General features: G+C 51.8%; 4 protein-coding genes and 1 pseudogene across 8 annotated transcripts in view; 3 read left to right on the forward strand and 2 right to left on the reverse strand.

Annotated features, from left to right (window-relative positions):
• CACTIN (cactin, spliceosome C complex subunit) overlaps positions 1-3356 on the forward strand; it is a 10556-nt gene extending 7200 nt beyond the window's left edge. Inside the window, exon 6 of the mRNA XM_029053356.1 lies at positions 3195-3356. Within this exon, the coding sequence (XP_028909189.1) occupies positions 3195-3356 (162 nt within the window). The remainder of the gene's footprint in view (positions 1-3194) is intronic.
• A 12962-nt stretch (positions 3357-16318) lies between these two features.
• Positions 16319-45281, forward strand: TBXA2R (thromboxane A2 receptor). The gene is made up of 3 exons (XM_029053240.2): positions 16319-16572; positions 41376-42280; positions 44436-45281. The coding sequence occupies exons 2-3, from the start codon at positions 41456-41458 to the stop codon at positions 44703-44705; spliced, it is 1095 nt and encodes a 364-aa protein (XP_028909073.1). The 5' UTR covers positions 16319-16572; positions 41376-41455; the 3' UTR covers positions 44706-45281.
• Positions 25740-25839, forward strand: LOC114807545 (annotated as a pseudogene).
• Positions 45282-45357: 76 nt separating the features above from the next.
• Positions 45358-49446, reverse strand: GIPC3 (GIPC PDZ domain containing family member 3). Of its 3 annotated transcripts, none has more exons than XM_029053243.2 (6): positions 49133-49445; positions 48288-48473; positions 47765-47885; positions 46928-47040; positions 46661-46742; positions 45358-46473 (listed from the first exon to the last, which is right to left on the reverse strand). In XM_029053243.2, the coding sequence occupies exons 1-6, from the start codon at positions 49376-49378 to the stop codon at positions 46322-46324; spliced, it is 900 nt and encodes a 299-aa protein (XP_028909076.1). In that variant the 5' UTR covers positions 49379-49445; the 3' UTR covers positions 45358-46321. The 3 variants fall into 3 exon arrangements, with proteins under 3 accessions (XP_028909076.1, XP_028909075.2, XP_003428905.1); XM_029053242.2 differs by having other exon boundaries at positions 47705-47885; positions 49133-49444; XM_003428857.5 differs by lacking the exon at positions 48288-48473 and having other exon boundaries at positions 47705-47885; positions 49133-49446.
• Positions 49447-50937: 1491 nt separating this feature from the next.
• On the reverse strand, positions 50938-57393 carry HMG20B (high mobility group 20B). 3 transcript variants are annotated; one of them, XM_029053530.2, is made up of 10 exons: positions 57316-57393; positions 56228-56324; positions 55610-55721; positions 55097-55300; positions 53067-53187; positions 52922-52968; positions 52660-52732; positions 52196-52411; positions 51826-51958; positions 50938-51634 (listed from the first exon to the last, which is right to left on the reverse strand). In XM_029053530.2, exons 2-10 carry the CDS (start codon positions 56263-56265, stop codon positions 51622-51624), a joined length of 957 nt encoding a protein of 318 aa, XP_028909363.1. In that variant the 5' UTR covers positions 56266-56324; positions 57316-57393; the 3' UTR covers positions 50938-51621. The 3 variants fall into 3 exon arrangements, with proteins under 3 accessions (XP_028909363.1, XP_028909360.1, XP_028909362.1); XM_029053527.2 differs by having other exon boundaries at positions 55097-55318; XM_029053529.2 differs by lacking the exon at positions 57316-57393 and adding an exon at positions 57014-57074 and having other exon boundaries at positions 55097-55318.
• Between the last annotated feature and the right edge of the window lie 6441 nt (positions 57394-63834).

A 63834-nucleotide genomic window follows, 5' to 3' on the forward strand; every position in this document is an offset into this window, starting at 1 on the left:
AAATGGGGATTAAGACTGTGAGCCCCACATGGGACAACCTGATTCCCCTGTGTCTACCCCAGTGCTTAGAACAGTGCTCTGCACATAGTAAGCGCTTAACAAATACCAACATTATTATTATTATTATTAGTCTGGGAAGGCCTCTTGGAGGAGATGTGATTTTTAGGAGGGTTTTGAAGGTAGGGAGAGTGGTAATCTGTCAAATATGAAGGGGGAGGGAGTTCCAGGCCCAAGGGAGAATGTGGACAAGAGGTCATTCATTCATTCATTCTATTGTATTTATTGAGCGCTTACTGTGTGCAGACCATTGTGCTAAGTGCTTGGGACAGTACAGTATAATAATAAACAGACACATTCCCTGTCCACAACAGGTTTATAGTCTACAGGGGGAGACAGAGATTAATATAAATAAATTACAGATATGTGCATAAGTGCTGTGAGGCTGGGAAGGGGGATGAATAAAGGGAGCAGGTAAGAGCAATGCAGAAGGGAGTGGGAGAAGAGGAAAGGAGGGCTTAGTCAGGGAAGGTATCTTGGAGGAGATGGGCCTTCAATAAGGCTTTGAAGCAGGGGAAGAGTAATTGTCTGTCGGATATGAGGAGGGAGGGCATTCCAGGCCAGAGGGAGGATGTGGACGAAGGGTCAGTGGCGAGATAGATGAGATCGAGGTACAGTGAGGTGGTTCGCATTAGAGGAGTGAAGTGTGTGGGCTGGGTTGTAGTAGGAGAGTAGCTATGTGAGATAGGAGGGGGCAAGGTGACTGAGTGCCTTAAAGCCAATGGTGAGGAGTTTTTGTTTGATACAGAGGTGGCTGGGCAACCCCTGGAGTGTTTTGAGGAGTAGGCCTGAACATTTTTGTAGAAAAATGATCCGGGCAGCAGAGTGAAGTATGGACTGGAGTGGGGAGAGGCAGGAGCTGGGAGGTCAGCAAGGAGGCTGATACAGTAATCCAGGTGGGAGAGGGTGAGTGATTGTATTAACACAGTAGCTGTTTGGATAGAGAGGAAAGGGCAGACTTTAGCAATTTTGTGAAAGTGGAACCGACAGGATTTAGTAATGGATTGAATATGTGGGTTGAAAGAGAGGAGTCAAGGTTAACACCAAGGTTACAGGCTTGTGAGACAGGAAGGATGGTGGTGTCGTCTACAGTGATGGGAAAGTCAGGGGGAGGACAGGTTTTGGGTGGGAAGATAAGGAGTTTTGTTTTGCACATGTTAAGTTTGAAGCTATGGGGAGACATCCAAGTAGAAATGTCTTGAAGGCAGGCGGAAATGCGAGACTGGACAGAGGGTGAGAGATCAGGGCTGGAGATACAGATTTGGGTATCATCAGCATAGAGGTGGTAGTTGAAGCCATGGGAGCGAATGAGTTCTCTAAGGGAGTGAGTGTAGATGGAGAATAGAAGGGGACCCAGGGGCAAGATAGATGAGATCGAGTGTGCAGGTTGGTATTAGAGGGGTGGAGTGTGTGTTGATGGATTATAGTAGGAGATAAGCAAGATTAGGTACGAGGGAGAAAGTTGACAGAGCTTTAAAGCCAGTAGTAAGGAGTTTCTGTTGGATGCGGAGGTGGATGGGCAACCACTGGAGGTTTTTGAGTAGCGGGGAAGTGTGGATTGAACAGCGTTTAAGAAAAATGGTCTGAGCTGCAGAGTGAAGTCTGGTCTGGAGTGGGGAGAGGCTGCATGCGGGAAAGTTAGCGAGGAGGTGGATATATCAAGTACTCGGATCAGGGTGGTAGCAGTTTGGATGATGAGGGAAGGGCAGATTCCAGAGATGTTGTAAAGGTAGAACCAACAGGATTTGGTGACAGGCTGAACGTCCAGTTTGAATGAGAGATGAGTCAAGGATAATGCCAGAGTTATGGGCTTGAGAGACAGGAAGATGGTAGTATCGTCTACAGAGGTGGGGAGGACAGCTTTTGGGTGGGAAGATGAGGATTTCTGTTTCAGACATGTTACATTTGTGGTGCCAGTGGGACACCCAAGTAGAGATGTTCTGAAGGCAGGAGGAAAGGTGAGACTGCAGAAAAGGAGAGAGATCAGGGCCGGAGAATTAAATTTAGGGATCATCCACATAGAGATGGTAAGTAGGAGCCATGCGTCCAAATAAGCTCCCCAAGGGAATGTGTGTAAACAGAGAATAGAAGAGAAAGGGACCCAGAACAGAGCGTGAGGGACTCCCGCAGTTAGGGGGTGGGAGGCAGAAGAGAAGCCTGTGAAAGAGAGAGAGAAAGTGCAGCCAGAGACCTGAGAGAAGAGTGTCAGTAAAGCCAAGTTTAGATAGTGTTTCCAGGAGAAGAGAGCGTTCCAAAACGTAGCTGCAAGGTTGAAGAGGATTAGGATGGAGTAGAGTGAATTGGATTTGGCTGCGAGGTTGAAGAGGATTAGGATGGAGTAGAGTGCATTGGATTTGGCAAGAAGGAGGTCATTGGTGACCTTAGGGCAGTTTCTGTGGAGCGAAGGGGGTGGAAGCCAGACTGCCAGGGGTCAAGGAGAGATTTGGAGGAGAGAAATGGGAGGCAAAGGGTATAAACAACTTGCTTGAGGAGTTTGGAGAGGTATAATTGGAGGGAGATAGGGTGATAACTGGAGAAAGTCACGGGTCAAGGCAGAGTTTTTGGTTTTTTTAAATTTAGGGCAACAAAAGTCTCCTCCCTCGGCTCAAACATGCCCAGGCTCAGGAAAAAGGGAGGAGAGGGAAGTGCAAATTAGTGGAAAGAGCACGAGCCTGGGAGTCTAATCCTAGGGACTGGGTCTAATTCCAGCTCCTCCATTTGTTTGCTCTGTGACCTTGGGCAAATCACTTAACTTCTCTGAGCCTGTTTCCTTGTGTAAAATGAGGGTGAAAGACCTGTTCTCCCTCCCCATTAGAGTATGAGCCCCATGTGGGACAGGAACAGTAACTGATCTGTGCTTGGCATATAGTAAGCGTTCAGCAAATACCACAATTATTATCATTAATAATTATAAGGAACCTCGTGGGAGCTCTGCCTGTGAATTTGCACCCTTCGTTGTGCCTTTCACCCCCTGGAACAGGAAGAAATCCCTTCTGAAGCAGAGTCAACTTTTTCAGTGTTGAGAGTTTTCCCAGAGTTGGAGGCATGGGGCCTCTGTTTCTTTGTTCATCCCTCAGAAATGTCTTGAGGATTTTGCTTTTCATAAATCTCCCTTTTCTGTCCTGGCCCCCCTCCAGTTTGCCATTATTGACAAGGTTTTCCAGGGCCTGGCTGTGGATGTGGGGTTCCAGCTGCAGCCCCAGGGGCTCTTTCCTGACTCAGGATCCATTGATTCAACCCCTCTCTCTTATCCACACCCCTTCCCTTTGGCTGCTTTATTTCCTGGCCAGATGTTCTGATGGCTTTCCAGATTTCCCCTCCTACTGCCTGCTTGACTATTGAATCCTTGTCCCCGTGATCAGTGCGTGACTTGACGGTCTCATTATCATCACAGGCTATTTGTGGTCTCATCTGACTGGAGTCTGTGCTGATGCTGCTCCTCTGCTACAACATCCGTCAGTCCGTCGTATTTATTGAGCGCTTACTGTGTGTGGAGCACTGTACTAAGCGCTTGGGGGAGTACACTATAACAATAAACAGACACATTCCCTGCCCACAGTGAGCTTACAATCTTGAGGGGGAGACAGACATTAATACAAATACATGAATTACAGATATGTACATAAGTGCTGTGTGGGTGGGATAGGGAGATGAATGAAGGGAGTAAGTCCAGCCGATGCAGAAGGGAGTGGGAGAAGGGGAAAGGAGGGCTTAGTCAGGGAAGGCCTCTTGGAGGAGATGTGCCTTCAATAAGGCTTTGAAGTGGGGAGAGTTATCGTCTGTAGGATATGAGGAGGGAGGGCGTCCCAGGCCAGAGGCAGGTTGTAGGCAAGAGGTTGGTGGCGAGATAGATGAGATCGAGGTACAATGAGGTGGTTAGCATTAGAGGAGTGAAGTGTGCAAGCTGGGTTGTAGTAGGAGAGTAGCGAGGTGTGGTTGGAGGGGGCAAGGTGATTGAGTGCTTTAAAGCCAATTGTGAGGAGCTTCCATTTGATGAGGAGGATGGGGCAACCCCTGGAGTATTTTGAGGAATAGGCCTGAACATTTTTGTAGAAAAATGATCCGGGCAGCAGAGTGAAGTATGGACTGGAGTGGGGAGAGACAGGAGGCCGGGAGGTCAGCGAGGAGGCTGATGCAGCAGTCAATAATAATGTTGGTATTTGTTAAGCGCTTACTATGTGCAGAGCACTGTTCTAAGCGCTGGGGTAGACACAGGGGAATCAGGTTGTCCCACGTGGGGCTCACAGTCTTAATCCCCATTTTACAGATGAGGTAACTGAGACACCGAGAAGTTAAGTGACTTGCCCAAAGTCACACAGCTGACAAGTGGCCGAGCTGGGATTCGAACCCATGACCTCTGACTCCAAAGCCCGTGCTCTTTCCACTGAGCCACGCTGCTTCTCTAAGATGGGATAGGATAGGTTACACAAGGAACAGTAAGCAAGGAAGTTCCATTCCCTCCCTTTCCCCTAAGGGGACTAATAGTCTTCAGTTCTGGCTTATACTGCTCCCCAAAGCCCTGGCGCAGCTCATCTTGGCCTACGGCTATCCTCCCCCCCCCCGATGTTGAGTGTCCCCTGTGTAAGGCACTGTATGAGATACTGTCCATAGCTTCGAGAGAACTCCGGCCTGATTGAGCTACTGGGGGCAGTAAACCAAAGGGAAATTTGTGAAATTTCTCTGGGACTATAAAGAACAGGGTTCCTCGAGGGCAGGGACTGTCACAGCACGCCCTCGACGTCCCCCACACTGGACCGCCACGGTGGTTCCTCGGGACGCTGCACCGGCTCTCCTCCATGCCACCCAGGATCCTCCGCCCCAGCCAGCCTTCCAGCACCCCGGCGGGACGGGGAGAACCAGCCGCAGCCTAGCACTGCCTCCACAGAACCCGGGAAGACTGGGCGGCTGCTGCCGAGACTATGGACCCTGAGCCATGCCCTGCCCTAAATTCTGCTCCTCCAGCCATGGTGCCCTACTGACCTTTAGTTTTATTTTCTTTATTTGTCCTTGTCTTTCATGCTGCTTTAGTGTTTTATCATTTTATCACTTCTTTCTTCACCAATCCCTTCTACCCCCTTATATTCTTAGAGGGGGAAAACCCCTCAAGGCCAGTGACTGTGACTAATTCCCATTTATATCTTCCAGCATTTAGTACAGTGCTCTCTCGGCACATAGTACGCATTTAATAAATACTATTATTGCTATTACCACCTCTTTCATTGCAGTTCAGTGTTCTGCCTACAGTAAACAGTGGTAAAGATGACTGGGGGAATCAACAGCAAATGGTGAGTTCTTTTTCCAGCCCTATACCTTTGGGGAAGGCTCCTTGCTCTGGTGCTCTGGGCCAGCCGCTACCCTGAGCTGCAGCACTCCTCTTGCCAGGGACTTCAGCCAAGTCTTGGAGCTGCCCAGACCATGAATAATATCCCTGAAATTGCTGGGGATGGGAAGAATGAGACAAGGAGAGGGCCAGAACTAAAGCCCTGTGGGAACACATCTGGTGGGGAAGATTTGGGGTAGATGGGAACCCATATGATGGGGAAGTCTATTCCCATTCTTCTGTCCTAATGCCAAAGTCAAGTGTCCTGAATGTCAACAGGGTTTCCCAAGTCATGGGAAGAAGGCAGGGATTTAGTGGAAGCAGATGAACACATTGGTTGGCCATACCACTCTCCCAGGAGATGCCTGGGCCTGTTTGTTGAGCCACTGGCCCGGTATGGCCGTGTGTGTCTCCCCATTAGAATGTAACCTCCTTGAGAGCAGGGATCACATCTACTAACTCTAATGCAATAATAAAAATAAGAATGATAATGGGGAAGCAGCGTAGCCTAGTGGAAAGAGCCTGGGCCTGGGAGTCAGAGATTCAGTGTTCTAATCCTAGCTCCATCGTGTGCCTGATGTGTGGCCTTGAGCAAGGCACTTAACTTCCATGTGCCTCAGTTCCCTCATCTGCAGAATGGAGATTCAGTGCCTGTGCTCCCTCCTACTTAGAATCTGAACCCCAGGGCTTAGTAGAGTGCTTGGGATGTAGCATGCACTTAGCAAATACCACAATCATTAGTATTATTATAACTTCTTAAGGGTTTACTATGTACCAAGCACTGGGATAGATACAAGATAATCAGGCTGGACACAGTCCATGTACCACCTGGGCTCACAGTCTAAGTAGGAGGGATTGGGATTTAATTCCCCTTTTACAGATGAGGTAACTGAAGCACAGAGAAGTTAAGTGACTTGCCTAGGGTCACCCAGCAGAGAAGTGGCAGAGATAGGATTAGAACCCAGGTCCTCTGCCTTCCAGGCCCATTCAATAAATTAAACCATAAATTCACCACCCACCAATCCTACTTCTGTGTTTTCATCTTCTATTCCTCCTCTCCCTCTCCTCCCGGGGAGCAATCTTAATGAATTAACTCCTCCCTCCTGCTTCGTCTCTGCTCCTACTTCCCTGGCCCGTAGCAGTCTTAATGAATTAACTACAACCACCTGATTTGTCAAGTTCTTACCCCTCTGCTCCCCCTCCCTCACATCCACTCCCCCCTCATCTGCCTCCTCATCTTGTGCAGGCTATCATCACTTACAATTACGTGGTATAAAAGTTAATCTTATTTCCTCCTCAAAAATTGGGAGGAGTGGAGGTGATTATGTGAGTAAATAGTGTATTATTAAGAACTGGAGAAAGATACAAGGATAATAAATTGGAGCTGGCCCATAAAGAGTTTATGGACTATATGGGGAACAACTGACAACAGAGAAGCATAAGAAGTTATGAGAAGTGGCATGGCCTAGTGGATAGAGCTCGAGTCTGGGGGTCAGAGGACTTGGGTTCTAATCCTGACTCCACTACTTGTCTGCTGTGTGACTTTGGGTGAGTTGTTTAACTTCTCTTTTACTCAGTTACCTCATGTGTAAAATGAGGGTTAAGACTGTGAGCCCCATGTGGGAGAGGGACTGTGTCCAACCTGATTAGTTTGTATCTGCCCCCAGAGTTTAGTACAGTGCTTGGACCGTGGTAAGCATTTAACAAATGCCATAAAAGAAAAATCAGCAAAAACAAGAACTCAGTAACAACAGCAACAAGAGCCAGAAGGAAAACAACAGGTTCTCCCTGCTAGAGGGAATAGTCCTGGGGTTTCTCATGCCAAACTGTCACAACCTTCCTCCGTGTTCTAAAGTGTCATTCCAGGTGCTTCTGCCTGAGCAGGGGGAGTTGTCTGATCCGGGTCAATCCAAGGAGCCCCAGTGGAGAGAGAATATGGTTTTGCAGGAATGTGTTGTTGGGACTGACTGGAGCCAGGAGCTGCCCTGGGGTGGCCTGTGCACGGGCTTGGAGACAGAGGGTCTGATCCAAGCCAGATATACTTTCCTAACACTAGGCTGAGGCCTCCACATAGCAGAGGTGGCGGCTGAAAGTGGGTGTCTCCCGGGCTCCACCAGCGGCTCCCTAGAGCAATAATTTCACGGGGTCAAGCCCTCCAGGAAGATCTTACTCAAGGTGAGTCCTGTGGAGAGGTCCCAGGGATTAGAGGAAGGCAAACTGGAATCCCAGCATCCTGGCTCCAAAATATTCCCACTACAGGCCTGGAGGCCAGGTTGATGCACATGATATATTACCCCATTCTTTCTTCGCCCTCTGGCCAGGGGCCACAGAAGAGGGGCTCGGTCAAATTGAACCATATATTGGCTCCCTATCAATAATTTCATCAGGATCTTTCTCCAGCTGTGTCAGGGGAAATTCCCCCTGCTGAATCCTGCCAGGGAAGCTTAGAGAGGTCAGTGGTCCCCTGTAGGCAGGGAGAAAGGCTAGTCTTAGGAATTGGGCCAGAGAAGAGAATCAGTATCAGAGAGGCCCAAAGTATAGCCTTTTCTGGTCAGAATGTGAGCTCACCTCTGGCTCGGGCTTGGGAATCAGAGGTCATGAGTTCGAATGCTGCCTCTGCCACTTGTCAGCTGTGTGACTGTGGGCAAGTCACTTCACTTCTCTGTGCCTCAGTTCCCTCATCTGTAAAATGGGGATTAAAACTGTGAGCCTCATGTGGGACAACCTGATTACCTTGTATCTACCCCAGCGCTTAGAACAGTGCTCGGCACATAGTAAGCGCTTAACAAATACCAAGATTATTATTATTATTACCCTTGGCAACTGGGTACAGCTGCTCAGTTCAGTCCCCCTTGCTCCCAGCAAGTCAGGGGGGAGCTGAGAGTAGAAAGCAAGTGTCCTGGCTCTGCTTTCTACTCACAAGACCTTCGCTCCTCTAATGCCAACCATCTCACTGTCCCTCGATCTTGTCTATCTTGCCGCCAACCCCTCACCCATGTCCTCCCTCTGGCCCTCCCTCCTCAAATCCGCTGCTTCAAAGCCTTATTGAAGGCACATCTCCTCCAAGAGGCCTTCCCTAAGCCCCCCATTTCTTCTTCTCCCACCCTCTTCTGCACGGCCCTGACTTGCTCCCTTTATTCAACTCCCCCCCGCCCAAGCCCCGCAGCACTTATGTTCATATCTGCTCAACTGTATATATTTTCATTACCCTATTTATTTTGTTAATGAACTGTACATCGCCTTGATTCTATTTAGTTGCCATTGTTTTTACGAGATGTTCTTCCCCTTGACTCTATTTATTGCCATTGTTCTTGTCTGCCTGACTCCCCCGATTAGACTGTAAGCCCGTCAAAGGGCAGGGACTGTCTCTATCTGTTGCCGACTTGTTCATTCCAAGTGCTTAGTACAGTGCTCTGCACATAGTAAGCGCTCAATAAATACTATTGAATGAATGAATATCTGTAATTTATTTATATTCATGTCCGTCTCCCCCTATAGACTGTAAGCTCATTGTGGGCAAGGAATGTGTCTGTTTATTAAGTGGTACTTCTCCCAAGCACTTAGTACAGTGCTCTGCATGCAGAAAGTGCTCAATAAATATGACTGAATGAATGAATCAAGACTTTTTTTCTGGAAAGGCCCTTCCTCCACAGCCATCAACTGATGAGTGAAAGTGGCACTGGAAAGCTGCTGATCCCCAGTCGCCGTGCTAGGCCCGTACTCCCTGAGGTTGCCTGAGCCCTTCTCTTTTCCCCCACCAAGCTGGCTGCCTGCCAGGATGTGTCTCAGGCCCTGATGGGAACAGCCCCTGCTCAAATATCCAGGGGAAAGGATGCACACTCTGGAACTGGTCTTTGAATATGCCTCCCCCAACCAATTCCAGGCAGAACATTCCAGTTAGATCTGATCCAGTACTGAGGTGTGGGGGGCAAGGGGGATAGGCTAGGCCTGGGCTCGGGGTGCAGGGAAGGGGGGAAGTAGCTCTGGGAGGGCCACTGGGGACCGGATCATCTTCCATCCTGGGGGCTCCCAGGTCTAAGAGCACCCACCAGCCAATCAATGATATTTATTGAGTGCTTACTGAGTGCAGAACACTGTACTAAGTACTTTGGGGAGTACAATACAACAGAATTGGTAGATACATTTTCTGCCCACAACAAGCATACTTAAAGAGGGACTGCTCCAGGTTAACAGGGTCCCCTTGGGCTCATCCCCAGCCCAGATCCCTAGCCCAGGGCTTGCTCAGACCTTTCTCAGCTTCACTGGCCCTGGTCTCTCCCCTCCTACAAACCCCTTCCAGGTCCAGGGTAGAACTTTGTAATGGATAATTACTGCCAGGCCTGGAAATAATAATTATTATGGTACTCCTTATGCACTTACTATGTGCCAAGCCCTGTATTAAGTGCTGGATAGGATACAAGATAATCAGGTCAGACACAGTCCCTGTCCCATGTGGGTCTCACAGTCTAAGTAGCGGGGAGAACAGGGATTGAATCCCCATTTTACAGAGGAGGAAACTGAGGCCCTGAGAAGTGAAGTGACTTGCCCGAGGTCACACAGAGACAAGTGGCTGAGCTGGAGTTAGAACCCAGGTCCCCTGACTCCCAGACCAGTGCTCTTTCCAACTAGGCCAAGCTGCTTCTCTTTTGCACTTCATTTCCATTTCTAATTATCAGCCTGGGAAAGAGACCCTTGGGACATTTACAAAGCTCTTAGTGGTGGAAGCTGCCTGCTTTCAAGACCACCCCCTTCTCTTTTTTCCCCCTCTCCTTCCCGCTCCTGCCCACCTCTGTGAAATAGCTAACTTGGAAGAAGGCACGTATCTAGAGAGAGGATGGGTTGAGTGGTTAGTACAGTGCTGTCAGTGAACATATGTCTGCCTTCCCGGGGCCCAAAATAAATTAGACCAGGCTAGAAATAAATCAGTCGGGGAGTGGGGCAGAATTTTAATAAGCTCCGCAACCTCCAACTCCATTAGCTTCCCCATATCCTTTCCCTTTTCTCGGTCTCTGTCACTCTTCCACCCAATCCTTCTTTTTCCCTTCCTTCCCTCTCACTGGAGTTTTGAAACAAGCTTATTTCTCCACAGATTTTTCACCTCTTCTTGCCCAGGTGCCTTCCAGGATGTTGGGGGAGATTTTTGCAGGACCTCGGTTCTCCAAAAGAATTCAGGAACTCTGGACTTGCAGGTCTTAGCTGTCAGATCAAATGGGTGGAGGGGAGGATGGAGTTGGGGGTAGGTAGGGGAGGGGGGAGGAGAAGAGGAAAGTGGGGGGAAGGGAAGAGAGAACAGTGAACTCTTGAAAAATGCTAGTCGAATAAGCATTTTATTATTTCGAGAAGCAGCGTGGCTCAGTGGAAAAAGCAGGGGCTTGGGAGTCAGAGGTCACTGGTTCTAATCCCGCCTCCACCACTAATCAGCTATGTGACCTTGGGCAAGTTACTTAACTTTTCTGTGCCTCAGTTACCTCATCTGGAAAATGGGGATTGAGACTGTGAGCCCCACGTGGGACAACCTGACTACCTTGTACCCTCCCAGCGCTTAGAACAGGGCTTGGCACATAGTAAGCGCTTAACAAATGCCATCATCATTATTATTACATAGAATACGAGCATACTAAACGGAGTGATCTCAGTAACTCACGCAAACAGTTAAGCTAACGTTCAAGCTGCACGTTCTGATCGGATTAGGTCATTCGTCTGGGGCAGTCAAGCTATAAAGAGGGCTCAGGGCCCGAATCTTTTGGATACGGAGTGCTGCTGCTGATCCCTTCTCCTGCCAGTGATATTTTACTGCATTTTTTTAAATTGCTGAGAGGGGGAGCCATAGGGCAATGGGAAGTGTTATCAATAATATTAATAATTGCAGAATTTGTGAAGTGCTGTGTACCAAGGACTCTACTAAGTCCTGGGGAAGATACAAGATCATCGGGCTGGACACAGTCCCTGTTCCACACAAACCTCACAGTCTAAGAGGGAGGGAGAACTGGTAGTGAATCCCCAATTTACAGATGAGGAAAATGAAGCACAGAGAAGTTAAGTGACTGGTCCAAGGTCACACTGGAGGCAAAAAGAGGAGCTGGGATTAGTATCTAAATCCTCTGATTCCCAAACCTTTTTCAGTGCCATTGCCTGTATCAGAGACTGAGGTACTAGTGATTAAAAATTCTAAATCTTGCCTCTTTCTCTCCTTCCCTCCATGTGCTGGTCTAGGTTCTGGATCATGTCAGTTACTGGACAGCCCAGTCACAATCCCCAGAGAAACAGTGTGGCCTAGTGGCTAGAGCATGGTCCTGGGAATCAGGAGGACTTGAGTTCTAAGCTTGGGTCTGCCCCTTGTCTGCTGGGTGACCTTAGGTAAGTCACTTCCCTTCTCTGTGCCTCAGTTACCTCATCTGTGAAGTGGCAATTAAGACTCTGAGCCCCATATGGGACATGAACTATGTCCAACCTGATTAGCTTGTATCTACCCCAGTGATTAGTACAGTGTCTGGCACACAGTAAGTGCTTAACAAATACCATATATAAAGTCTGCCACATAGAGAGGAGAGATAGTTTAAGTAGGGTAGTCACAGGTGACATTAAAAAATTCTGGAAATTCCCCTCCCCAATATTATTATTTAACTAGAGTAGAACTATTAAAAAGATCAAAAAATAAACAAAAAATAAAAATGAAACCAACCACTCTTGTGCTAATCACAATACAAACAACACACCTAACATCATTTACAAGGAATTGGTAGTCCTATATAATAATAATAATTATGGTATTTGTAAAGTGCTTACTATGTGCCAAGCACTGTTCTAAGCGCTGGGGTAGATACAGGGTAATCAGGTTGTCCCATGTGGGGCTCACACTTTAAGTCCCCATTTTACAGATGACATAACTGAGGCCCAGAGAAGTGAAGTGACTTGCCCAAGGTCACACAGCAGACAAGTGACGGAATCGGGATGAGAACCCACGACCTCTGACTCCCAAGCCCGTGCTCTTTCCACTAAGCCTCGCTGCTTCTCTAATTGCTGGGTGTTTAAAAATGAACGTTGCAGACATCAAAATGTCCGGTGGCATACCAGTACCAGATGGGGGTGGAACAGCTGAAAACCAAACAACTGACCCAGTCTATCTGTGGGAGGGGGAAGAGAGACGTATATAGGCTCTTGCTGTGATCAGCCATTCACATCTCTGTAGTGACTGGTTTCTCTTCTGTGGAGCTATGGGACAGAGGGCGATTAGACTGTAAACTTATCATGGGCAGGGAACATATCTGCTAATTCTGTTGTATTGTACTCTCCTAAGCGCTTAGTACACATAGAAAGCACTCAGTAAATACCACTGATTGATTAAGAGATGGCGAGTGTCGGGCTGAAAATGGGGGTAAGAGTCAGGGAGGAAGGATTCTAGGGAACAGAAGGGCAGAGCTGTTGTCCATTAATAATAATAATGTTGGTATTTGTTAAGCGCTTACTATGTACAGAGCACTGTTCTAAGCGCTGGGGTAGATATAGGGTAATCAGGTTGTTCCACGTGAGGCTCACAGTCGTCATCCCCATTTTAAAGATGAGGTCACTGAGACACAGAGAAGTGAAATGATTTGCCCACAGTCACACAGCTGACAAGTGGCAGAGCCAGGATTCGAACCCATGACCTCTGACTCCCAAGCCCGGGCTCTTGCCACTGAGCCACGCTGCTTCATTAAGCATGGCTGCGCATCACCCAACCTTAGCACTTGGGTCTGGATGAATGTTAAATATTTTTATATCTGTCTTCCCCCTTAAAGTTTCAGCTTCTCGTGGGCAGGGAGCACATCTCGTGCTTTCCCAAGCACTTAAGTACAGTGCATTGCACCCACTGGACATTCGATAAATACATTATAATCGCTACTATCGCTATTATCACCGAATCATACATTCCAAGAGCTTAGTACAGTGCTCTGCGCACAGTAAGCGCTCAATAAATACGATTGAATGAATGAATGATTGATTGAATGAATGAATGAACACTACTACTGCCATCGCCACCTCCACTGACCTAGCCAAGAAAGGAATGAAGAATTAGATGCCAGGGAGCCATTTGAATTTGGGGCAGGAGCAGGCCGCTGCACATGCCCTACAACAAGGAGAGGAGCCGTTTGCTTTTTGTTTTGTTTGGGTTATTTTTCTTCACCTAACCGCAGTAGCTAAAGCTAATGATTTCTGGAAGGCTGGAGTAAAAGGAGAATCCAAGCACTAACTTCAAAGTTGGGACCTGCCCTTTTGAGGCTAGTTCCCGCCTCACTGTTCTCTCCGCATCTCATCTTAGTTCCCCCTAAATCCAGATGGGGGCCTTCCTCGCTTCTCTTTCTTCCAGATGAGCTTCGTCAGGGACTGGGGCAACCCCCCGCCCAGCTGGAAAACAGGATGGTGCTATTTATAATCCCTTCCTCTCAGTGTGATCTTCCCTTATAGGGTTGGCAGGAAATGCTCTCGGAATACAACCCCTGCCCTAAATGTCTCTCCTTTAGCTGTCTCTGAAGGGAGGAGGCCAGAGTATAGGGAGGGCAAAACTGACTGCAGTAGTCATGTCCAACTCCAAAGATTCTGATTCTTCTCGGGGAGGCAAAGGAAAACTTGAGGTAGGGAGCTTGGCACACTGCTCTGTAGTGAACAAGCTTGTTCTCTCTCTTTCCTGAACTCTGGGTACCAGTCTGAGACCTCCTCTGTTGTACTGAGGAGACTCCATCTCAGAAGAGGAGTGAACAGTGCTCCCTGTAGGCTGGGAGACGGATCTGTGTCCAACCTGATTAGCTTATAGCTACTCCAATGCTTAGTACAGTGCCTGGCACATAGTAAACACTTAATAAATGCCTGAATTATTATTATTAATAATAATCATCCTCATCATCAGTCAGGAGATTTCTGGTGGTGTACTTTTCCAGTAAAGAGTTGAAGCATTACCAATCTGGAATCCTATTTATCCTTACATAAAACCAGCCCATTCCTGGGTAAGAATAATAATAATAATAATGTGCCAACCACTCTTTTAAGCACTGGGGTAGATACAAGGTAATCAGGTGGAAACAGTTTCTGTCCCACATGGAACAGATCTTAATCCCCATTTTACAGCTGAAGTAACTGAGGCCCAGAGAAGTGAAGTGACATGCCCAAGGTAACACAGCAGACATGGCAGAACTGGGATTAGAACCCATGTCCTCCTATTCCCAGGCCTGTGCTCTATCTCCTAGACCTACCACCCCCCGGCTCAGATCCACGGTCCCGCATTCAGTCTCCAGACACCCATTCTCATGGTTGTACGGCTCACCACTACCCTAGGAGGCAGAAGGGACAGAAATCTTTTTGCCATTTTACAGAGAGGGAAACTGAGGACCAGTCACTTCCCCAAGGCTGCTCAGCCCATTGGTAGCTGGGCTAGATTTCCCCACCTAGGAAACACAAATGCTTCTGATCCCCAAGGACAGGCCCACCAGACTCAGTGTCACCACCTTGAGCACGAGGACATGGGTTTGGGGGCAATGGCATTAAAGGTGGTAGAACCCCCCCCAAGATGTAGGGCTATACCTGAAAGTTCCCCAGTTCACACCTGAACTTGCTTGCTTAACCCTTAACTCACCCATGTGTCCTCTGCCAGTCCAAGGATTCTCCACCATATGCCTGGACCATCATGTCAGTGTCTGTCTACCTTGGCTTATCTGGGGGGAAACAGCCTTGAAGAGGAGGCAAAGCCTCTGTTTAAAAAAAAAAAAAACCCTTCCCCACTCCACCTCGTTGAGATGCCCAGACTCTGGTTTTGGCATGACACTCAGATCCAGGGGGAAGTTCCTCCCCACCAAGACCAACCTCCCCACTGACTTTCTGTCCACACATATTCCCGGCTTGACGTCCTTCATCTTTTTATAGGAACGTGATGCTGTCTCGCAAAGAACTGGGTGTCCTGGACTCCTGGGTTCTATTCTCAGCCAATGACTCAAGCCGTGACTGGGAGCTCGGCCCGCACCCTTGTGAAGTCTTAGTCTCCCCAAGTTTGTTCTCAGGGAGTGATAACCTCAGTTCAAGTGCTTTGAGATCTGCACCGAATATGTTCCTCTGGATCTGCACCCTTCATTCCCTCCCCCTCAGCCCCACAGCACTTAGGTACATATCCGTAATTTATTTATAATAATAGTGGTATTTAAGTGCTTACTATGTGCCAGGCACTGTACTAAGTGCTGGGGTAGGTACAAGATAATCGGGTTGGACACAGTTCCCGTCCCACATAGGATTCACAGTCTTAACCTCCATCATTCAGATGAGGGGACTGGGGCGCAGAGAAGTGAAGTGACATGCCAAGATCCCACAGCAGACAAATGGCGGAGCAGGGATTAGAACCCAGGTCCTCTGACTCCCAGGCCCTGGCCCTTTCCTCTAGGCCACGCTGCTTTAGTAGACTGTTTATAAGGGGACACTTGGGCAAATCATTTCACTTTACCTCAGCTGTAAAGTGGGGATTGAGACTGTGAGCCCCATGTGGGACAGGGACCGTGTCCGACCCAATTACCTTGCATGTACCCCAGCGTTTAGTACAGTGCCTTGCACATAGTAAGCACTTAACAAATACCATAATTATTATTATTATCATCAACGTCTGTCTCCCCCTCTAGGCTGCGAGCACCTCGTGGGCAGGGACCGTGTCTTCCAACTCTGTTATATTGTACTTTTCCAAGGGCTTAGTACAGCACTCTGCACACAGTAAGCACTCAGTACACCCCACTGATTGATCGATGACAGTTCCAGCCCGGTGAGTCAGAGCCTGTGAAGGGTATCACACTCCCAGCCCGAGCTGGGGGGGGGGGGGGGGGTGCGAGACAGCCCCGGTGCTCCCTTCCCTCCCCTTCCCTCCTTGGGCCTCACCTCTCTCTATCTGTTCTGAGCAGAAACCTGAAAACCCACTTTTTTTCCTTCTGATCTCTGCTACCTAGGTGGTCTCTGATCCATCCAGCCCACTGACCTCCTGGTCGAGGCCAGTGAGACAGCAGAAATGAAGTAGCTGCTGCTTCCCCTGTGTTCCCTCCTCTCTCCTCCCCTTCTTCTCTCCCTCCCGTCCCTCCCCTCTCCTCTTCGGTGCTCTCTCTCGCTCCAGCTCCACTCTTCCCACCAGCTGCCGGCCAGGCGGGAACTTTGCTGTCATCAGCCAGCCTCCCTCATCACTCCCCGCAGCTCAGGTGAGTGAAAGGCTCCAGCTCCGGCTCCCTTTGGCTTCTTGGCCTTTCCCTCGCCCCTGACGCTGTGGCCGTTTCACCTCTGCTCCTTCCCCTGGCCGCCCCTCTCTGGCAGAGGCAGGGGGATCGGATGGGGGGCAGGGGGGCGGAAGAGCAGGGAGCGGGCCTTGGGGGAGTGGGATCCGAACCAGCTTGCCTCACACCCCGACCCCCATTCTAAGTGGCACCCTCCACCTCCCCGACCTGTCCCCTGGTTTGTCTTTTATGGAAGAGGGTGGGGAGAGGGCGTGTGTGCGGGTGGCTGTTTGGGGGCTCCCCTCTGGCAAGAGGGCAAAGGGTGTCCCCCCGCACCCCTCTTCTCCCTCTCCTGCCTCCCCTCTCTCCACACACACCCTATTCCTCCCCCCGCCTGCTCCCCACCTCCCAGTCCTTGTCTCGAAATTCCTGGCACTTGGGGGAGCTGAGGGACACGACTGCTCGGCTGACATGCACCAGGATGATTGTAGGCCGAGGGAGCTTCCTGGCTCGTGTGCCCCCCAAACTCAAATCATGAATATGAACGAGGGCACGTCGAACACATATGCCGCAGAGCGGGTGATGCACATGTGTGAATGTAGATTTAAGAGGATGGAATTGCTGGGTGGGAGCCCAGGAGAGGCAGTCGGTAGAGATGCAGAGACCGTGGATATGTGGGAGGGCATACATGTGTGAGGAGGGGAGTGCCGCATGGGAACACTGAAGTATGTGCATGTCCTGATGAATTTGGGGAATCTAAAAGTTTCCTCCTGCTGGGAAATCCTGGAGTCTAGGCTTTGATCGTTTCTGTGTAAGATCGGGAGGAGAAGGGGGTGTGTGTGCTTGGGAATTTCTGGGTGTGCCTGAGTGTGAGGAAAATGTAATATACTCGTGTTCGACCCTGTCCATGTACACGGAATTGTGGTAGGATGAGTGCTAACTTAATTTATGTGGGTAGAAAGAGCAGGTCCTTTAGAGGAAATGGGGACTGGGGAGGGAACCGGCTTCGAAGAGCTAAAACAAGGTCATCTGGGTCATTTAGGGGAGCAGTGGAAAGAGCATGGGAGTTGGGAGAGTTTAATCCCAGCTCTTCCACTGCTTGGCTGGGTGACCTGGAGTAAATCACTTAGTCTCTCTGTGCCAGTTTCCTCATCTGTAAATCAGTCAATCCATAGTATTTATTGAGCACTTCCTCTCTTGCTCACACCCTTCCCCCTGTCTGGAACTCCCTCCCTCTTCACATCCAGCAGATCACTGCTCTCCCTATCTTCAAAACCCTTCTATAATCACATCTCCAGGAGGCCTTCTCATCTCCTCACTTTGTATTCTTCATATTAGCACTTCGGCACTTCTGCCTCAGTTAAACGCTTGAGTATTCCCCCTTCCCCCCTTGTACTTAGGGACCTATTGTTATATTCCATTGCTTCTTCTTACCCCTAATTTATTTTTAGGGTTTCCCCCCTCCCCACTAGATTGTAAACTCCTTGAGGACAGGGATTACGTCTACTTTCTCTGTTGCATTTTCCCCAGTACTTAGTACAGTGCTCTGCACAGAGTAAGGGACCCAATAAATACCATTGATTGATTGAGTGATTACGCAGAGCACTAAGACCCCTGCTCTTCCTCCCTTTTTGACTGTGAGCCTAGTTTTGGACGGGGATTGTGCCTGATTTGTTGATCCTATATTCATGCGATCATATTTATTGAGCATTTACTGTGTGCAGAGCACTGTACTAAGCGCTTGGGAGAGTACAATACAATAGACACATCTTCCCTAGCTCTTGACACATAGTAAGGTGCTTAATAAATATAATGATCATTTCAACCCTGATTAGAAACTGTCAGGTCTTGTCAGAAACCCGGGAAAAGCAAGGCTGGACCAAACAGCTCTTGGGGGCATTGTTCCACTCACCCCGATGGAGTTGGCAGCTGTATTGTGTGTGCAGTGTGGGGGGGGGGGGGGGTGGTACATGTACGTGTTTGTGTGTAAAGCTATCCCGAGGGTAATGGAGCCTCCCATAGACAACGACCGATGAGGCTCGGCTGTGAGATGTCAGGCCGGAGAATCCACAGGGAGGAATCGATTCTGGTGCTGGTGGCTGGCGTGGCGCTGCTCGCACGCTCTTCGACATCAGCAGTAGAAGTGACCGCAGCAGGCCGGTGCGGACCCTGGCCCGGATCGCCACACCCTGACAGGCAGTTGCCTCCGTCGCTGCGGCTGTCTAGGCCTCCCACGTCGGCCGGCTATTTGTCAGGATTGCTGCTGGGCCTGTTCACCTTGTGGAATGCCATAGATGGTTCTTTGATCGGCAGCTTTCACCAGTGATGGCACAGCTTCAGCAGACATTCCCTTTCTTGTAGGGCCGGGACAAGAATCTAGGTCTCCTGATTCCCAGAGCCTGGCTCTTTCCACTGGCTCCACCAGCAGCAGGGTTTGTCCTCAGGGTACGTTAACTTCACATTCCCAGTGCTGGAAGAAAGGACAGAGGGTGCCTTCTTACTGCAGAGCGATGACTAGGTGCTTGGGAACATACAATTGAATGAAAGAATCTACTTGGGGAGAGAAACAAACACAGATCCTCAAATATATGGGAAAAATGACAACGTACGTATTTACGAATGATGACAACAAACAAAACATTGAAATAGACTGTGAAATCTTCAAGAATGGGGATCCTGTCTACTAACTCTATTGTATTGTACTCTCCCAAGCTCCAAGTGCTCTGCACAGTGCAAGCACTCAATAAATTGACTGATTAAAAAATAAACAGATATGCTAATGTGTGTTGAAGAAGCTGGTGGACTAGCATGATTAGGAAAGTAGGAGATAAATCATGAAATGCCTGCTGAAGGAGAAGGATGAGGTTTGGTAAATTTGAGAGGGATGGAAGGGCATTTCACGGGGGAAGGTGTGTGCAGTTAATTGGAGTTGGGTGAGTCATGAGCGAAACATGGTGAGAAGGTTCTTTTGGGAGGAGGGAAGAGTGTGAGCTGGGCTGTACTGGGAGAAGAGAGCCAGTAAGAGGGAGAGAGATATTGTGTGGGTGTGGGTATTTATACAGTGCTCTACACACAGTAAGCACTCAAAAAATACCACTTGATTGACTGATTGGTAGATCATCAACATCCACAGTCCAATGATGTGTTTATCCCAGTGTTGGGTGCTGGGCAGGGAGAGTTGGACCCAGTACCTACTTAACAAACCTCTTTCCCTCTGAGCTCAACCAGCCCTAAAAATCACTCAGGAATCAGCCATCCTTCAATCTTCGCAACTCCTCATAAACTCTGAAAGGGGAAGACAGGAAGCATCCCCCCCTCGCCACCCATGTGCTGGAGACCCTTGTTCAAATCCTACCTCAACATTCCTGCCCTGCAACTGGGGCTGTGTGGAGGGGGAAAACAGGATCTTTCTATCTCCTAGCTTCATCTGCTTATCCCCATCTCTCCTCTTCCTGCCACCTAAACTACAAAACTTTCTGACTGAGAGGGGAGATAAGGGAAAGGCAGTCAGGGGTCTGGAGAATTAAACCTGCATTACAGGGAGATAAATTAAAACCCTGGGACAGGGTGATAAATTCAAACCCTGGGGCTCTGAACTGCCAATTCCAGAGGGGCCCGGGTCAGGCAGAGGCTTTGGAAACTCTAATCTTGGTTTTCAGATGTCTGTTCCCTTCGGTTTCAACTGCCTTTCTGACCTCTTTTTTTTTTATCTGGTTCCTCTTCTTCCTGCCCACTTGGAACTGGGGCCCCTAGAAGGCTGAGGCTAGTTGTCCTTGATCTCCAGGAAGTTGTTCCAGGAAGCTGCAAGGGAGTTGGCTGGAGAGAGGGAGGCAGGGATACAAGTCTGGAGTGGGAGCAAGTTTGGATTAGTAGTATAGTAGTGATGGTAAGAAATGGTAGCGATAGTATGTTTTGAGCACTTACTGTGTGCAGAGCACTTGTACACAGTGGGAAAGAATACACAGATGAGAATTAGACAAGGTCTCTGGCCCTCAAGGCTTTTCCAATCTGAAAATAAAGGTGGGGGAGGGAACTGGTGCAGACACATGAGAGAGAAAACAATTTAAAAAAACAAAAACCCACTAAAACAAATGCCTTCTGAGGGGCGGGAGGAGGGTCTCCCAGTTGAAGCAGCTACTATCAAAGTTGCTGCTTCCATAAGCTTTGGGTTTCCAGGGTGAGTTTGATGGAGCCAGAGTAGGTGGGAGAGGGGTCAGGACTGAGACTGAATCAGGAGGGTGGCTAGGGAAATTAGGAAAGGGGAGGAGTTGAAGAAAGGCTATAATCGTTGTAAACTTTTTCCAAACCAGAACCAGGACTGGAATTCAGGTCTCCTGATTCCTATCCTGGTGCTGTCACTACTCCCAAGCTACTTGGTTCTCAAAGCCCAAAGAACAAAATAGACAAGGCATTCAAAGCACAGTCGTAATTAATTCCGGCATTTACTAAACGTTTACCAGGTGCTAAGCTCTGGAACAGATACAAAGTGATGAGATTGGACACAGTACCTGTCCATCCTGGGGCTCATTATCTTATCCCCATTATACAGGTGAAGACACTGAGGCCCAGAGAGGTGAGGTGATTTGCCTGAGGTCACACAGTGGCAGAGCTGGGACTTGAAGCCGGGTCTTCTAACTCCCGGTCCCATGATCCTTCCGCTAGGCAGTGCCTCTTAACATCCAAACTCTACCTCTTCTGTCTGCCTCCTCTTTTTTATGGTATTTGTTAAGCTCTGACTAGGCGTGAAACACTGTTCTAAGGGCTGGGGTAGATACAAGTTAATTAGGTTGGACACAGGGACCGGGCTCACAGTCTAAGTAGGAGGGAGAACAGAAGCACAAAGAAGTTAAGTGACATGCCCAAGGTCACACAGCAAGCAAATGGCAGAGCCAGGATTAGAATCCAGGTCCTCTAACTCCCAGACCCATGCTCTTTCCACTAGGCCACGCTGTTCTAAACCTCCTCCTCAGGCCATGTTTCTCTTATCCATAATCTTATTCCCCTCCATCCCCCAAGATTGTCATTTTCCTGGAAGTTCTTGAGCCTGAATCCACCTCAGAGTCCAGTGCTCTTTTTCTGCAGCTACCTAGACCCAGAAGCTCCTTGCTAAAGTCTTCCAGAAGCCATGGCATTCATCTCCCTGTTGCCCCTCTTCCCCTCCCCCAATCTCACCAGCTCAGGCTTCTTGCCTACAAGGCCACCTCCTCCATGAAGTCTTCCAAGGTTAACCTAAAAATATTTCTGTTCTCCCCCAGGGTTCGCACAAGCCACTGCAAATGATATAGCATCCTCCCCCATTCTGGCTGCCCAAGTGTGGACCCCTGGAGACCCCCAGGGTGGAGGTCCCCATGAGGTGCTTGGTCCAGCCACTTTAGTATTGGCCATGGGCAGGACCTGTAGGGATTGGAGAGTGATGATGTGGGGGGCGGGAAGGAAGAGAGTCTTTCTAAGCTGGCAGCACCACACAACAGGCAGAGTCCCAACCCTTGGCTCCAACAACCCAAACAACACATTCCAGACAGAGAGCAGAGAGGAGCCGGGTGCTGGCTGAGGGAGAAGGGGGTGGGGGCTGGGGCTAGGGGGTGGGGACTTCAGGAGGAAGAAGACATCTCCAGGGAGGTGCAGATTCTTTTGGTGGGAATGAGGTGGGAATTCTGGGGAAGGAGACAGGCCTCTGGGACTCTGGGAGAATGATGACAAATACCAGCCGCCTCGGTTTTTGCTCCTCGGGAAGATGGGACCCGGGTACCACTCCCAGGCTCAGCCCGTTTCACCCAGGTCACCTGGCTTAGGGGGCCTGGCCAGCCAGATCTGGATCCTCTTCAGTAAGCCAGAGGCCTAGCAGGAAGGCCTGGGGGGTGGGGGGAGAGAAAAGACCACTTGAGTATCCTGCCCCTAATGCCACTACATCTGTGGCTAATCTCCAGCTAGACAGTTTAGGGAGAAGGGATGAGAGAGGCCACGGCTACTGTGGCTGGGTAATAAAAAGTTGGCCAGCAGCAGGGGAAAGCTAGGAGGAGGCTGGATGCCAGCAAGACGGCAGTTGGAGCAGGAGGGGCTCCAGACTCCCTCCCTGAGGTCCCTCTCCCCTCTCATTTGCTTCTCCTGCAGAGATTCCCCAGCCAGGGCTGCTGAGAGGCAGGCTGGGGACCCACAGGGCATTTAAACTGGTGCCCTGAGCCAGCCTAAATACCACAGGAGGCAGCGTAGTCTAGTGGCAAGAGCCCGGGCCCGGGAGTCAAAGAGACCTGGATCCTAAACCCAGCTCTGCCACTGGCCTGTTGGGTGACCTTGGGCAAGTCGCTTGCCTTCTCAGGGCCTTAGTTTCCTCCTCTGTAAAATAGGGATTCAATACCTGTTCTCCCTCCCCCTTAGATCGAGAATCCCGTGATCTGATTATCCTTGATCTATGACAGTGCTTGCCACATAGTAAGCGCTTTATAAATCCTGCAATTATTAATACTATTATTGTTATTATTACTATTATTACTGGCAGGAAAAAACAGCAGCTGTGGTGTGTCTGCTCCAGGGAGAAACGGGTAGGGTGCTTCCTGTCCTGGGGCTGAAGAGTGAGTGATGGAACATCGAGTTTAACTCCAAGGTCATGGGAAGGGGACAGGAAAGGGGACATTTGGCACTTGGCAAGGGAAGAAAAGGCAACAGGATGGGGAAGGGTTTCTGGCCTACCAGCTGTCAAGACCTTTCATTTGGAAGATTTCCAAGCACTCTAGTTGATTCTGAAGGAAGAAGGAAATCAAGTTATCATTATTATTGTTGTTGTTATGGTATTTGTTAAGTACCTACTATGTGCCAAGCACTTTTCTAAGCATTGGGATAGATGCAAGTTAATCAGAAATCATAATAATAATTGTGATATCTGTTAAGCGCTTACTATGTGCCGAGCACTGTATTCATTCATTCAATCATATTTATTGAGTGCTTACTTTGTGCAGAGCACTGTACTAAGCACTTGGAATGTACAATTCGGCAACAGGTAGAGACAATCCCTGCTCAACAACGGGCTCACAGTCTAAAAGGGGGAGACAGCAAAACAAAACTAAGCTCTGGGGTAGATACAAGACAAGCTGAGCCTGGGAGTGGTAGCCGGGTCCCATCTTCCAGAGGAGCAAAAACCGAGGCGGCTGGTATTTGTCATCATTCTCCCAAAGTCCCACATGGAGCTCACGTTCCAAGTAAGAGGGAGAACAGGTATTGAATCCCCATTCTATAGATGAGGGAACTGGGGCCCAGGGAAAGTGACTTGCCCAAGCTCACACAGCAGACGAGTGGAAAAACCGGGTTTAGAACCCAGTTCCTCTGACATCCAGGCTCATGCTCTTTCCCCTAGAATGACTAGGGAAGCCATCTACCCCAAGGTTGTAGCTTTGGGGGTCCCCAAAGGAGCCAAGAGCAACCATGGAATGGCAGGGCTTGGAATTGCGATGCCCAGGCACTAGTTTTGGGAAGGATCAGCTGGGAGGAAGGGTCTTCTTGGTTCTGCCTTTCCTAAATCTTGAGCCAGTGGCTCAGATGGCAGTGGGGAAGCATGCAAGGGGCTCGGGTGGAAAGGCCTTAGGGGAGGGGGTGGTGGGGGGAGATGGAAAGGAAAAATGAACAAAAGAAGGAAAAATCTCTGGGCTGTTTGGGTTTCCATTTGGAGCTCTTTCCCTTCCAATGGGATCCAGCAGGGCCAGGAGCGGGAGGGGAAAGTTGTTGATTGACTAAGGGCACAATAATGGAGGATGATAAGTCATAAGGCCTGGTGCTGAAAGGGCAGGATGGCGAGAACAGCGATACCACGGCAAGGAGGAAGAGTGGAGAGGATGCCCAGCCTCCTCTTCTTCCTCCCCCTTCTTCTCAGTAGTAGCAGGTTGAACTGGCTTTCCTGGGTCATCCCTAGCATTTCCGATGGCAGTGGCAGTGGCCGATGCTGTGTTCCCAGGCCAGGTGACAGTGGCTGGTTGTTGGGTGAGTCCGTGCCCCTGCTTTCCCTCTTTCTCCCCTCTCCCCAGTCCCCCATTTCTCCCTCCTCTCTTTCTGTCTTCTGCTCCGCCTTTTTAGCCCCACCTCCTTCAAGCCTTGGGCCCTCAAGAATCTGGTCACTTTATCTGTGCTTCCACTCTAAGGAGAGCTCGAGAGGAAATGATCTTCCATTGCTGCAGGAGGATAGAACTTCCTGCCTGGGGAGGGGCGGGTGCCAGGGAGAGCCTGGTGTGGGGGAGGGTGCTGCCGGGAGACTCCCAGTCGAAGTTTAGTTCCAGAGGTCAATAATAATAATAATAATTATGTTATTTGTTAAGCGCTTACTGTGTGCCAGGCACTGTACTAAGAGCTGGGGTGGATACAAGCAAATCGGGTTGGTAACAATCCCTGTCCCACATAGGGCTCACGGTCTTGATCCCCATTTTACAGATGAGCTGACTGTGGCACAGAGAAGTAAAATGATGTGCTTTCAATAAGGCTTTGACGGACAGGAGAGTAATTGCCTGTCCTGAGCAGGGATTGTCACTGTTTATTGTTGTATCGTACTTTTCCAAGAGCTTAGTACAGTGATCTGCACACAGTAAGTGCTTAATAAATATAACTGACTGACTGAATGAATGAATTTGAGGAGGGCGGGCGTTTCAGGCCAGAGGCAGGATGTGGGTGAGGCGTCAGTGGTGAGATAGATGAGATTGATCAAGGTCATGCAGCAGACAAGTGGCGGAGCTGGGATTAGAACCTTGTGACTCCCAGGCTCGGGCTCTAGCCACTACACCATGCTGCTTCTCGCTACAAAGTGCTGCTTCTCCTCTTACTTCCAAGTAGAACGACCACCACATCTGCCTTGTCTGATCTCCAAACCTTGGATCTACCCCAGTACGTAGAGTATAGTAAGACCTTGAGAAAGTCACTTCACTTCTCGGGGCCTCAGTTACCTCATCTGTAAAATGGGGATTAAGACTGTGAGCCCCAAGTGGGACACGGACTGTGCCCAACCTGATTAGCTTGCATCTACACTGAATTTCGTGCAGTGCCTGGTGCATGATAAGCACTTAACAAATACCATTAAAAACGAATTAATGGCGTCTATGTGTACATAAGTGCTCCAGTGGGTTGTGTACTTGAGTCCCTGCCCTCAGAGCCTGTCTGTGACTTTGGCATGACCCTGACTATTACTACGGCAGCATATCTACTAAAATTGGAATGATACAGAGATCAGCATGGCCCCTGTGCCAGGACGACATGCAAATTTATGAAACATTCCGTGGTTTTTCACTTTCCCTTCACAGTAGACAGCACCCTCAACCTCCCTATCTCTCAAGCCCCATAACCCTGGCATTATAAATCAATTGATCTATCTCATCTACCTCGCCCGTGACGCCTGGCCCACATCCTGCTTCTGGCCTGGAACGCCCTCCCTCCTCAAATTCATTCATTCACTCATTCATTTAATCATAGTTATTAAGCACTTACTCTGTGCAGAGCACTGTATTAATTCATTCATTCAATAGTATTTATTGAGCGCTTACTATGTGCAGAGCACTGTACTAAGCGCTTGGAATGAACAAGTAGGCAACAGATAGAGACAGTCCCTGCTGTTTGACGGGCTTACAGTCTAATCGGGGGAGACGGACAGATAGATAGATATAGTCAAGGGGAAGAACATCTCGTAAAAACAATGGCAACTAAATAGAATCAAGGCGATGTACATTTCATTAACAAAATAAATAGGGTAGTAAATATATACAGTTGAGCAGACGAGTACAGTGCTGAGGGGATGGGGAAGTAGAGGGGGAGGAGCAGAGGGAAATGGGGGGAAAAGAGGGTTAAGCTGCGGAGAGGTGAAGGGGGGCGGTAGAGGGAGTAGAGGGAGAAGGGGAGCTCAGTCTGGGAAGGCCTCTTGGAGGAGGTGAGTTTTAAGTAGGGTTTTGAAGAGGGGAAGAAAATCAGTTTGGTGGAGGTGAGGAGGGAGGGCGTTCCAGGACCGCGGGAGGATGTGGCCCAGGGGTCGACGGCAGGATGGGCGAGACCGAGGGATGGTGAGGAGGTGGGCGGCAGAGGAGCGGAGCGTGCGGGGTGGGTGGTAGAAAGAGAGAAGGGAGGAGAGGTAGGAAGGGGCAAGGTGATGTAGAGCCTCAAAGCCTAGAGTGAGGAGTTTTTGTTTGAAGCGGAGGTTGATAGGCAACCACTGCAGGTGTTTAAGAAGGGGAGTGACATGCCCAGATCGTTTCTGCAGGAAGATGAGCCGGGCAGCGGAGTGAAGAATAGACCGGAGCGGGACGAGAGAGGAGGAAGGGAGGTCAGAGAGAAGGCTGACACAGTAGTCTAGCCGGGATATAACGAGAGCCCGTAGCAGTAAGGTAGCCGTTTGGGTGGAGAGGAAAGGGCGGATCTTGGCGCTATTGTAAAGGTGAAACCGGCAGGTCTTGGTAACGGATAGGATGTGTGGGGTGAACGAGAGAGACGAGTCAAGGATGACACCGAGATTGCGGGCCCGAGAGACGGGAAGGATGGTCGTGCCATCCACGGTGATAGGGAAGTCTGGAAGAGGACTGGGCTTGGGAGGGAAGATGAGGAGCTCAGTCTTGCTCATGTTGAGTTTTAGGTGGCGGGCCGACATCCAGGTGGAGACATCCTGGAGGCAGGAGGAGATGCGAGTCTGAAGGGAGGGGGAGAGGACAAGGGCAGAGATATAGATCTGCGTGTCATCTGCTTAGAAATGGTAGTCAAAGCCGTGAGAGTGAATGAGTTCACCAAGGGAGTGAGTGTAAATGGAGAACAGAAGAGGGCCAAGAACTGACCCTTGAGGAACTCCAACAGTTAAAGGATGGGAGGGGGAGGAGGCGCCTGCGAAGGAGACCGAGAATGACCGGCCAGAGAGATAAGAGGAGAACCAGGAGAGGAGGGAGTCCGTGAAGCCAAGGTGAGATAAGGTGTGGAGGAGGAGGGGATGGTCGACAGTGTCAAAGGCAGCAGAGAGGTCAAGGAGGATTAGAATGGAGTAGGAGCCATTGGATTTGGCAAGAAGGAGGTCATGGGTGACCTTAGAGAGAGCAGTCTCGGTAGAGTAGAGGGGACGGAAGCCAGATTGGAGGGGGTCCAGGAGAGAATGGGAGTTAAGGAATTCTAAGCAGCGATTGTAGACGACTCGTTCTAGGATTTTGGAAAGGAAGGGTAGTAGGGAGATAGGACGATAACTGGAAGGGGAAGTGGGGTCGAGAGCGGGTTTTTTTAGGATGGGGGAGACGTGGGCATGTTTGAAGGCAGAGGGGAAGGAGCCATTGGAGATTGAGTGGTTAAAAATAGAAGTTAAGGAAGGGAGGAGGACAGAGGTGATGTTTGCTGTTGGAAAAGTACAATACAACAATAAACAGCGACAATCCCTGCCCAGGACAGGCAATTACTTTCCCTTCCTTGGAAGCCTTATTGAAGGCCCATCTCCTCCAAGAGGCCTTCCCTGACGAAGTCTTCCTATCCTCTTCTCCCACTCCCTTTTGCATCGCCCTGACTTGCTTCCTTTATTCATCTCCCCTCCCAGCCCCACAGCACTCACGCTCATGTATGTAATTTATTTATATTGATTCCTGTCTCCCCCTCTAGACTGTAAGTTCATTTTGTGCGTTTATTGTTAGTCCAGTGTTCTGCATAGAGTAAGCCCTCAATAAATACAACTGAATGAATGAAATGAATGAATTTATTGAGCATTTACAGTGTGCAGAGCACTGGACTAAGTGGTCCAGAAAGTGCAGTGCAATAGAGTTGCCTTCAAGGAGTTTATAGTCTAATGGGTGAAACAGACAATAAAATAAATTACAGATAGGGCAAGCTGCAGAGTGCAAGGTTGTGTACCTTTGGGGATCGGGGTGGGGTTGGGGTGAGTATCAAGGGGCTTAAAGACCAAACGCTCAAGTGCATAGGGATCCAAAAGGGAGGGTGAATAGATTGGGGAAATGAGTGGTTAGTTAGGGAAGGCTTCTGGCAATATGATTTTAATAATGCTTTGAAGGCCGGGGGGCAGGGGAAGAGGATCTAGGCAGGAGGGAGGGCGTGAGCAACAGGTCAACAGTGAGAGATGAGACTGAGGTACAATAATAGGTCGGCATTAGAGGAGCGAAATGTGCAGACTGGGTTGTACTGGGACAGGAGTGAGGTGAGGTTAGGAGGGGGAGAGCTGATCCCTGACTCCTCTCTCCACTCCCATATTCAGTCAGTCACCAAATCCTGCTGGTTCTGTCTTTACAGCATCTCCAGAATCTGGCCCCCCTTATCCACTTAAACTGCCACCATGCTAGACCAAACACTTAGCAGATCCTGACCCGACTACTGCATCGTCCTCTTCACTGACCTCCCTGCCTCCAGCATCTCCCTCTCCAGTCCATATTTAACTCTGCTGCCCAGATTGTTTTTCTAAAACACCCTTCAGAGCACACAGAGAGGCAGCGTGGCTTAGTGGAAAGAGCACGGGCTTGGGAGTCAGAGTCCTCCACTTGTCTGCTGTGTGACCTTGGGCAAGTCACTTGACTTCTCTGTGCCTCAGTTACCTCATCTGTAAAAACGGGGATTAAAAAATGTGAGCCCCACGTGGGGCAATCTGATTACCCTACATCTACCCCAGCGCTTAGAACAGTGCTCTGCACATAGTAAGCACTTAACAAATACCATAATTATTATTATTATTATCTCCCCACTACTCAAGAGGCTCCACATCAAACAGAAGCTCCTCACCGTTGCCTTTAAAGCACTCAATCTACTCATTCCTTTCAAACTAACTTACTCAAAATCACATCTCCTCTAATAATAATAATAATAATGTTGGCATTTGTTAAGTGCTTACTATGTGTAGAGCACTGTTCTAAGCGCTGGGGTAGATACAGGGTAGTCAGGTTGTCCTACATGAGGCTCACATTTTTTAATCCCCATTTTTACAGATGAGGTCACTGAGGCACAGAGAAGTGAAATGACTTGCCCACAGTCACACAGCTGACAAGTGGCAGAGCTGGGATTCGAACCCATGACCTCTGACTCCCAAGCCTGGGCTCTTTCCACTGAGCCACGCTGCTTCTCTAAGAAGCCTTCCCCGACTGAGCCCTCATTTCCTCTTCTCCCACTCCCTTCTGTGTCACCCTTGAACTTGGATTTGCACCCTTTATTCATATCACCTTCAACCCCACAACACTTAGGTACATATTTTTATTTATTTATACTAACGTCTGTCTCCCCCTCTAGGCCGTAAGCTTGCTGTGGGCAGGGGACCCATCTACCAACGTTGTTCTATCATACTGGCCTAAGTGATTAGTACAGTGCTCTGCACGCAGTCAGCTCTCAATAAATACAATAGACTGATTGATTGATTACTCACCATGCCTCATTCTTGCCTCTCCCGTGCCTCCTTCTTGACTCTCCCGTGATCTCTTGCTCACATCCTCCCCTCTGACTGCAACTCCCTCGTCTTTCACTCCTGATGGACCGCAGCTCTCCCCTTCATCAAGGCCCTCCAGGAGATGTGTTCCCCCTAATAATCTCTAATCTTCCCCATTTTATATTCCCCCCCAACTGCCCTTTGAGCCTTTCAAGGCTCAATTAATTAATCAGACTTAATAATACTTATTGAGCTCTTACTCTCTGCAGAGCACTGCATTAAGCACTTGGGAGAATATAGTAGTAGACAGGATCCTGACCCACGGGGACTTTACAATCCACTTTACAATCTAGCATTTAAATTACCACAACACCTAATTGTAGGGGACTTTACAATCCACTTTACAATCTAGCATTTAAATTACCACAACACCTAATTGTAGGAGTCCTTCAAGGTTCAGTTCTGAGTTCCCTTCTATTCTTCATCTGCACCCACTCCCTTGGAGAACTCTTTCGCTCCCATGGCTTCAACTGCCACCTCTATGTGGATGACACCCAAATCTGCATCTCCAGCCCTGATCTCTCTCCCTCTCTCCAGTTTTGCATTTCCTCCTGCCTTCAAGACATCGCTATTTGGATGTCCTTCCATCATCTCAAGCTTAACGTGTCCAAAACAGAACTCATTATCTTCCCACCCAAACCCTGTCCTCCCCCTGGCTTTCCCATCACTGTAGACGGCACCACCATCCTTCCTGTCTCACAAGCCTGTAACTTTGGTGTTATCCTTGACTCCTCTTTCTCATTCAACTCACGTATTCAATCCATCACTAAAGCCTGTCGGTCCCACTTTCACAGCATTGTTAAAATCCCCCCTTTCCTCTCCATCCAAACGGTTACTGTGTTAATACAATCACTCATCCTCTCCCGCCTGGATTACTGCATCAGCCTTCCTTGCTGACCTAGCAGCCTTCTGGCTTTCTCCACTCCAGTCCATACTTCACTCTGCTGCCCCAGTCATTTTTCTACAAAAACATACAGGCCCTGTTTCTCCACTCCTCAAGAAACTCCAGTGGTTGCCCATCCACCTCTGTATCAAACAAAAGCTCCTCACCATCGGTTTTAAAGCACTCAATTGCCTTGCCTCCTCCTATCTCACCTCGCTACTCCTACTACAAGCCAGCCCGCAAACTTCGCTCCTCTAATGCTAACCTTCTCACTGTACCTCGATCTCATCTATCTCGCCACTGACCCCTTATCCACCACCTCCCTCTGGCCTGGAACGCCCTCCCTCCTCAAATCGGTTAGACAATTACTCTCCCCCACTTCAAAGCCTTATTGAAGGCTAATCTCCTCCAAGAGGCCTTACCTGACTAAGCCCCACTTTCCTTCTCTCCCAGTCCTTTCTGCATCACCCTCCCTTTAGTCATCCCCCCTCCCAGCCCCATAGCACTTATGTACATATCTGTAATTTATTTATATTAATTGTCCTTCTCCTCCTCTAGACTGTCAGTTTGTTTTGGCCAGGGAATGTGTCTGTTTATTGTTATATTGTACTCTCCCAAGAACTTAGTACAGTGTTCTGGACACGCTTAGCACTCAATAAATAAGACTGATTGAATGAATGAACCGAGCACTTAGTTACATACCTCATATCCTCCAATCCTACCCTTGTCTTAATTAAGTGTCTGTCTCCCTGCTAGACCCAAGCTGTTCTATCTCTTTTGTAACTTCCCAAGTGCTAAATTCAGTGCTCCTCACACTCTAGGCTTCAGCAAATGTTATTGATAGTTCGATCGATAGATTTACCTTTCCAGTGCATCTTCAGGAGGAATAATAGGTTTGGTTGGTTCAGCAGTGGTTGCAATATATTGTTCACATTGACCTTCAGTTGAATTGTGTGCTGTGTTATTACGTTGGTTGATTTGGGGTTTCAGGGAGAGGAGAAAATCTTAATGGTACAGGGGTGTCTTCTCTAGCGGCCTGGGTGTCAGTACCACAAACCACAAGAGCAGAGTCTAAGTGAGAAGATGCACCTCCGGCTTTGCGCTCCTGTTGGCTGTGCTCCTATTTCTTCTCCTGCTCGGCCTGAGGTGGTCCGAGTTTTCCCCCAAAGCGGACTCCCTCCTGGCTCTCTGCCCTGGGGAGAAACAAGGCTGGGATGTACAGGCAGAGGAGACCCCAGGCGAGAGTCATAGAGATGAAGTCCAAGACAGGCAGGCAAACCCAAGCTAGCCCTATCACCAATTTTAGGACTGCCCATCATTAGATCCTCCTCCACATCATCAATCATATTTATTGAGCACTTACTGTTATTATTATTATTATGGTATTAATTAAGCATTTACTATGGGCCAAGCACTGTTCTACGCACTGAGGTAGAAACGAGGTCAGGAGGTTGGACACCGTCCCTGACCTACATGGGGCTCACAGTCTTAATCCCCATTTTACAGATGAGGTAACTGAGGCCCAGTGAAGTGAAGTGACTTGGCCAAGGTCACACAGCTGACAAGTGGCAGAGCTGGGATTAGAACCCACAACCTCTGACTCCCAAGCCCGGGCTCCTGCCACTAGGCTATGCTACTCCTCATGCAGAGCACTGTCCTAAGTGCTTGAGAGAGTACAGCAGAATTAGTAGACACAATCCCTGCTCACAAGGAGCTTACAGTCTAGAGAGGGAGATGGACATTAATGTCAATGAATAATTTATAATATATAATTGATAGATATGTACATACATGCTGTGTGATTGAGATCCTCATTAGCATTCTTCAGAGTTCAGACATTCCAGGCCTCGGGCCTTTTCATAGGCTCCCTTCAACTGTCCTGCTGCTGCTAATCAACCAATAAATCGTATTTACTGAGCACTTACTATGTGCAGAGCACTGTGTTAAATGCTTGGGAAAGGATAGTACAACAAAGTTTGGTAGAAACGTTCCCTGCCCACAAGGAGCTTACAGTCTACTGGAATGCTAATGAGGATCTCAACCCCATGGTACTAATATACATATCTGTAATTTCATTTATATTAATATCTGTCCCTCCCTCTAAACAGTAAGCTCCTTATGGGCAGGGAACTCTGTTTTATTGTACTCTCCCAAGCGCTTAGTAGAGTGTTCTGCACAGAGTAAGTGGTAAATAAATAAATATGATGATGAGAAGGAAGAGGTTCTGATGACAGGCACACAATTCAACCCAGGGCCAACCTGAGCAGGATATTTCCAAAGGATGTGAGCAAGAGCTCACCGGGGGAGCAAGAAGGAGGTACATTCCCTGGCACCAGAAGAAGAGAATGGTGACCCACCGATTTGCCGTGTGACTCAGAAAGTCACTCAACCTCTCTGGGCCTCAATTTCTCTATCTGTAAAATGAGGAGTAGAATCCCTGCCTTTCTCTCCTGCTTCGGCCTGTGGCTTCATAATAAGGCCTGATAATAATGATGATGGTATTTGTTAAGTGCTTACTATGTGCCAAGCACGTTCTAAGCACTGGGGTAGATACAAGATAATCAAGTTGTCCCACACGGAGCTCACAGTCTTAGGCCCCATTTTACAGATGAGGTAACTGAGGCACAGAGAAGTTAAGTGACTTGCCCAAGGTCACACAGCAGACAAGTGGCAGAGCCGGGATTAGCACCCACGTCCTCTGACTCCCAAGCCCATACTCTTGCCACTAGGCCACGCTGCTTCTCTACGTGCTGCCTAGCCATGCCAAGCCTGCCCTAACCACCACCATGCAGCCTGAAGCAGGATTTGGAGGGGCGGGGGGGGGCAGGGGGGGTTCTCTGTTCAGAACACCTGTAGTCAGCAAAGTCATATCTTCAGTGTCTTTGATTTGATTGGCACATATCTTCCAAAAATCTCAAAACCCTTTTCCCTCCATAAGCTCCTTTTTTCTCACCATCTTTGGGTTGGGGAGAGAAGGGCAGGGCTTCTTCTTCTCATTTTACGTTTGGAGAAATTGAGGCCCAGAGAGGTCAAGTGATTTCCTAGGGTCACACAGCAAATGGGGGGGGGTCATTCTTTTCTTTTGGGGGGAGGTGGAGAAAAGAAGAGAGAAGGAGTAGAGAGAGACTAGAGAGTGACCCAGAACCCAAGACAAACTGATCAATCAATGGTATTTATTGGTCACTTACTGGGTGCAGAGCACTGTACTAAGCACTTGGAGAGTCTAAAACAGAGTTGGTGGATACATACCCTGCCCACACCTAGCACAGAAATCACTAAAAGCCTGGATGAGAGGGAGGGACCAGCTAGAGGGAGGAAGCTGCAATTCTGAGAGCTGGAGGGATCATTCATTCATTCAATGGTATTTATTGAGCGCTCACTGTGTGCAGAGCACTGTACTAATAAAGAGAGAAAATCCCTGCCCACACCGGGTTTACAGTCTAGAAGTGGGGGGAGACAGACATCAAAGCAAGTAAACAGGCATCAATATAAATAAATAGAATGATAGGTAGGTACATATATACACAAGTGCTGTGGGGATGAAATGGGGTAGAGCAAAGGACGCTCTAGAGTGGGCGCGACGCAGAGGGGAGAGGGAGCTGAGGAAGAGGGAGGCTTAGTCTGGGAAGGCCTCTTGGAGGAGGTGAGCCTTCAGTAGGGCTTTGAAAGGGGGAAGTGTGATCGTTTGGCAGCTTTGAGGAGGGAGGGCATTCCAGGCCAAAGGTAGGACGTGGGCCAGGGGTCGACGGCGAGACAGAAGAGATCGAGGCACAGTGAGAAGGTTAGCGGCACCAGAGGAGCGGAGTGTGTGGGCTGGGCTGTAGAAGGAGAGAAGGGAGGTGAGGTAAGAGGGGGCAAGGTGATGGAGAGCTTTGAAGCCAATAGTGAGAAGTGAGGGTCGGCTGCTCAGTCCAAGATGCGGGAGAATCCCCCCACCCCCCTCAACCCACCCCCGCCAATCCCCTAGGCCTCTCTAGTTCCTGCCTCCTCCAACAGGCGGTGCTGTTTCCGAAACAAAGGCCGAATTCCTCTTTGCCAAATTCCAAGCAATCCCTAGTTATGATATCAGGGTTGGCCACTTAAGGCCCAGTGACTAACAAGCTGTCCTGTGGTTGGAGCTGGTTGGGAGATGTGGCCCAGCTCCATCAGCTGCTGACTGACTCGACTCTGGCTGGTTCCTCCGTGAAAAAGTCCTGTTTATGGCCCCGCCCTGCCTACTGGGATCCTGCGGTGTTTACATTTAGGGACACTGTTTAGCTCATTCAAATGCTTGTCCCGTTGTTAGTTCTCTTCTCCTTACTGGGTCTGGCCAGGCCTCTTATCTGCTCCTCTCTGGAGTTGCAAAGCGAGACCAGTCAGGAAGTGTCTGGAAGCCGACAAACAGATTGAAACATGTCTCAGAGAAATAAACTCACGTTCCCGAGCCCCAAGTGGGTTCAAATAATGTCAGGATTTTCTCAAACTTTGGGTCATGGGTAAGTTACCAGGGAGTTGCTGAAACCCGCCGGCCTCTCCCTTCTAGAATGGCATGCAGGGTGGCAGTTTAAGGCCCTTTTTTTGGGTGAAGGGGTGACTTGGGTCTTGGGAATGGGTCATGGGACTCTTCCGAGAGGCCGCGGTCTCAGAGCGTCGGAAAGCCGCTAGACCAATCCATCATTTAAGGGCTCGGGAATGGTAAGTTGGGCAGAGCCGGCCTTCGACTTCAAACCTCCCCCGTTAACCGAGACCAGGGTCCCCCATTCACTTTTAAGGAGTCTCCTGAACAGAGGCTGACTTCTCATCCCCCTTTCTCCATTGCCAGACAGGAAGAGGTCTTTGGCTTCTCAGGTGGGGAGCACAGAGTCTTTGGATCTGAGAATCACGGGACAGGAAAAGAGGGCTCCAAGAGGAACCACCCCAAAACCCTCTTTGATGGATAAGAACATAAGCGTTGCCAACAGTGACACCCCAGGACCCTTAGAAGAAGAAAGTATATGGGGAGGGACCCTCTTTCACGTCCATACTCACGTCAGGGCCGAACAAGGCTAAGATCTCTAACCGTTCCCTCCGATTTCCCAGGGTGGACCTTTCCTCCTAGACTATATCTGCCACCCTTTTTTAAACCTGTCCACAACCCAGGCTGAGCTCAGAACCCCTGCCCCCATCCCAAAATCCACACCCACATGCACTGTCCCATCCGGTCAGACCCCAGGTTGATTTATTTACTTGAATCCCGAGATGGCTCCTGAACAGATTTCCCTAGTCAAATGCAGCCCTGAACCATGCTTGAAGCCATTAGCCTGTTTCCCTCCGCTCCCCACCCCAAAGGCCTTTCCCTTCTACCGACCCTAGCTAACAAGCCCAAAGTTTCCTCAGAACCGATGTCTTATCCAAGTACTCAATACAGTCGCTCTGCAAGTCACAACTTCTCTGGACCTCAGTTTCCTTATCTGTTAAGTGGGGAGTCGGTACATGTTCTCCCTCCCACAGAGACCTTGAGCCCCATGTGGGTCAGGGACTGGGTCCGATCTGATGACCTCATAACTACCCCAGTGCTTAGTACAGTGCTAGGCACAGACTAAGTGCTGAACAGATGCCACAATTGTTAGGCAGCACTTAAGAGACATAACTGATTGAGTCATCCCTAGAAAACAAAAAAAATCATATTTATTGAGCGCTTACTGTGTACAGAACCCCGTACTAAGCGCATGGGAGAGTTTAACATAACAAAACAGAGTTGGTAAACGCATTCCCTGCCCACAGGGAGCATACAGTCTACGGGGGAGACAGACATGAAAATAAATTACGGATATGTACGTAAGGGCTGTGGGGCTGACGGAGGGGTGAATAAAGGGTGAAAGTCCAAACGCAAGGGCAACACCGAAGGGAATGATCTTCTTCAAGGATATATAATATTAATGATATTTGTTAAGCGCTCAGCTGGCCTCTGGGAAAGTAGAATGACAAGGTGGAAAACACAACTTACTTGCCACATTCCCCCTACCCACCACAGCCCATTCGGGAATGCATCAATGTCTTTTCCCAAGATTTTCATTAATGTTCCAGTTTAAGCCTCTGCTCCACCCCAGCAAACTTGATATTTTCTCCTTGCATACCTTCTGGGGGGAACAAATACCATGTTCTTACCACTGCCCTTTGCAGATTGGGGACATCACCCTGACGTTTGAGGATTTGCTGGACAAAAATTCCATGATCACCTGTGGTGACCCCTTTCCTCTTGCATCTCTGTGGATGGAAAAGTCCTAATCCTTCATAAACTGTTCCATTCACCTGATTATTTTCGTTGCCCTCCTGTTACGTCCTTCCTAAGATGTAGTGACTGGCAAGTGGGAAGCTCATAGAACCCATTACCACAGCAAGTTGAACAAGACAAAAATATAAATCGATTCAAGAATTTGAACGCCTCAAGGGATGAGCGGTCAATCCTGGGTTACTAGGAAAAGTTAGGGATGTGGTAAGAAGAAGTCATATGGTCCCTCCCCTTACCGTGAGGGTGGGGGGCTGCTTTGGGAAACAGAGTCCTGGACAGGATGGACCAGGGATCTGATCACTAATAGGGTGGGGTCTGCTGTTCAGTTGCAGGCTGACTATAATCCAGAAATGATAACATTATGTTTTCTCTTTTGTTTTCCAAATGAGCCTAACATGAAAGTGAAAAGTTTCCAGAGATTTCACAACCTCCCTCAGTCAGCCATAACTTTCATTGTTAGGAGCTTTAACTTTCATTGTTAGGAACTTTTCTTTATGACTGATAGATATTCTCCCTCCTGCCTTCTCTCAGTCCTCCACAGATGCAAATTGATGTCACATCATTCTGTTCTGTCAAGGACCTCTTCCCCACCACCTGCCTCCCCCCCACCATTATCTTTCTCTTCTCTAGGTTGAATCATTTTAGTGCCTTTAATTTTCTCTCCAAGGTCTTTCTAACTTGAATCATTTCTGTGCCACTCTTCCCCCTCTTCCTCCCCCTTGTCCTCCTCCTTCCCCCACTCCTCCTTCACCTCCTCCATCTCCCCATTCTGAGTGTCTGCAGAGGTGGGGAGGCCTAGCGGGTGCTGTCCTCTCAGACTTTTATCCTCTGGATCTATTTCAGCCTGCAACATGGGGGCCTGTCCTCAGTATCTCCCAGCACCTTGCTCTATCCTCCCACACCGCTGCCTCCTAGCATTTCCTGGAAGGGATCAGAGACTCATTCCCGCAGGAGAAAATTCATTTGTAGCTGTGATGAGAAAATAACGGGAAGCAGCTGTTTCCAGACGTGAGGACTGATATCATTCGACACCAGTCTAAGCTCCTCTCCCCTCCCCCAGCCTCGGGTTCTGAGACTTTTGGCTACGTGCGGGATTTAGGCAAGGGAAATGTTGGGAATCCTTCATCTCAGCTCTTCATTGCTGGTGAAGTCTGACCTGAGGGATGCGGGTGGCAGTGGATTGGAGAGGGAGTATAATTTGGGTACAGGCTGGGAATCTGAAAGGCCTGTGTTCAATGGCGACCTAAGCCCCCACTGCAAGACCCAGAGCCAGGGAGCCTATTCTGTGGGAGACTGAGGCCCAATTCCCCAAACGTTGACTTCCACCCTCTGCCCCTTTAATTGCTCCAAGGTCCCAAAGCCTAGAGGGTCCAAAGCTGTGCTTCCTGCACTCTCATTTCCCAGTGGACTCCAGAGAAGGGGCAGCCTGGCGGTACACTTTCATTTTCTGCCTCTCCCGGACACCTTTTAGGCCCAGCACCAATTTCAAACCATAATGCCTGCTCCCCGTATCTGATGCCAATCACTAGCATGGAGGGACCAAACATACATCCCAAGGACAAAATTTAGCCCCGCCTCCCACACACACACACACACAAAGCCAGGAGTCCTAAATACCTCCCAACCCTGAGACTACCCCTTATAATAACAGTGATTGTGGTATTCGCTAAACACTGGAGTAGATTCAGGATAATGAGATTGGCCACAGTCCCTGTCCACATGGGGCTCACATCAAAGTGGGAGGGAGAACAGGTATTGAATCCCCCCATTTTACATGAAGAAACTGAGGAGGCAAGCCCAGAGAGGATAAGTGTCTTGCTCAAGGTCACCCGGCAGGCAAGTGGTGGATCCGGGATTAGACCCCGGCTCTCCTGACGCGTAGGCCCACTCTTTTTCCACTCGGTCATGCTGCTTCTCTCTAGTGGGGATAAGATAAATGGGGGAATAAAATAAGATTGCGAGCCCTATGTGGAGCTGGGATTGTGTCCTATTTCATAACCTTGTACCTACCCCAGTGTTTAGCACACGGGAGGCACTCAATAAATGTCAGGATTTATTATGACACACAGTAAGTGTTAAAGAAATACCGTTGATTGATAATCGATAATCATGAATTATCACCATTATTATCATTATCATCATCATCATCAGTGCAGCTGGTGGTGCCAAACTGCTGGAGTAAAATGCCCGTCTGGCTGTTCCAGAAGAGGGGGCCGTGGGCTTGCTGGGATTCTAGGCAAGAATCATCTTGGACGATTCATTTTGGGAAAAGCAAATCCAAACATTCTTATTCTTATTGTTTCAGTGTCACTCTGCCCGTCTGTAAATCGAGGAAAGAACAAAGTTTTCCATTTGTTGAAGGGCTTTTGAGCATTGGGTGGGATTCTAGATTGATTGGTCCTGGGAGGGACTTGTTTTCACACTAGCTCGAGGCCACCTTCTGGCTCCAAGAGACGGTGCTGTAACCCCAGATCAGATGGTGCCACAGCCCCTCTTATTTCAACTTGTTCTTCCTGTCCCTCTAGCCCTCGGTATTTTTGTCCCTCGGCTCAGGACTCCTGACCTTTGGATGCTCAGCTTTTCTCAATTGCCCTTCCTGCCCTCCCGCGAGCCTGGGTCCAGTGACCCCTCTGGTGAGGGCCAGAGCCCAGTGAGGTGATCCTGAGGCGTGGCTCCCAATGGCCGTCCTGGGCAGCTTCCAGCAGCCTGATCACCCCCAGGGGAAGGAGTGTGAACAGAAGCTGCCAGCTCCTGCCAGAATCCCTTGCACTCTGAACATTAGGTCCCTTGCGGGCTATACCAAATAACCCTGGCAGGCTATCGAGTGTCTGTGTCTGACAAGGCATCTCCCACTCCTCCTTCCCTCCCAACCCAATCCAAGCCCTTATTTAGGATTTGGCAGGAAGAAAGCTGAAAAGGGGTCAGATTTGGGGGGGCGGGGAAGGTGGGGGGGTGGAGAGGTAGTTCTGGGCACAAAAACTGGGAACCTAGAAGGACCAGTTGAGTTTTGCTGGCCCCAAGATGATTATTTGGGGCAAAGCCCTCTGGGAAAGAGATAGCTCGACAGCCAGGGGGCTCACCCAGAGTGGACCCCCTCCTAGGACAAGTGAAAGTCCCCAGCTGCCTGACTCTCTCTTTCCCCAACCCCTGGTCTTGGGACTCTGCTCCAAGTCCCAGGGGGATAAGGTCCCTGTTCCCTCACCCCCCACCCCACCCTTCACATCAACACTTGGGCCACAGCAGCCTTTCCTGGAAGGCAGGGGGAGCAGTGGTTTTCCTGGAACTCCCACAAAGCTGCAGGGAGGGGTGCACCCGGGGACAAGCAGTGAGCAGGGGAAGAAACTTGGAGTGGATTCCAAGAGGGAGCTGGATTACGAAGGGAGACAGGCAGTGGTAGTAATAATAATAATAATGTTGGTATTTGTTAAGCGCTTACTATGTGCCGAGCACTGTTCTAAGCGCTGGGGGAGATACAGGGTAATCAGGTTGTCCCACGTGAGGCTCACAGTTAATCCCCATTTTACAGATGAGGGAACTGAGGCACAGAGAAGTTAAGTGACTTGCCCACAGTCACACAGCTGACAAGTGGCAGAACCGGGAGTCGAACTCATGACCTCTGACTCCGAAGCCCAGGCTCTTTTCCACTGAGCCACGCTGCTTCCAGTCAGAGCTCCAGCCCGAGAAACCACCAATGGTCTCCCAGCCCCTTCCATGCTCAGGAGGGGGAAAATGACATCCCAAGTGCCTAGTTAGGAGAGCTCAATCAAATCCTCCCAACGGTGAGCAGCGGAGTTTGCTCCTTGCCACGGTCCGCTCTATTGAAGAGATATGGGAAGAGAGAGGCGAGAGCCCGAAGGTACCATCTCAGGTAGTCCCAGAGTAAGGTGAGAGGAGTGGAAGGTTTGGGCACTCCATTCCTTACCCCAACCTGGCCGGGAGCTCCGGGGTAAGTCGGCAAAATGCGCCCAATGGACACCGGCTCTCTGGGCTGGGGCTGAGTTAGTCAAAAGCTTCCCCCAAGAAGCCATCTTTAACCATCCCGTCAGGAACTGACTGGAAGGAACAGGCAGACCTGGAGAAGTGAGCGAGAAGGGTACAGCGGGTTCTCCCCCACCCCCACCCCACCCCATCATCCCCCTCTGCAGAGGCGGAAGTTCAGGACAGGAAATAAGGACCGGCGTTTTGCAGCCCTGGGCTCTCGCCCCCGTCTCCCGTCCTGCCGGGGACTAACCAGCATCTCCCTTTTTTCCCCCAAGGGTGCCGGGGAGCCACCGCCTCCCCGCTCTGCCCTCTCACCACAGGATGGGGCCGTGAGCTCCCGAGAACCAGAGGCGCCATGTGCCCGGGGGCGGTCCCGAGCCCATCAGGGCCGAATAATACCAGCAGTCAAGACTGCCTGGGTCCCTGCTTCCGGCGGGTGAACATCAGCGAGGAGGAGAAGCGGATGATCGCCTCCCCGTGGTTTGCCACCACGTTCTGCCTGCTGGGCATGGCCTCCAACCTCTTGGCCCTGGGCGTGCTGGCCAGTGCCCGTCGCAAGAGCAACTCCTGCTCCCGCTCCTCCTTCCTCATCTTCCTCTGTGGGCTGGTGCTCACCGACTTCCTGGGCCTACTGGTCACCGGCTCCATCGTGGTCTCGTACCACTTCACCAAGTTCAACTGGACTGATGTTGATCCCCAGTGCCATCTCTGCAACTTCATGGGGGTCTCCATGGTCTTTTTTGGGCTCTGCCCGCTGCTGCTGGGAGCCACCATGGCGGTTGAGCGTTTCTTCGGCATCAACCGGCCCTTCTCCCGCTCCACCAGTATGTCCCAGCACCGGGCCTGGTCCAAGGTGGGGCTGGTTTGGGGCTGCTCCTTTGTGCTGGGGCTTCTGCCCCTGCTGGGCCTCAGCCGCTACACGGTGCAGTACCCCCAGTCCTGGTGCTTCCTGACCCTGGGCCCCGAGCCCCAGGATGTGGCCTTCTGCCTGCTCTTCGCCCTGCTGGGCATGTTCTCCGTGGGCCTCTCCTTCGTGCTCAACACGGTCAGTGTGGTGACCTTGTGCCGGGTCTACCACGACCGGGAAGCTGTGCAGAGGCGCCGGGACAGCGAGGTGGAGATGATGGTGCAGTTACTGGGCATCATGGTTATTGCCAGTGTCTGCTGGTTGCCTTTGCTGGTGAGTGAGTGAGCGAGGGAGTTACTGAGTCAGTCAGTCAGTCAGTCAGGCTGTCAGTCAGTCAGTCAGCCAGCCAGCCAGTCGACCAGCCCCGGCACCAGAGGGGGCACATGGGACGGACTCAGCCTGGGCATCTCCCCTGAGGTATTGGGCCCTCACTGGCATATGTGATTCAGTAGTCTGTACGCTCCTCTTTCACTCAGACATCCTGCAAGAACTTTGGGTCTCCTCTCGAAGGAGCCACTTGGAGAATCTCTGTCTTCAAGTGGCTCTGTCTGTGGTTTCCCCCGTCTTTGGAGACCTCATCTCAGTGGTCTCGTTGGCTAAATTCCTTCTGGCCTTGGAGCAAGCCAGCCAGCAGATGCCTTCTCGGCGTCCCGACGCCGTTGTCTGGGGCAGAATGTTGGCGTCGCCTTCGGGACATCAGGGCTGGCTTATGGAGGATAGGCCATCGACAGGTTCATCCCACAGGGCCACTCTGCCTTCCACCCCTCCCCTCTGCTGCCAGCTAGGGCCAGTTTAGTGGGGAGGGGCCCCGGGTAGGCAGAGTGGCTGGGGGTGCCGACTCAACGGGCACCATTTGCCACCCCTGAGCTGATTGCCTGAGAAGAGTACAGACTGTTGCATTACTTATGTGATTCAGAAACCCGGCAGAGACCGTCAGGGGCTCCGGGGACAGGGGACAGGAAGAATGACACCTAACCCTGGCTTTCAGAATTAGCCTGACTGGAAAATCTCCCCGCCCAACTCCCGTGAAAAATCTCACTCTGCTTAACTTCTGAGAGCAGACCTAACCCATCAGCTCCATTCAGTAGTCCCTCTGAGGATACTAGAGAAGCAGCGTGGCTTAGTGGAAAGAGCACGGGCTTGGGAGTCAGAGGCCGTGGGTTCTAATCCCGGCTCTGCCACTTGTCTGCTGTGTGACCTTGGGCAAGTCACTTAACTTCTCTGTGCCTCAGTTACCTCATCTGTAAAAATGGGGATTTAAAAATGTGCACCCCACATGGGACAATCTGATTACCCTGTATCTACCCCAGCACTTAGAACAGTGCTCTGCACATAGTAAGCGCTTAACAAATACCATAGAGGCAAAGCTCCTAAGCCTCCAATGAGTTTGGACTCCCAGGTGGAGTACGGGGGAGAGGAGGGACCGTTCCCTGCCAGAGCTGAACAGAAGCCCCTGAGGGCTTTCAGGAAAAGTTCATTCATTCATTCAGTTGTATTTATTGAGTGCTTACTGTGTGCAGAGCACTGTACTAAGCACCTGGGAGAGTACAGCACAACAACAAACAGACATGATCCCTGTCTGCAGGTTTCGGCTTCATTACGCAAAGGTCCCAGGAGAGAGGAAGTGGGCACAGGGCACCCCAGGAAGGTGAAACTGAATCCAAAGGAGCAGGCGGGATGGGTGTGGGAGAGGGAAGGTGAGCACGGGGGTACCGGGAGAAGAATCTGAAGTTATATCGCCAAGTCAAGGCTGAAGTTTTGCCAAGTTCTGCCATTGCTCAGGTTGATCCAGTCTGGGTCCTGTTAACAGCACAGCAATTGCCCTGCAATGGACTGTCCTGTCTGCAACATCCTTGCACATCCGTACATGCTGCGTGCACTGTAATAATAATGATGGTATTTGTTAAGCGCTTACTATGTGCCAAGCACTGTTCTAAGTGCTGGAGGGGTAAAAGGTCATCAGGTTGTCCCACATGGGGCTCACGGTCTTAATCCCCATTTTACAGATGAGGGAACTGAGGCACAGAGAAGTGAAGTGACTTGCCCAAAGTCCCACAGCTGACAAGTGGCAGAGCCGGGATTAGAACTCATGACCTCTGACTCCCAAGCCCGGGCTCTTTCCACTGAGCCACGCCGTTTCTCAATGATGCAATGTAACGACGTAATGACGCAACACATACCCAGCAGCAGCAGCAGCAGGCCACGATCCACTCACGTGGGCGAGGGCAAGGCAGCTGAGCCCATACGTAGTCCCAGGTGCCAGGCGAGGCTTATCCCACGGAGGGTGATGCCACAGGGGTCCCGGCCATACTTGCTCAGAGGGGAACCGGCAGCCCGGGTGGGAAGATGGTTGTGGGGAGGGGACGGGGATGGGGAGAAACCAAGTGGCTCACTTCACCAGGCCCCCCCGGCCCTGATCTCCCCGCAGATCTTCATCACGCAGAGTGTCCTGAGGAAGCCTCCCCTGATGCAATTGGACCAGGAACTCCCTCGCCAGACGGAGGAGCTGCTCCTCATCTACCTGAGGGTGGCCACCTGGAACCAGATCCTCGACCCCTGGGTGTACATCCTGTTCCGCCGGGCAGTGCTCAAGCGAGTCTACCCCAGCCTCAGAGCCCGGCCTTCCATCGTGTCCCTCTACCCGACTCTGGCCCACTCCCTGCGACGCAAGTACACTCAGGAATCCGTGATACAGTAACCCGCTCCCCCAAAGCCGCGAAGTTGGGCGCTGACTGACCCAGCCCTCGTGCCCCTCCTACTCTAGCGATTCTGGGAGAAGCTAGATCTGGGGAGGCAAAGGATCAACATGGTAGAGGAGATGGGGGGACCTGGAGCATGAGGCCACCCTGGTGGAAGCTCACAAAGGGTCTAGCTGGCTTGGGCCCCCTTGGGCTCCAAAGACTCCTTGCCTTCTGTGCCTCCCAAGCCTGGGCTGGTAGTGCCCAGTTGGTCCATCAGTGCCCCTCAAGAGTAGAGCTGAGACCCCCCCACACCCCTCTGCCACCCTTCCTGATGGAATTCCATTTCTGGCTCATCCTCTCTGGAGAAGAATGAATAGATTTGGCCTATGTATGTAGTTATCTATTGGTATTAAAACTCTGACACCTCCCCCCAGCCTTCGCCCCGGCCCAGTCTCACCCTCACCTCCTCCCAGTTCTAACTGGTTCCTGAGTCTTAGCCTTGGGTCAGGGGGCAGGTCAAGTTCACCCCTCTAGACTGTAAGCTCATTGTGGGCAGGAAATGTGTCTGTTTACTGTTATGTTGTACTCTCCCAAGCGCTTTGTATGGTGCTCTGCACACAGTAAGTGCTCAATAAATATGATTGAATGAATGAATGAAACCCTCTTGACTGCAGCTCTGTCTGTTTTTATTGCCCTACAGAACTGTTGCAACCCAACTTCTGGTCAGTTTCAGCTCAGTCCTTTGGTCAGGGACAGCAAGAGGCTGGGCCATTTCCTACCGAAGGTCGTGTGTGTGTGTGTGTGTGTGTGTGTGTGTGTGTGTGTGGATGGGGGGCTGGAGCATGAGACAGTACTGTGGAGTAAGACAGGGGCGATTTGAACCCACCAGGCATTTCCCCAAGGAGAAGGGCAACGGGGGAAGTGGTCGGACTGAAAGTCCTCAGCAGGGAGAGAATCTGGGGCCTTGTCTTAGAGGAGCTGACTGTGCTGTTAACCCCCATTCCCATCTGCCTCCCTCAACCCTCCCACTCCAATCCCTCCCATTTAAGCACTGACACAGGCCCCAGGGGCTGCCGCAGCTGCTTTAATCTCTGGGCCTGCTTGCTCAGTACAGAGAGGGGACCCTGGGGAGGGGGAAAGGGAAGGGCTTGCCCCATGCACCCGCAGCGCTCAGCCCCGGAGAGAGTTCCCATTCCTTCCGGCGGCTCCGACCATCCCCGCCCTCTCCCCTCCAGGGCAGGTTCCGATTTCTCCTCTTGGTCCTTGGGGGTCTCTCCATCCTCACTCGGGTTGTCTTCTGAGGACCCAGGGGGACAGGGGGAGGGGAAGAGGAGCCGACAAGTCTCTCTAGCAACAAGATCCTCGTGGGAGTCCCTGGGTGAGCCAGGTCAGCTACTGCACACAAACAGCTACAGGGAGATGGCCAGGCCAGAGCCCCCGTTGTCCCAAGAGCTCCCCTCTCCAGCCCCGGACCCCACGGGACACAGAGACAGAGGCTCTTGACTGTCCGAGGGTGGCGGGGGCGGGGAGGCGCAGGGGGAGCAACCCCCCTCCCAGAGAACCAATCCCCCACCTCACAGGTTCACAGGGCATGTCCCTGGAGCATCTGGAGGGGGGAAGAGGACCCCGCCTGCTAGTTGCAGGCTTCCTTGGCTTTGCAGATGGCCGCCCACACCTCTACCACAAACTCATCAGGGAAAGCAAACTCGCCCAGCACCGAGTCCAATCCACGGGCAAACTCCTGAGGGCTCCGCTTCTCTTTGGAAGTTTCCACCAAGGTTGAGGCTGCAGTGGGGAGGGGGGAGGCAGGGTGAATGAGAGAGAGAGAGAGAAAGAACCACCACAGGCCCCGCTGGATCATCATCTCAAAGGACAGGACCTGAAGGGTATGGGGTGGGGGGAATAGCCATCCAGAGACACCCTCCCACCCTGCTCCACCCCTTGGCCTCCTCTAAAGCCCCCCAGCTCTCACCCAGCTCCACATCCCTGATGCCCATGTAGCTCTCTAGGAGATCATCCACCATCTTGGTTGCTGCTTCTTCAAATTCACTGGGCTACAAAAGTGGGGAGATGAGAGGAGAGGGGGTGTGGGTGGAGGGTGAGGGGGATCAGAGATGGAGACCAGGAGTGGCCCTGCAGAGATGAGGGGATTCCTGGCAGCGGGAGGGAGGAGAAGGTGGTTTGGATTCAGAGGCCCTCCCTATCCCAAGCTCTTGGGGATCCTCGCCCCCGCACTCACCACTTCCTCCACCGTGGCTGACCCCCGGGTCCGCAGACGCAGGGTCTCCCGCCCGCTCACCACTTTCCCCTCCCCGGGACACTTGCTGCTCTTGGTCCTCTGGCTGATCATATCTGAGGACACAAAGCAGCCTTTGTGACCAGAGGCTGCCAGCACCCCTGGGCAGAGGAGGGCCGCCGAGATGAGAGCGGGCATCCGTAACCGCCTGCTTGCTGGAGCCGCATGCTCCCTTGCCGAGTGGATCCGGAAACCTCTAGCCTCTCCCTTTTGAAAACTCAAAAAATTATTTCCCTGTCCCCGACAGAGCCATTCGAGAACCCAGACCTGCTCCAGAACCACCTCTCCCCCTGTCCCTACCAGGTGACTCTAGAATTCCCTCCCACCTGGACAGCGCCATCTTCCATACGACCACTCTAAAGCTGCCCCACTCCCTCTACTGAATCTCAAACACCCCCTCCTCCTTCCAGCAATTCTAGAACGGCTGGGGAATTATTTCCAACTCCACCAGATGTGACTCTCCCCACCCAATCTTTCTCTAGGTCAGCGCTCTGGGACCACCCCACTCTGCGCTCTAGATTCTTCTTTGAGCAGTGCAGAACTGCTCTGGAACCCTCCTTCCCTGGCCGACCAAAGTATTCTGGAATAGGTTTGTCTCCCCAAGTGGCTCTGGAGCCCATCCTTTGGGAAGGCTGTGCTCCCCAGACATCCCTCCAGGACGCTACCTCCTTTCCACCTCCCACCCCCACCCCCTTGCCCCCCCATGGGGCAGAAGCTGACCAAAGGCCCGTTTGGGCTGCACGAGCCGCAGGGTAAAGGGCTGGGCCTTGGGCAGCTCACGCAACATCTTGGCCACTTCGTAGTGGCGGTAGCCGACGATGGTCTGGTCGTTGATGGCCTCGATGCTGTCGCCCACGCATACTGCTGCAATCCGGTTGATGATACTCCCCTCCTTGATCCTCTGTGGGCAGCAGGCAGCGGGCTTGGTAAGGGGACCTCCCCTCCCCCTCCAAGGGGCTCCCCCTGGACTCCCTGCCCCAGGGAAGCACTTTAAGAGGCTGGATTGCCTTGGCCTCCCCCCAGCTCCCATCCAAGGGATTCCCAAGCTCTTCAGAGCAGGGATACAAACCACGGTGCTCAGCAACTCTAGGAAAGTGCCCAGGAGCACCCGGAAGTGGAGAAATAGAGCTCTCCCTCTCCCTCCCTTTGTGAGGGGAGAGCGTTAGGGTGGGTAGGGAAAAATAGGAGAGAGAATGGGATAAAAGGAGAAAAGGACTCTGGAGCGGCTAGCTCCAGGGCCACATAAAACAGTCCTGAGGTGGGGGGAGGTTGGGGGTGGGGACAGGGCCAGGCTCAGCCGCACCTTGATGAAGGCATAGCCGGCCCCATTGTCTGTGATAGTGAGGCCCAACGCATCCTCTGTCTTGGTCACTTCCACCTCCTTGGTCTCTCCCCGGACGTGGGCAAAAATGAAGTCTTCCAGACCAATCTGGCCCCCCAGCAACTTTTGCATGTCTACTTTGTGGCTGTTTAGAGTGCAAAACAAGATCTGCCCCCACCCCAGGGGAACCACTGATTAACCTTGGAGGAGATGGATTCCTTGGCCTCACTCCCCCCACCGCCCCAACACACACCATCCTCCTCCCCGTCCCTCTGGTATTCAGCTGGCTCTAGGTTGGGGCCCTGAGGGTCTGTGAACTGCCCCCTTCCAGGTCTGGGCCAGCAGCTGGGCTGTGGAGACCAGGGCCCTTGGAGCAGAGGATGAGAAGATGGGAGGATGGAAGGAGGGCAGGCGACCTGGAACCGCCAGGGGTTGGGAGGAGTGGGAAAGAGGCTGCAGCCGGCCAGCCCGGGCAGGGAGAGGGGAGTCTGCCCCAGGGGACCGTAAGGGAGGGTTTCAGAATCAGAGTCCAACCTGCCGACCAGGCAGATCTAACCGCACATCAGTTTGGGATCAGATAGCATTGGCTGGCGGTCGGTCACCCAAGACTCCTGCTTTGTGTCCTCCTGGGGGTGGCAGTCCCTTCCAGGATGTCCCGACAGCCTTCCCAGCTCTGTGCAGCCCCATCAAATCCCTCGTCGAATCCGGTCATCCCCTCCCCCTCTCCCGACCCTGTTCCAGGATCCCCAGGCCCACTCCAGTCAGGGCCAGGAGAGAGCTCCACCCCTCACGCCGCTCCCCCCTCCAGGGTCCTGGGGCTCACTCACTTCCGTGGGTGAGATGCTGAAGACCTCGGCGATCTTGGCATACAGTTCCTTGACGTTAGTGAAGCCTTCGATCTTCCCCGTGGGGCTGCCGTGGGCCAGCTGGGTGTGGAAGACCAGGCGGGGCCGGACCCGGGGGGTTGAAGGAGGCAGGGCTGAGGTGCTGGGAGCGGCAGTGCCGGCTGAGGAGGGGGTTTGAGGGGCCTCAGGCTCGGCCCCCCGAGGCTCCTGGTCCCCCCTACTCTCCATGGGCTGCTGCTGCTCCCTCAGCCTGGCCCCGGCTCTCAGCAGGCCGCCGGATCCTCAGGACTTCCTGCCTGGCCGCCGACGCCCCCTCCACCCCCCGCCCCCCCGCCCCTAGCTGACAGATGAGCTCCTGGCCCCGTAAACTGAGCCTCGAGGTCTGGGGCTGGAGCTGGCGCTGGGAACCCAATCTGCTCCCGTCAGGTAACCTGAGTCGCCTCTGCACGGAGCTGCGGCCGGAGTAGGGCGGGCAACTGGGGGCCCAGGTGGGTAGGGCGGGGCTCCCCTGGCGATGGAGAAGTGCCAGATGCTGCCCTCCCACCTGAGGCCTGGCACCCAAGGGGCCGAGGCTGTTTGGAGGTGGACTTGAGCTGGCTCCGCCCACTCATTCCCCATGGAAGAAGGCAGGGAGGTGACCGGCAATCTGGCCCACTCCACTTTGCAGGACCAGTCAGGCTCCAGGCAAGCCCTCTGGGGGTCTGACCTGGAACCAGAGCCAAGGAGTGACCTATATCTGGGTGGGGAGGCCCAGGGACTCCAGGGAGGGAGGAAGGGGCTGTTCCTCTGCTTTCCGTTTCCGGGGGCAGGGGGAGGGGAGGGCAAACAGCAGCGCAGAAAACCGACTCTGGAATGGGCGGGGGTAGTGTCAGTCCAGGGGTTCTTACTGAGGAGTCCGAGGGAGCTAAGCAGGGCTCCCTGGCTCCCTCCACCCTGGCCCTCCCCCCAGGCTCCTCTCCAGCCCCAACCTTCTCACCTTATCACCCTCCCTGCTTTCTCACCGGCAAGAAGGCACCCGATAGGCCAGTCCCACTCACATGACTTTCAGGTTTAGTTTATTTTCATTTAAAGTCAATGGCTACAATCACAGCTGTCTCCTCCAGGGAGAGGCCTGATTCCCCCTGAGAAGAGTGACCAGCTCCTGCCCCTACAGCAGGCCCCCAGAGGTGGGGTTCAGTTGGAGGGACTGGATAGGCACGTGGCTACAGCGGGAGAGGGAAGCTTCCGGGAAGCCCAAGAGATGGAGGAGGGGCCAAGTGGGATGAAAGTGATCTCTATGTGTGTGTGTGTGTGTGTGTGTGTGTGTGTGTGTGTAGTTTAAATGTGGTTGTGGTGCAGGTCTGGGAGATGTGTGAGAGGGTAATGTGTTTGTATGTATGCTACATGTATATGTGCAAGGAGAATCATCAGTGATATTTATTGAGCACTTACCGTGTGCTCAGCACTTACTGAGCACTTGGGAGAGTACAACAGAGTTAGCAGACAACTGAGCTAGTGTGAAGCAGTAATCACTTAACTGTCATGATTAATTCAGGGTGTTTTTTTAAAAAACACTGAAACTGTGGGGTTGGGGAGGGCAGGCAGCTAAGAGATCCAGGCTGACCCTGGCCAATCAGAGGGCAGCAGGGCCCAGGGCACTAGGGAAGCAAAAGATACCCCAGACTGGGCTTTGAGTAGCAATAATAATAACCATGGTATTTGTTAAGCGCTTACTATGTGCCGAGCACTGTTCTAAGTGCCAGGGTTGATCCAAGCTAATCAGGTTGTCCCACGTGGGGCTCACATTCCTCATCCCCATTGTACAGATGAAGTCACCGAGGCATAGAGAAGGGACGTGACCTGCCCAAAGTCACACGGCTGACAAGCGGCGGAGCCGCGATTAGGACTCAAGACCTCCGACTCCCAAGCCCGGGCTCTTCCCACTGAGCCACGCTACTTCCGCCTCTACTCTCCTCCTTCAAGGGGTCCGTGGTGGGGCAGGCATAGGGGAAGCAAGGAATTACCCGGATTTAGGCCTAGAGTTTGGTCCAGGTTCCAGGCAACGGGTTGAAACCCGGAGACGGGAAACTCCTCCGGGGCAGCGATGACATCTACCACCTCTGTTTTACTGTACTTTCCCAAAGAGTCGGCAGAGTGCTCTGCACCAAGTAAGGGCTCGGTAAATACCACCGGTTGACTGATGAGGAAGGGGGAAGGGTCCGGGGGAGGGGGCAGAGCTTTGGTTGGGAAGAGCGTTCAGTTGCCCGCTTGCAGGACACTCCCGCGGCACTACCATCTACGAGCACTAGGGGGCGCCCACGCCTAGGGAGATTGGAGCTCCCAGCTTCGGGGGGCTTTGGGGAGGCTCGGGGAGAAGAGCGGGAACGGAGGGAGGATTCCGGGGTCGGGAAGGAATTCTTCGGGGAAAGCCGTAAGACGGGCACCGATCCGCAACTGCGGGAGCCCCTGGACCTGGCCGCCCCAACCGCCGCTCACAAATGCTCGCTGGAGGGCAGGAGAGAGGGGAGGGGGGGAAAAAAACACCCAAAGGTCAGTGAGATGGAGCGGGTGGCAGGGCCTAGCGCCCAGGAGGCACGAAGGCGCAGGGGCAGGCTCGGGGGGCGGCAGACAACCACCCCGGTAGGGAGTCCCCAGCCCACCCGGTTCCCAGTGGACACCTCCAGCGGAACCCCCACCTGGCAATCCGGGACAGGATTTCTTTGATGCGGACGATAAGCTTCTCGTGCTGCATGGGGTTTCTCTCAATAGCCCCGTGCAGTTTGGCCATGTAGAAGTCCAGGGTCCCCAGGGTTGGGGTCTCACCAGTGCCTGGGGAACCAACAGGGAGCCAAAATCCACCGCGTCCGTGAGGGGTGGGGAGGCAGGTACCTGTCTGGGGCCTTGGCTAAGATGGCCACATGGAGGGGGAGAGCCCTGAAGTGGTGGGGGGGACGGACTGTGCTCAGAAGTGGGTGCGCTCGGGGAGAGAGGGAGAGCCAGAGGAAATGCCCTCTCAGCATGGCACTGCAGCCGCGCTTGCCCCCGCACCCCTCCCCACTCCCTCACCTGGGATGGGCAGGGAGGCAAAGCTGGCCGTGAGGGCCTGGCGCACAGCCTGCAGCTGCTGCTGCAGGGCCAGAGTCTGGCGCTCCTCCAGGGCCAGCTCCTGCTCCAGCTTCTCCTTGGCACTGCTCATGCTCTCCGTGTGCCGCTGCAGGATGGCGTTCTGCTCCTCAAAGTCCGTATTCATCTTCCGCAGGCGGCGCAGCTCCGCTTCACGGGCTGAATGGAGGAGATGTGGGGCGTTGGGGGGCGGGGGACGGGACGGCACACACAGGGACAGGGATGATTGGGGACTCTCTCCCCTCCCCAACCCTTCCACCCTCCTGGGTGGCCCAAGGGGCCTGGCAGCCTCAGCGGAGCAGGCTCTGGAGTTGCCTCTTCAGGCTGGGCCCAGGGGGCCCCCACCTCTGCTCTCCAGACTCCCACCTTGAGCCTCTGGGCTGTCCCCATTCCCCACCACCCTGCACCTTTGTTCTGGTCCAGGAACTCCTCAGTGAAGATGGGCACGTCAAAGGTGGAGAAGCCATCACAGTCCCCGCCCTGGGGGAGAGGAGGGGCTTGGCGGAGGGGGGCAGGGCTGGGGTCCCTCACTCCTTGCTCCTATGGGAACCGAAATCCTCCCACCCCCTGCAACGCCTTTCCCAATCCTCTCCCTCCAACCCCTTCTTCCTCCTGAAGCTCACTTGCCTTCCCCCGACTCCACACCTCCCTTGGTGAGGCCCATCTCACCTTGTGTCCATTCAGGAGGGTGTTGACGACCCCGATGCCAGAGTCCTCTGCAGGGGCACAAAATAGGGGGGAAACGTTGGGGGGAGGGGGGCAGGCTGAAGGAGGGGATGACCTCTTTCCTACCCTCCCCTGCCCGGCCACCCACCTTTCTTGATCTTCTTCTCTTGGATCTTTTCGGTGCACATCTTGTAGGCCTCTGATTGCTGGTACTCCCGCAGCTCCTTCATGTACTGCTGCTTCTCCCGCTCCGCCTCATCCAGGTACCGCTGTCGGGCAAGGGATGGGATCGGGCCCTAAGTCTTGGTCCCCTCTGTCCCCCCCCAGGAAGGGCGATCCAGGCAGACACCCATCGACTAATCCAATCAGTGAGTGCTTCACTCTGTGCAGAGCACTGTACCGAACGCTATACTATATTGTAGTTAGGAGGGTACACAACAACCGAGTTGAGATACAAGATCCCTGACCTCGAGGAGCTTAAAGTCTAGAATGGGAGACAGACATTAAAATAAATGTCAGGCAGGGAAAGCAACAGAGCAACGGACGTGTCCGTAAATGCTGTGGGGCTGGGGTGAGTACAAAGCCGCTTAAGGGGTGCAGACTCAAAGTGCATAGGCGAACAGAAGGGAGGGCAAACAGGGTATGGGAAAAGGAGAAGAAAGGCTATAAGCTCGTTGTGGGCAGGGAACGCATCCACCAACTCTGTTGTATTCTCCCAAGCACTTAGTACGGTGCTCTGCACACAGTAAGTGCTTGATAAATACGACGGTGAATAAATGAAGGGGGAGGTAGAGGTTAGTCGGGGAAGGCTTCCTGGAGGAGATCCGATTTTAGTAGGGCTATGAAGATGGGGAGGGTGGCCCATTAGATATGAAGGGAGAGGGAGTTCCAAGGAGGAGGGAGGATCTGAGCAAGGAGTTGATGGCAAAGGAGAGACAAGATTGAGGGGGAGTAGGCAGGTCAGAGGAGCGATGATGTGTGAGCTAAATTGTAGTGGTAGAAGAGTGAGGATAGGCAGGAAAGGGAGAACTGATGTGTGCCTTAAAGCCAATAGTGAGAAATTTCTGTTTGATGTGGGGATGGACGGGCCGCCACTGGAGGTTTCTGAGGGTGGGAAACCATGTCCTGAACAGTTTTTTAAAACAGGCAGCAGAGTCAGCGAGGAGGTGGATGCGGTACTCAAGGCAGGATGTGAGGAGTGCTAAGACCAGCGTGGTAGCAGCTTGGATGGAGAGGAAGGGGGAGGATTTGGGAGATGTTGCGAAAATAAAACCGGTAGGATTTGGCCTACTGACTGCATATTTGGGTCAATCTGTTCCTGACCCAGGCACTGCTCTGACTCACCACCGTTGGATCTGGCTCGCCCCAGATGACACTGTCTCCCCTGCTGCTCTCTCTCTCTCTCTCTCAAGAGAGAGAGCTCATCTTCGCACACTCCCCCAGATTCACTGGGAAAGGGGGAGGAGTTGGCCTGCTTCTTGCTCCCCAGTGCCACTTCTGCACCATCCTACCCCCTCCCTCCCTTCCTTTCTCCTTCTTCCGAGCTCAGGCCACCCATCTCGATCGAGCAAGGGTTCACCGGGCTGCATTTGGCTGTCAGGCAGGGGAGGGGGGAGGAGTAAGGACCGAGAGACAGGGAGGGATTGGGTTGCCCACTCTCACCAACCCCAAATGTGGCCATAGGGAGGCCGGGGCAAGAAAAGACAGAACATCCCCCTGCTCTTTGAACCACCCCCACCACCTGCCTCCCCCTTACCAGGGATCAGGACTCCATTAAGGCTGACCTAGTGGACAAATAAAATCAGACTCACAATTTTGCTGTCCTCTGGGAAGCCAACGGGGTCAAGGAGCAGCTGGGGAAGCCAGATTTGGCTCTTCTGTCTACCCCTCATCTCCCCCAAGCATCTGCTCTGCCCACAGTAGGTGCTCAATAAACACCGATTGACCTTATGCTTCCCTTGGAGATTCTGGAGACCACCCCCCCACCCCAGCTCCTGGGACCGAACCCACCCTGGGATCAAGTAATCATATATACTGAGCATTTGAGAATATAACAGACGGTAGACACATTCCCTGCCCGCAAGGAGCTTAGAGTCTAGAAGATCCAGAGAGCGCCTCACTGACTGGGCAATGAAGAGGAAGCTCTGGCTTCCCGGTCCGTCCCCCGCCCCCCCTCACCTGCTTGTCAGTGGGTTGCAGTTTGCTCCACTCAGCCCCTAGCATCTTGGTGATCTCAGGGAACGGCAGGTCGGGGTGCAGCATGCGGATCTGCTCCCGCCGCTCGTTCAAGAAGCGCACGTAGCCCGTCACGGGGGCCTTGGGACCATTTGGAAGAATCTTCTTCCTCTTCTTGCCCTTGGGCCAGCCCCTTTTCTTCACCGGCTGTAGGGCAGGGGGGGTCAGTGGGGGCAAAGGAAAGGGGCCGGAAATAAGGCACAGGATTCAAGGCACCAGGAAGAGAGTACTGAGCTGGCTCCAGGTCTGTAGCTAGGCTGGCCTAGCCCACCTGCCGCCACGGCCAGTCAGGTGACTTTCTAGGTGCACAGTGGCAATGGAAGGGGAGGGCCCAGGGACAGGGGGAAGCCCCTGCTCCACCACTTCTGGAAAAGCATGCCGGGAGATTCCCTTGCCTTCCAGGGCCTCGGCCCTCCCTACCCCCCGCATCCTTCCTCCCCACAGCTCCAAGCTTACCTCCTCCTCGTGTGCCCCCTTCTCACCGGTGGCTCGTGGAGCTTCACTCTTCTCCTGCTTGATGGCCACCACAAAGTTTCCATGATGCCCCTGGGCTTTTCCACCTGCATGCCTGGAGCCAGAGCTGCCTGTCACCAGGGAAGGGCTGTCCAGCCAGCCCTGCCCCTGTGCCAGGAGGGTGGGAGGGTGAGGGAGTGCTTTAGGAGGCCGGAAGGAGTGGCTAGGAGCCCACTGGCAGGCTGGTTCAAGTTCCAGCTCCTTTCAGCACCCCCCGGGTTGGAGGGATGGGAACTGAGCTGGGTTCCTGCTGCGTTTGGTCGGCGGGGGTGCTGGAAGCTGGGAGATAATACATTGCCCTGCCCGTTTCTCTTTTTCACTCTCTGGCCAAGCAGACCCGGGGGTCTAAAAGCAGGGTGGTCAGTTCGTACCCTAGCACTCTGGGGTCTCGGGGCCAGAGGGAGAGCCTGGGATGCAGTGGCCCCAGCGAAATGACAGCCTGCAGAACAAGTTGGGGAATTAGGGTCCTGAAAAAGCAGGGGGGTTGAGTTCTACCCTGGTGAAGTGTCAAGGCCTGGGCAAGAGAAAGGGGAACAGTTTAGGGGCCATCAGACTACTCACAGGATGCCTGAGGCCAGATGCTTGGGCCCGTGGGACATGGCCTGGTTTCTCTCCGGTCAGACGGTCAGACGGGACCTAGCTGCTGACTCCTTTAAACCTGAAAGACATGTTTCCAGGGTGTGTGTGTTTGGGGCGGGGGGAATCTCATCTGCTGAGCTCCATCCCACTCTCCGGAGCCTGGGGACACGAACCCTCCAGCTCTCTACAACTGCCCGATCAAAAGACCTAAGCCCCCTCCCCCAGCTAGGGCCCCTGCAAAGAGGGACACATGCGGGCCTCAGTTGGTCCCTCGGTAGAATGGGGGAGGAATCCCTGTTTACTCCTGGAGGGGCGGGGCAACGGGGGTGAGTCAGTGGCTCTATGAGTCTTTGATAGCCCAGAAGCTGGAGATCCGGGGCTGGTCATCGACTCGATTTTGTGTGCCCTCAACCCTGAGCCCACTCCAAGACTCCACGGCTTCTCAATTCGCATCATCCCTTTCCAGCCCAGGGCCCGTGTCTCCCTCTGCTCTGCGGGCGCGGGGTGTGCGTGTGTGGGTGGGGGGGGGGGGAGGCTGGAATAACAACAACGACAACAACAGCTGACTTTGTGCTGCACTAAGCGGCGGGGTAGGTACAGGACAATGGGTTCGGCCCGCAGTTCTCCGTCCCTCTTGGGGCTCGCGGTGTAAGTAAGCGTCGAACTGGAAAGAGAAACCTGGCTCCCGGGGCGGCGAAAACTAAGGGAAGAGGGGATCCTCGAGGCGAGGGAGAGGGAGCAGAAGGGGGCAATGAAGGAGGAATTCACCGGATCGACGGGCTTTCTCCGTCGGAGGGGGGGGAGGACGTGAACAGATCGGCCCGAACCACGAGAAAGAGGAGCACCACCGTAGCCCCGGGGGACGGAGGGAGGGCGCCCACCGAGCGGGCGACGAGAGGAATCCTCTGGGGGAGGGCCAATCCCTCGAGGGCCGGGCTGATCTCTTTGTTGGACTTTCACCCCAGCAGGGTGGCCCTCCTCCTGCCCTGCCCCGCTGCCGCACTCCTCCCCATCCCTTCCCTCCCGGCCTCGATCCCTGCGGGAGCCCCGACTCGGAAGGTCGCTTTTACCTTCCGAAGAAACTTTCCTCGTTCTTCGGCTCCGACTCGCCACCGTCCTCGGCCCCGCCCCCGTCCGAAGACATTCTCCCCGGCACCCCCCTCCCCGGCCCCCGCTATGGTGATAGCGGGCTCGCCCGTCCCCCTGATTGGCTGGGGCCCCCGAAGGGGGTGGGGTTATGTTAAATTTTAGCCACGAAAGGCTCGCTGATTGGTGAAAGTCGGAGGAGGTTGGATATCCCCCCTCCCCGCTCCCTCCGCCCGAGGGGAGGGCGGGGAGAGCGCGGTCCACGCTGCGTCATGTTCGGCTGTGCCGAACCGGTTCAGGCCCTATGAGGAGCGAATTTCAGGCCTTTCTAGGCGGGGTCTTTAAAGAGCCACTAAAAAGATGGGGGTGATGCCCCGCCTGGAAAGAGGCTGGCCTCCCTCTCGAAAGATCGCCGGCCCGCCCCCTCCGAGTCTGGGCCTCCCTAAGTAAGTCTTTCCCGAGAAATAATGTCGGTTGGTTAAAAAGAGCAGTTATGGAAAATAGAGTGTAGCCTTGGAAAAGGCGACTCCCCACTCCTCCCAAGCCTCCAGTGGCTGCCCGTCCAACCTCACCCCCAAACAGAAGCTCCTCAGGGGAGGTTCTAAGGCCCTCAATCAGCTCGCCCCGTCCTGCCTTTCCTCCCTGACTCCTCACCACCACCCAGCCCACTTACTCCGCTCCTCCGGTGCCACTGGGCCTACATCTCTGTGAGCGCGTCGTCGGGCAGGGATGGTCTCTATCCATTGCCGAATTGTCCATTCCAAGCGCTTAGTACGGTGCTCTGCACGTAGTAAGCGCTCAATAAATACTGTCTACTGAATGAAGGAATGAATCTCGTCTTCGCCATCGACTCTTTCCACAGGCCCGGAACTTCCTTCCCCTTCATACGACACTCTCCCAAGACGCCAGGGAGCATTCCCTGATTAATCTTTCACCCCCACCCCCACCCACCCCCGTTCTCCCTCCTTTGGGGTAGCTCCCTCACTGGCATCCATACCCTCTGAGCACTTAAGTACTCACCCAACCCCTCGCCTTGTGCCCACATCCTCATACCCTGCTGTCGCCCTTCTCTGATTTATTTTAACCGGTAGTCATTCATTCGATCACTCGCTGCCTTTGCTCTACCCCCCTCCCCGCCCCATGGCACTTGTGGATATCTGTGCATATTTATAATTCTATTTTTATTAGTGGTGTGGATATATCTATAATTCTATTTACTTATATTGATGCTATCGGTGCCTGTTTACTCGTTTTGGTGCCCGTCTCCCCCGTTCTAGACCGTGAGCCTTTTGTGGGCAGGGATTGTCTCTGTTGCTGAATTGTACTTTCCAAGTGCTTAGTACAGTGCTCTGCACACAGTAAGGGCTCAATAAATACGATCGAATGAATGACTGAACTTAATCAAGTGCCTACTTTGTGCAGAGCACTAACCAGGCACTTGGGCAGGAATAATGAAGGCTGTTAAACGATAGTATTTATCCAGCTGTGTACAGAGCACTATGCCTAGCGTTTGGGAGAGTACAAAGTACAGAAATGATAGACACATTCCCTGCCCACAAGGAGCTTAAAGTCCGGAGGGGGAGACAGACATTGAAATAAGTTACGGCTATGTACCTGAGTGCTGAGGGTGGAGTGAATAAAGGGTACAGATCCACGTGCAAGGGTGACATGGAAGGGAGAGGGAGGAGGGGAGATGAGGGCTTAGTCAGGTAAGACCTTCTGGAGGAGATGTGATTTTAATAAGACTTTGAAGGTGGGGAGAATGATGGCTATGGGATATGAAGGGGGAGAGAGTTCCAGGCTAGAGGCAGGATGTGGTCGAGGGGTCGGTGGTGAGAAAGACGATGGAGGTACAGTGAGTAGGTTGGCATTAGAGGAGTGGAGCGTGAGGAGCCGGTGAGGAGGACAGAAAAGAAGCGGCTTGAAAGGTAGGAGAACCAGGATCAATCAGTGGTATTTATTGAGCACTTACTGTGTGTGGAGCACCGTACTAAGCACTTGGGAAAGTAGAATGCAACAGAGTTGGTAGATGTGCTCCCTGTCCACAAGAAGTTTTCGGTCCACGGGGGAGACAGGTGTAAGTTTGCCCGCTAGACTGTAAGTTTGTTGTGGGCAGGGAACGTGTCTACCTCCCAAATGCTTAGTATAGTGTTCTTCGTACAGTAAGTCCTCAATAAATTGGATTGATTGATTAATTAAAATAAAATATTTACATAAATATCCGGTGAATGTCCAAGTGCACGCAGTCATGTGCGTAGACAATGTAGAGGGTTAGGCTACAGGGGAAACAACAGAAGAGGACAGTGTCGGTAAAACCTAGGTTTGACAGTGTTTGCAGGGGAAGGGGGTGGTCCACCACATCAAAGGAAATTTAGGATTCAATACGACCATAGCTGGAAGGGGCAGGGGGGTCGAGGGAGGTTTTTTAGGATAGGAGATATGTGCGCATGTTTAAAAGTAGAGATGAAGGAGCCATTGGAGAGAGAAGGAGGCAAGAAGGATGGATTGTAAAGTGTTTTAATAAGGAGCAGAGGGATGGCTTGGAGGCACAGTTGGAAGGCGCAGATTTTGAAAGGAAACAGATCTCCTCTTGGGAGATGGCTGGGAAGGATGAGAGAGTGATCATAGGGCATGGAAGGGTCATGGACTGGGGAGATTTGGGGGAGTTCATGCCTGATGGTTTCAGTTTCGTCGATGAAGTAGATGGCGAGGTCATCGGGGGTGTGAGATGAGGGACGTGGACAGATAGGGGTTTGAGGAGGGTATTAAAAGTCAGAAAAAGTTGGTGTGGGCAAAGGGCATGAAAGTGAATAAGGATGGAGAAGTATTGTTGCCGGGCAGGTGATAGGGCAGGATTATAGCAGATGAGGATGAGTTTGAGATGGCTGAGGTGGGCCTGGTGTCTCAAATTTCCACCAGCAGCCTTCTGCAACTCGTGCGCAGGAGTGGAGGAAGGGTATGGCGGAGGTGATCCAGGACTGCGGTTGGTGGTAAGGGATTGACGGAGGCACAGGGGAGGGAGGGAGTTGAGTTCAGTGGTGAGGGTTGGAGTGGGCATGGATTTGTGTGCCAAGAAAAGGTAGGTTGAGGATGGAGACGAAATGGGGCGTGATGACTTTGGAATACTGGAGGGTGTTGAGAGATCAGAGGTTTCTGTGGGGAATTAGGACAGTTTTGTGGGGGTGGTGGAGGAGAGAAGGCAGGTGAGGAGGTTGTGGTCTTAGAAGCAGCCTGGCCTAATGAGTAGAGCATGGGCCTAGGAGTCAGAAGGGCCTGGGTTCTAATCCCAGCTCTGCCATTTGTCTTCTGTGTGACCTTGGACAAGTCATTTCACTTCCCTGGGCCTCAGTTACTTCATCTGTAAAATGGGAATTGCGATTATATTGTGCTCTCCCAAGCGCTTAGTACAGTCCTTTGCACACAGTAAGCATTCAGTAAATCTGATTGACTAAATACAATTTACTAATTGCGAGCCCTATTATCAACCTGATTATCAATCAATCTATAGTATTTACTGAGCGCTTACTGTGTGGTGTAGAGCGCTTGGGAGAGTTGGTAGACACTTTCCCCGCCCACAGTGGGCTTACTAGCTTGTATCTACCTCAATGCTTAGTACAGTGCCTGGCACAAAGTAAGAATTTATCAAATACCATTTAAAACCAAAAAACAAACAAACAAAAAAACAAACCAACGGGGTCTGAGTAGGCTCTCCTGAATGGCAAGGGGCGAAGTAAGGTGTCCCTTTGGAGAGTGTGTGAATGTGGAATGTACTTTGTGATACAAGAAGAGGAGTTAGATGCACCATTGATGATCCCATCAAGATCCTGAATCTGGACACGGACATCCAGAAAAGCCCCTGTTATCTCCAAGGGAGTGCTCATAGTCAGTCAGTCATATTTATTTGAGAACTTACTGTGTGCAGAGCACTGAATTAAGCGCTTGGGAGAGGACAAGAGAACAGACACATTCCCTGCCCACAACGATCTTATAGTCTAGAGGGGGAGACAGACATTAATCTAAATAAATACATTACAGAGGAGGTGGATGGACAACCACTGGAGTTTCTTGAGGAGTGAGGAAACATGTCCTGAACATTTTTGTAGAAAAATGGTCCGGGCAGCAGAGTGAAGTCTGGACTGGAGTGGGGAGAGACAGGAGGTGGGAGGACAGCAAGGAGCTGATGGAGTAATCAAGGTGGGATAGGATAATTAATTGGATTAATGTGATAGCAGTTTGGATGGAGAGGAAAGGGTGGATTTCAGCGATGTTGTGAAAGTCAAACCGACAGGATTTAGTGACGGATTGAATATGTGGGTCGAATGAGAGGAGTCAAGAATTCATTCATTCATTCACTCGTATTTATTGAGGGCTCACTGTGTGTGGAGCGCTGTACTAAGCGCTCGAAAAGTACAATACAGCAGGCTCACAATCTAGAATAATGCCAAGGTTACGGGCTCATGGGACAGGAAGGATGGTGATACCTGGAGGACATCCAAGAAGAGATGTCTTGAAGTAGAGAATGTGAGACTGCAGAGAGGGGGATCAGGGCTGGAGATGTAGATTTTGAGTATCATCTGCTTAGAGGTGGTGGTTGAAGACATGGGAGCAAATAAGTTCTCCAAGAGAGTGGGGGTAGATGGAGAATAGAAGGGGACCCAGAACTGAACCTTGAGGGACCCCCTACAGTTAGGGGGTGGGAGGCAGAGACTGAGAAAGGACTCATTCCCATGAAAGGGACTGAGAATGAGCGACCAGAGAGATAGGAGGAGAACCAGGAGAGGATGGTGTCAGTGAAGCCGAGGTTGGAAAATGCTTCCAGAAGAAGTTGACGGTGGCTGACAGTGTTGAAGGCATCTGAGAGGTTGAGGAGGATCATGGCCTAGTGGATAGACCATGGGCCTAAGAGTCAGAAGGTCATGGGTTCTAATCCTGACTTCACTTCTCTGCTTTGTGACCTTGGGCAAGTCACTTAACTTCTCTGTGCCACAGTTCCCGCATCTGTAAAATGGGGGTTAAGACTGTGAGCTCCATGTGGAACAGGGACTGTGTCCAACCTAATTATCTGGTATCTACCCCAGCGTTTAGAACAGTGCCTGGCACATAGTAAGCACTTAACAAAAATCATTATTATTAAGTTTGGCAAGGAGATCATTGGTGACCCTAGCGAGGGCGATTTCGGTGGAGTGAAGGGGACAGAGGCCAAATTGGAGGGGAGGAACTTGAGACAGTGGGTGTAGACAACTCGCTCAAGGAGTTTGGAGAGGAATGGTAGAAAGGAGCTGGGGTGATAACTGGAGGGAGCCGTGAAGTCAAGGGAGAGTTTTAGGATAGGGGCGAGATGGGCATGTTTGAAAGCAATGGGGAAGAAGCTATTGGAAAGCGATCAGCTGAAGATGGCAGTTAGGGAGGGAAGAAGAAAGGGGGTAAATGTTTAAGTGTGAAAAATGTTTTAAGGGGGAAAGAATGGGATCTGATGCACAGGTGGTGGGGGTGGATTTGAGAGAAGGCAGGAGATCTCCTCTAGAGATACTGCTGGGAAAGATGGGAGAGTTGAAAAAGGGGCCACAGGCCCTCCCATAATACTGGGAGGAACCGTGCTGATTCAATCATCTCTTGGAGTCCCTACTGCTGGGCAGAGAACTCCTCCCTTCAAGAGTCCCGCCTGAGGGAGATACAGGGTGTGAAGAGAATTTACAGGGACAACGAGGAGTGAATGCCTGGGGCTCATCATAGACTCCTCTCACTGCAGAAAAGTCTGAGACCACAATGGGAAGCAGCGTTGCCCAGTGGAGAGTCCCAGGGCCTGGGGTTCTAATCCGCCCTCTGAGGCTTGTCTGCTGTGTGACCTCGGGCAAGTCACATGACTTCTCTGTGCCTCGGTTTTCTCAACTGCATAATGGGGATTCAATACCTGTTCTCCCTTAAACTGAGCCCCATGTGGGAAAGAGACTGTGTACGACCTGATTGATTTGTATCTATGCCAACACTTATAACAGTGTATTCATTCATTCAATAATATTTATTGAGCGCTTACTACGTGCAGAGCACTGTACTAAGCGCTTGGAATGTACAAATCGGTAACAGAGACAGTCCCTGCCCTTTGACAGGCTTACAGTCTAATTGGGGGAGACAGACAAGAACAATAGCAATAAATAGAATCAAGGGGATGAACATTTCAGCTAAAACAGTAGCGTAGTAAGCATTTACATACTATTAAAAAAAAGAAAAATAGGAAAAAATACAAGGTGCAAAAGCTTGGGAAGCTGCATGGCCTAGTGGAAAAAGCAGGGGCCTGGGAGTTGGAGGACCTAGGATCTAATTCTGGCTCTGCCAAATGCTTGTGGTATGAACTTGGGCAAGTCACTTAACTTCTCTGTGCCTCAGTTCTCCTCTTCTCCCTCCTACTTAAAGACTGTGAGCCCCATGCCGGACAGGGACCGTGTCCAACCTACTTGACTTTTATCTAGCCCAGTGCTTAGAACAATGTTCAACACAAAGTAAGC

Source organism: Ornithorhynchus anatinus, chromosome X2 (assembly GCF_004115215.2).
Source record: "Ornithorhynchus anatinus isolate Pmale09 chromosome X2, mOrnAna1.pri.v4, whole genome shotgun sequence".
In the NCBI taxonomy this organism is placed as follows: domain Eukaryota; kingdom Metazoa; phylum Chordata; class Mammalia; order Monotremata; family Ornithorhynchidae; genus Ornithorhynchus; species Ornithorhynchus anatinus.

Coding starts and splice junctions, on each gene's coding strand:
- TBXA2R (XM_029053240.2), top strand. CDS start 41,456: ATGTGCCCGGGGGCGGTCCCGAGCCCATCAGGGCCGAATAATACCAGC. Junction 42,281..44,435: donor TCTGCTGGTTGCCTTTGCTG/GTGAGTGAGTGA, acceptor ATCTCCCCGCAG/ATCTTCATCACGCAGAGTGT.
- HMG20B (XM_029053527.2), bottom strand. CDS start 56,265: ATGTCCCACGGGCCCAAGCATCTGGCCTCAGGCATCCT. Junction 53,188..55,096: donor TGCAACCCACTGACAAGCAG/GTGAGGGGGGGC, acceptor CTTGCCCGACAG/CGGTACCTGGATGAGGCGGA. Junction 51,959..52,195: donor TGCCTCCCTGCCCATCCCAG/GTGAGGGAGTGG, acceptor TTGGTTCCCCAG/GCACTGGTGAGACCCCAACC.
- GIPC3 (XM_029053242.2), bottom strand. CDS start 49,378: ATGGAGAGTAGGGGGGACCAGGAGCCTCGGGGGGCCGAGCCTGAGGCC. Junction 47,041..47,704: donor GCAGCCCAAACGGGCCTTTG/GTCAGCTTCTGC, acceptor TTGTGTCCTCAG/ATATGATCAGCCAGAGGACC. Junction 46,743..46,927: donor CAGCCACGGTGGAGGAAGTG/GTGAGTGCGGGG, acceptor CCACTTTTGTAG/CCCAGTGAATTTGAAGAAGC.